The 72,089-nt window shown below is 43.9% G+C and overlaps 1 pseudogene; it reads right to left on the bottom strand.

Moving 5' to 3' along the window:
- Positions 1-56,121: 56,121 nt before the first annotated feature.
- On the bottom strand, positions 56,122-61,733 carry LOC133903704 (uncharacterized; annotated as a pseudogene).
- Between the last annotated feature and the right edge of the window lie 10,356 nt (positions 61,734-72,089).

The raw sequence follows: 72,089 nt of genomic DNA, 5'->3' as shown, positions 1-72,089 counted from the left end.
GGGATCAAATCTATTTGGTGCTCTATCCCTCTCAATGGTGGCAGCCCCGGGGGTATCTCAGCTGGAAAGATATCCTTATACTCCTGCAAAAGGTTAGTGACAGCAGCAGGCAAAGAGCTAGGTATATCATCAATTGAAAATAAAACCTCTTTGCATACCAAAGCATAGCACAAAGCATCATTATCTTGAATTTCAGCAAGATCAGATTTAGTACCAAGCATAACACTACCCTTTAACTTAATGCCTTCGGACCTAGGTGTGTTCTTCTCTTTCTTAAGTGGGAAAACAGATTGAGCTACTTGCTAATTTTTAGATTCCAAAACACGTTCTTTCTTTTCTTTTTCAACTAGCACTTTATCACATTGCACAATTTCAGCAGGTGTCAAAGGAAGCAAAGTGATTTTCTTTCCCTTGTGCATGAGAGAGTATTTATTACTTCTACCATGGTGTGTAGCATCGGTATCAAATTCCCAAGGACAGCCTAACAAAAGTGAACATGCTTGCATAGGCACTACATCAAAATCAGCATAATCATGGTAGGAACCAATAGAAAAATGTACTCTCACGAATTGTGTTACCTTAACCTTGCCGCTGTTATTGAACCACTGAATGTAGTATGGATGAGGATGTGCACGTGTTGGCAAAGAAAGATTCTTCACAAGATCGGAGCTCAAGAGGTTGTTGCAACTCCCGCCATCAATTATGGTATGAACACGTGCATCTTTGACAATGAGGAATGTCTGGAATAGATTATGGCGTTGTAGCTGCTCTGCTTGCTCCATTTGAGAACTCAAAACTCGCTTCACAATGAAGGTGCGTGCTGCATAACTCTCCTTGGTAGCAGTACCACTAATCTCCTCCCCCTCACTATCCATGTTATGATCGGCTGCAAGATTAGCTTCAAATGCATATTCTTCCTCGACATCACTATGACTAACATATTCACCATCTGCTGTTGCGGAGTATGCTCGCTGGCTTGGGCAATCCTTCATGACGTGGCCAATACCTTGGCAACGACGGCACACAATGCCCGTTGTACGACCCGTGGTAGCTGCACTTGAAGAAGAGCTTGGCATTGGATCCCGCGAAACAGTAGATTTGCTCACCTCACGTGATGGTGGTGATGCTCCTGCTGAACGCGTCCGAGTGTTGGAGGAGGGGGCAACAGATCGTGTAGATGTAGAAGGGAATGTTTTTGCTTGTCCCGGTTGTACTCGTGAAGTAGATGTACTCCCAAAATTGTTCCTCAATTTCTGCACCTGTTGTCGACCCTGCAATTCTTTTTTTGCCAAGATAGCAAAATGGAACAACCTATTGGTAGTATTGTAATCTTTATAATCAACAAGGTCCTGAATTTCACATCTCAACCCGGAGTAAAAACGAATCATGGTATCCTCATCATCTTCCTGTATATTACAACGAAGCATAGCAATTTAAAGCTCTTGATAGTAATCATGCACAGATTTAGAACCTTGATTTAAGCGCTGCAATTTCTTTTTCAGTTCACGTGTATAATCAGGAGGAATAAATCTATTGCGCATGGCACGCTTTAGTCTAGGCCATGATTCAGGTTCTAAGCCACTAGAAACTAAACTATTCCACCAAATAATAGCATAATTCATGAACTCACAAGTAGCTAGTCTAACTCTATGCATTTCAGGAACCATATGAGAACTATACTTTTGATCAACCGTCATTTCCCAATCCAAATAAGCATCAGCATCATATGCACCATCAAAAGGAGGCATTGAAAACTTAATCTTAGAATAAGGATCATCGCGACCATTGCGATTAACATAATTAACTCCGTTACCTTGACGACGTTGTTGTTGTTCACGACGTAATTGTTCAGCAGGACGACGTTGCTCAGCACGCGCATCTTGCCCAACAAAAACCTCACCATCTTCCTGGTCACCATCTCCGTCACCATTATTGTTATCATCATGTGAATGTTCATCATCCTGTGGTGGCTGTCGCAACTCAAGGTCGTTCACTCGCGTGACAAGGTTAGCAATGCTTGTTCTAATGTCTGTCAATAGTCTAGTATGATCCTGCAAGGCTTTGTTGAGTTCTTCCTTGGACACACAATCCTTAAAATCTGACGGAGAGCCATCACCTGACATGGTTAGTAGAAAATAAAGGACAACACAATATTATCCCTATCAACTACTAGGTGGTGGAAGGTGGAATCACACACACTCAAGCGTCTTACCACGCTCTTACAAATGTTCTTACCAACGCAACAAGGAGGAACAACCGGTGACAAGTCTAGAAACTGTGTGAAGCGTGGGATGATTGCAAGAGTGAACCTGTTTGGATCAAAGGAGGTGGAGCTTGGAAAGGCACAATATGGTAGCAAGGATTAGCAACAACTGTAATCAGATGAGCAAAGCTAAATAAGTGTTCAAAGTATGAATCACAGTTGCTGGTCTATCACGTGTCCCTAGTCCTAGCACAACAGTTGAAACAAAGTTAAACAGGATGATCAGATAAAGCACAAGATGAAATGACACAGCAAACAGCACAATTATCTGGGTGTTCTTTATGTGCTCCTCTTTTTTTGTCTTTTAGCACTAGTAGCAATCACGAATTTTTTTTTGTATTTTTCTGATATTTTTTTTCTGAACTAGGAGCACACAAGAAACAACCACAAAAATTTTCAGCACAAACGGATGCAAGATGTGGCCTATAGAAAATCAAGCACGTTCTTTGAAAAGCGTGTGAAAACTTCGCGGCTCGAATACTCAATCTTCCAAGCCGAAGTTGGGGAAAATTTTTTGACGTAACTTTTTCTGTAGATGTCCGTGAAAATTTTTTTTGCCTGATCCGAGTCTGTATGAGAAAGTTATGCCCGTTTTACTGAACCCCTGTCGTGTTAGGGTTTTTTTCAAAGCACCTCTTGTAGAAATAGTTCTCGTTAAGGTATGGCAAGCAATAGGATCGCGAGAGGAACAAGGAGGGCAGCGGTGGCAGGGCAATTGATACAAGGCGGCTTGCGACCTATCTAGGGTTGGCGTGGCAGAAAGTAACACAAGGCGTCTCGCGGTGACAAATCAAGTAATGTGGTGGCTCGACTTGTTGGTGGGGATGGTGGCGATGGGATAGCGGCGTGATCAAAACAGCACGAAGCGTTGACTAAAGACCAAGAACACGACTCTAAACCAGCAACAAGACTCGACCATGGACACAAACTCAACAACGCGCAACTGAAAACAAAAATTGCAAAGGCACAAAGGGTTCTAGGGCAGCGGAAATTGACAGATTTTTTTTTGGCTTTTTCTGGACTTTAGATAATGAAAACCAGACTAATCTAAAGGGGAAAATGAAATTACCTAACGGGCAACCTGAAAATCTGATACCAGATGATGGGATTGTTGGCCTGATCTTCTAATAGGTAGCGATAAGTCGGTAGGTGGAGAACTCGACGTTGATGATCCAAAGGCTTCGACCCGAACAGATCGTCTCCCTTGCAATCACTACACCACATCTCCGTTGGTTACCAACCGTGTCACGCGGTTGACCTCGCCAAGAAGGCTCAATCCCTGCAAGCGTACCGAGAACACAAGCAAGAACGTAGAAGATGCAATCTGAAATATTGCGAATAGAATTCAAGCTCTCAAAGTTGGGGTTCCACAAACACTTGCGGTGGCCTAGTCGGTCTGGAACAAGAGCGAAAATCTCACAATCTGTGTGTAGATCAATATCTAAGCAAAACCCAACCCTAATTGGGGCAGCGGCTACTGTATATAAAAGACTAAGGTCAGCCAAGGACCCCTGGACGCGTCCCTAATGGACTCCAACACGTTACACGGCCCAACGGGCCAAAAGATGGTGGCGCAGCACCCTGACAGATTTTGGATATCCATTTGTTTCGATGATTCCTATTGACTCAGAAATAATTTGGACATGGAACCAATCCCGTTGGAAAGCCTATCTCCTTAGCTTTCCAACCATGTGTAGAACGTCAAAAACGGAGTCCGTATGTGTCCTGGGCGACGATTTTAGTGCAGTATGGTTCTGGACTCCGAAACGGACTCGAACTTGATTGGACCTCCACCTTTGCTTGGGCGCCCTTGCTGGTCTTCTCCCGTGTTCCTAAGTAACAATACATCATAATTATTCAGTAGCAACCCATCCTTATCAAAGTATAAAGGAACACTAAGGAATGAGCTCACCTCATGATTTAGTTGACGTGCACGAGCTCGTGTCAATGGACCTATTGTTGGAGGAATACTCGGTGTGTGTGTATCCGAAAGAGTGATGTCCTCATCATCATAGGTGTTGGAGGGGCAGGGAGGCTGATAACTATTGCAGAAACCCCCTTCAGTGTCGGCTTTAAAATCCCCTTCACTGCTGGTTTTGGAGCCGGTAGTGGGCAAGGGGTAGTGATAGTCGAGGACTGTCACCGCCAGCTCGATGGACCGGTACTGAAGGGATCACTGCCGGCTGAAGCCTTCGACCGACAGTAATCCGCTAGAATCACTGCCGGCTGAAGGTTTCAGCCGGCAGTGTTTTCCCTCTCCTCCCTCATCGGTCCTCCCTCTCTCTGTCCTCTCTGTACTCCCTCTCTCTCCTCGATCTCTTTGTCTCTCTCTCAATACATGCATACAATGATACATATATTTACTGTAAATCAATAATAAAATCCAACTCCATTAATACATAGTAATGAACAAATATTATAAGTTAGGCATCGATCGCCACACATATATACATAATAGTTCTCATAGGTCACCCCCTAAAAAGTCGGTCGAGTTGAGTCAGTCCAATATCCCTCTACCTCTCCCGCGATGAGGACCGCATCTCCACACTGACGAATGATGGTGTATGTATGTCTGGGGATGTCGAGAGTCTGATGGTTGTGGAGCAAAGGACTCGGCCACGCCTGATCGACCACAGCGTCGCGTATGCTCCAAGCTTGCCAGCGTGTCAAAGACATCAAAGTCTGACGCCTGAACGACTCTATGATTTGAGCCTTCGGCCTCCTCTGTAGCACACTGATGGGCCACCCTCTCGTCCTCCTCCTCCTGGACACGCTTACAGGACACTGCTTCTTACTCCTCCATAGTGCACAGCTGACGGGCTAGCATCTCATCCTCCTCCTGGGCACGCTTATTGGTTGTTGCTTCGTGCTCCTCTTTTGCATTATCGTTAGGAGGCCATTATGTTGAAGAGTCGTCTGACGATACCAACTTCGTATCATACAAAGTAATTCATACCATTCATTAATAAATAGTAATTAATTGCATTCATTAATATTATGTCAATTGGCGAAATATAATACGTTGTCAAGCCCCTTGGTAGCCTTACTCCTTATCGCATACCCTCTACTAGAAGGTACGGTGTCATCTAAAAGTCTCTCATACGTGGACGACACCATCGGTTCATGAAACTCGCCGTTTGGGTTGATAACATGTTCCAAGAAGAACCCGGTCATCTGATCTTGAAGGGTATGTATTTCTGCAGGTTGCAAAACATTTGTGCGTAGTTTGGAATGCTACATTTGAAGAATCGAAAAAATAGTCCTTGAACACGTGTAGAAATTGACAAGAAGGCATCAATATATTATTTCATACCTCAAGATCATTGAACCTAACGGCATCTCCATGCGGGCTGAATGCATTCAGAAAGTAAGAACATAAAATGCGTAGAGATTGTTGTCAGGTGGCTACCTCATACACTTCAAGAGAAAATGATTTGTCAGTGGAATGAATTGTACCTTTTTATTCATTAGGAAATGCAAGACATGAATATGGATTGTGTACTGGAAAGTTGGTTTTTACACCATACAGCTTCCTGAATAGAAAGTGGATAACACTCTTGTTGCGGTATCTTGTGTATGCCATATATGTGAATAGGAATACTAATTAAACTTAGATGCAATCATCAAATAGATTAAATGATCGAATTAACCTATTTAACATGTCGATAAGGTGTTGGTAAGTTGTCTTATCTCTCTTTTGTGAGTCTAAGACAATGATATTGCTTAAGTCTGGGTGGATGATAAAGAGGATCCAATAAAACTACAAAATATGTTACCGTAGCAAATTACTACTAGAATCAAGTTTCCCATAAAATGAGGATACCCTGGCGTGCAAACACATACTCATAGCTATAGGGTAAGAGTACAAATTTCTTGTCTTGATGGTGAAGTAGACACTTCAATAAGTAGTCCTCGGTGAAATCTGGATTCTTTATTACAAATTTCTAGTTCACAAGGACAGGATCGATGAATCCTACTTTCTTATCTAAGTCTTGTTCGTATGTTTGGATCTCCATTCTACGAAATAGAGAAGATAGCTATGCAATTTCAAGGTACAAGATCATATAATATAAATTATGTGCATAAGTTACTTACAGAGTCCATGCTTTGACTATAGCCACATTGAGGGCATCTTCCTTATATAGTTCATACAAGTGCAAGAATTTTAACCAGAAGAAGTCATCCCCATTGAGGAAATATTCATCTCTGTATCTTACAGGGAACGCCTGAAAACCCTTCCTGGACTGCTCTAAGTATCATTGATGTAATCCGCGTGTTTGAGTTGTAAGGTTTCTTTCCATATCTGGTTTGACCAAAGATTTGCTCAACTCAAATAGCCATGTAATATCCAACTTTGATATGTCCACTCCCACAGTAAGCTGTGCTAGTTCCTCTGCTGTTATTCTTGAATCAACTAGGAACACCACAATGCTTGGAGCATCCTTAATGATTGAGCATGGTTTGCTCTTGGCCTGCTTCTTGCTGATGTGTTCATAGTCAGTTGGCGGCTTACTTGAAGCCACCCCCGTCTATGTAGCTTTGGCCATTTTCATGAAAAATTTCAAGGCACCTTTAGGCACAACAGGCTTTAGTGGAGGTGGTGGAGGATGGAAATGAGACATGGCACTGGCGTCCACAATCTTTTTGATTTCCTCAGTAGTGAGTGAATAGACATCCTTGGGTTCCACTAACTTCTTAGATGTCACCGACTTCTTAGATGATGTTGTCTGCTTGGATGTTACAGAACCTGATCTTATTTTCTGAGCTGATGGCTAGCTTCTTGATGGTGCTGGCTTCTTGAGCGATGGACTTCTTCGAGGCGATGGCTGAGGAGGTGGACTTCTTTTGGGAGATGGCTGAGGAGAGGGAGATCTTCGAGGCGACGGTGGCCTGGGGTGTAGTGGAGAGTAGAGATTATTGGGAGTTGTCTCTGGTGAAAACACCATATAGATCTTCTCCTACACGATTAATGTGTGCTCGTTCCCTCCTATAGTATTCGCCCCCTCCTCATCAAGGTATTCCACTTCAACATGGCGGTACTGGTCAACTGCCTCGTCTACTTCGACCACGGTGTAGCCCTCCAGTATCGGACGTCCGTGCAAATGTTCATGGGAGCTACGGGGATAAGCCACACCAGAAGCCACCTTGATGGTAATGTTCCTAACACCAATGTGTAGTTCATATGATGTTCTTCTTGTGATGAAGTCCACAACATAAGTGATGGATTTAGCTCCTGGAACTTGGAACTCCCGTGGATGCACAGCTACTCCGACGACCATCGGGGCTGGAGCACGCAACATTAGGAGACGTTGTCAGCCATTCCTATTTGCTCACGATGGCACCCCATTAACACACGAGGGATTGTCGTACTACTTGTGCTATTTTTTTTGTCTATATGTTCTCTCTCCTTTTTTAGTGCTTGTTCAAACATTTCCATCATCCTAACTTGTTTTGCCTCTCATTCTTTATCACACTGTACTTGGGATCTCTTTCGACTCTTGTAACTGTCGACGTCACCTGGGAATCCATATTTCCAACCCATCACCCTAACGCCTCATGTGCGACCATCATGCTCCTTGTTTCCCCAGGCCAAGGTGAGCTCGTCCCTATCCCTATCTGCCTTGAAAGAGATTTGTGTAGATTGCTCATGGGCTTCCACAAGCTTTTTTACAAGATCTTGTGTCACTTCCAGGTCTTTAGAGGTCGTAAAGGATAAGCTTCCATCAGATGAGTAAGAAGCATCCCTCCCAAAAAGGAAGTGTATCGATCGTTCGCTCTAGCCTTCGGTCTGAGGTGTGACACCTCTCTCTTGTAGTTCATCTAGTTGCTGTTGCCACTACCTTTCCTTGCTCACATACCCACGACTGCCGACTTTGTGAGGGCACAGGTTTTCTTCGAGTTTGCTTTGTTCACCTCACTCAACCTCTGTGCTTCTTCTGATAACTTGTATTTTGCAAAGGCTTGCCAATGCTCTTCCAATTACAGCCATTTGTGGAAATCTAGCGTTGTATCTTTCTGCACATACGTTCTACTCAGTGTCCCCTTAACTACCTGAGAAATCCACATTAGTGATGGGTGATAACCCTCATTAGTGACGGGAATTTTACCCGTTACTCTTAACATGTCACTAATATGGAATTATCAGTGATGGATCTAGACCCATCACTAATGATACACATTAGTGACGGGTCTGGATCTGACCCATCACTAATGACTACACGTTAGTGATAGGTCTGGACCCAACCCGTCACTAATAAATCCACGTTAGTGATGGGTTTAGTCCTGACCCATCACTAATATGTGTTTTAAAAAACAAAAAAGGGAAATAATTTTTGGTTTGAAAAAAATTGACACCTGACCAGGCACTGCTCATCCGACTGCACCCGACCATTTACAAGTCACACAATTCCAGGACTCAAACTCACAACCTCATAAGTGAGCTCCGCGCATGTGACCCCTCTAACCATCTCACCTCTCATTCCTTGTTGAGAATAATAGCAAAATTAATCCTTTTAACATCTTCTGATAGAACGTTTGTATGGCTATTTGAACATCTAAATGATCTTAAATAAAAATTTTGTCAACTACAAAGTTGAAGATCTCACCGAGTTTTACAATATTCATATAAAGTTTATCTCCATCCGACTCTGTACGAAAAAGTTTGTGTCCAACCCGTGCAGTGTTTAGTAAAACAACCATAACTTTGCATACTGAATCCAATTTTGGCATTGGACCTCTACTTTCGAAGCTAACGAGGAGGCGCATCCCAAAAAAATATAGAACATGTACCTTTCTTAACCCCCAAAAAAGGCTCAGAAGACCCTCGCACGACTTTTGAAGTTTTTCGTCGAAAATTGACCTCTGATTTGCCTAGAAATTTTTGGAGACATAGTGCTACTTCTGAAGGTTAGTGCTGCGCAAACATTTTATCAATCCGAGTTACCAAACTCACTATGAAAATCTTTGAATTTACAATTTTCAACTTTGTGACCCTATGTGTGTCTTTTTCAATGATTCTTACTAGTTTTACATTAGATCCAACACTTTAGTTTATGGCCCTATGTGTTGTTCCTTCGATAGTTTTTATATATTTATTTGTGCATCTATATGACTCAAATAAAAAAGTGATCAACTACAAAGTTATAGATTTCGTCAAGGGCTACAATTTTTATATAAAGTTTTTCCCCATCTGAGTTAGTATAAAAAAAGTTATGAATTTTTTATCCGACCAACATTGACTCGGGATATGATTAGTCATTAGTGATGGGTCAACTAAAGGCCCATCACTAATGAGTCAGCTATTAGTGACGGATGTCTTTATCACCCATCATTAATGACTGTGACCTCTCTACCCGTCACTAATGGCTGACTTATTAGTGATGGGTCTTTAGGTAACCAGTCACTAATGATTGTACTCTCTCTATCCGTCACTAATAACTTCATCATTAGTGACGAGCTTTGAGGTCACCCGTTACTAATGAGTGTGCTCTCTCTACCCATCACTAATAACTCCATCATTAGTAACAGGTTTTAAGGTGATCCGTCACTACTATCTTTAGTGATGGGTTGTTCCCTTGCCGTCACTAATGACCCCTCATTAGTGATGGATCTTGGTTGAGTCTCCACCTGAGCCACACATTAGTGATGGGTCGTCATTTAACCCATCACTAATAGTGCATTAATGACACGTACTAAGCCTTCATCACTAATGACTTGTCTCCTTTGATGTTTTCTTACTTAGTGCTTTTAGTTCTTAAATGAAAGGCCCATTATCATTAGCGTCTTACGCTTAACTACTTCTATATCTGTCTCTATAGGGAAGTTGAACTTCTCTAATATCTTGGGCCACAAAATGTCGTTCTTGATCGAATCAGGAATCACGTGTAGATCACCTCGTTCGTCAGTCCACAATGAATAAATATTTTAAATCATTAAAAATTGGAAATAAATATGCTCATAACTATAGGTAAATCATTAAAAATAAAAATAGTAATACATAGAAATAGTGCTAGCTTGTGCTATTGCTAATTCATTATTAAAAATCAAAAATCAATATGCTCAATAATAAAGACATCTTCCACCATAAACTACAAATTAAAGTTTCCATAACAAAAGTGAGGTACAATTGCATCTAAAACAAATTCATATGTATTAGTTAATACAATTTAGCTACTTTGTCCTAATGATTTGTCTTTCATTATGATTACGGTGTATATAGAGAGGTTTATCGGTGTCTTCCATGGGACCTAGGTTGATGTCCTCTCCGAAAGAAGGTAGCGCGTCGAATTGACTATAGTCTTCCTTGTCAACAACATTCTCCACTTCAATAATCCTTCTTTTTCTTTCAAGAACCACGTGGTTCTCCTCCTTATTATCCGAGTCCGAGTCCTTTGCATAGAAAACTTGCATAACATCATTTACAACTATGAATGGTTCTTCTTTGTATTCAACGAGTTTTTGGTTTACTGTAGTCATACCATACTTGTCGATCTTCATACCCCTTGGGAGTCTGACCCGTTGGCACCGGAAAAGAGGAACCTTTAACACTCCATAGTCGAGCTCCCAAATCTCCTCTATGAATCCATAGTAGGTCTCTCCATTTCTATTGCAGTCATAGGCATTTATACGGACACCACTATTTTGGTTGGCGCTCTTATTATCCTGAGCTCTCATATAAAATGTATACACATTTATATCATCCTTGGAATATGAGGATTGATGTTGATGGCCCGTGAGCCAACACAGTCAACTGAGCACACTCTATCTGCTTATGCATCACCTGTCTACGTAACCAGGTGCCAAAATGATCTCGATGCTCTCGCATGATCCAAACATTAGACTTCCCTAGGTTTCTGGTACGTGCATCTTCTGGTGTTTTTCGATATGTGGGTCTACTAAAATTGATTGTTGCAGAACTGTGAAATGTGCTTACGTTAATGAAACTGGATCGTTACTGCGGAATAAGTTTGCACCTATCATCCCTTTCCCCTGTAGCCTCCCTGCATGGAAAGATAAAAGAACACCAATTGATTTGAGATTCATGTAGTAGACATAGAAATCAATGACCTCCTTGGTTCCTCAGCCCTCGGCCATGCAGCCTTCTGGCTGATTTTGGTTACGAATGTATTTCTTCAAAACTCCCATGATCCTCTCAAAAGGATATATCTGATGCAGAAACATGGGGCCAAGAATTTGTATCCCTTTCACAATGTGAACAATGAGATGGACCATGATATCAATAAATGATGGAGGGAACAATGTCTCAAGTTGGGATAGAGTCCCGATCACGTCTTTCTATAGCTTATCTAGCTTGGTTAGAATGATGGCCTTCTGTGATATCGCGTTAAAGAACAAACACAATTTAATGATTGAGTTTCGGACCTTCCGCAGCAGAATACCTCTAATTGCAATTGGAAGCAACTATGTCATCATCACATGATAATCATGAGACTTTGTGCCAGTTAATTTTGAATCTTTAATATTACTAGTCTCTTTATATTGGCGGGGTAACCAGATGGAACTTTGATTCTATGCAAGCACTTACACATTGTAATTTTCTCCGCCTTGCTTAGACTATAGCTAGCTAGACCAAGATATTTGTCACCTTCTTCCATATCTTCGGGATATAGATCCTGTCTGAGTTTCAAACATTTCAAGTTCTTCTATGCTTGGAGTGTATCCTTTGTTTTGCCAGGTATGTTTAGTAACGTACCAATCAAGCTATCACACACGTTCTTCTCAATGTGCATGACATCGATTACGTGTCAAACCACCAAATCTGGTCAATAAGCTAAGTCATCAAAAATAGATTTCTTTTTGAACATAGGATCTCTAAGATTATATTTCGAAACCGGTGTACTCCCGCATCCCTTTCCAAGGATAAACCTCCCTAAGTCCCTTTACCATCTCATATACTTGTCTCCTAGTGTGATGCTTAGGAGGTGATCGAGTCTTAACTTTCCCATCAAAAGCTCTCCTGTTACGAATAAATTTATGATGCTCATGTTGCTGAATGGATTCATCCCATCCGTACTGAACCCAAATCTTATATTCCTCACATCTTCTGCAAAGGGCTCCTTATATTTCCTATCGATGTTTCTTCACTGCATAGAATCAGCAAGGTGTCTCAGCATTCCATCATCTTTGCGCTCCTCGGCGTGCCACCGCATCTATTCGTCATGTCTTTTTTCGCGAATAAATGCTCCAAACGGGGGACTATAGAAAAGTATCACATCACCTTGACGGGAGGCCTTTTATTCTTTCCTTCACCATCGATATCATCATACGTGATGTATCACAGATGAGACACGCTTATAAGTCTGCATACTCTCCATGATACAAAATGCAATCATTTGGACATGCATGTATTTTCTGCACTTCCAACTTCAATGGGCACAAAACCTGCTTGTCCTGGTACGTATTTTCTAGCAACATATTTCCCTTTTGAAGCAATTTATGCAAGAACAGTAACATCTCTGTGAAGCTTGTATCAATCCACCCATTGCTTGCCTTCAATTGTAGCAGTGAAAGCACGTTACGCAACTTTGTGTGCTCCTTCTCGCAGCCCGGGAACAGCGGTGTTTTAGAGTCCTTTACCATACGCTGGAACTTCTAAAACTCTCTTTTATTGGTGAAGTTCCCTACCTCATCGCGCAACATCTGCTCCAACTCATCGGCGTCGACGTCAGAGTCGGCGGTGGCTAACATCTCCTTTAGATCATCACCGACAACGTATCTCTGGCAGATAGCATATCGGTATATTCGTTAGCCAGCATGTCAATGCACAAGTCTCCGTCTTCTCTACCAATGTATTGCCCTTCTTGTACGATCTCAACTTCACTGTGCTCGGTCCAACGAGTATAGCCAGGCATAAAGCACCTTGGCATCAAGTGGAAATGTATCTGCTAGGTGGTGGAAAACTGCTTCTTGTTCTCGCAATCAATGTATGGACAACACATGTATTGAGATTGTGCATTTGACATGTGCGCCACGGCTTGTACCAGGAAACAATCCACGTCGTTCTTGTACTCTGCGCCCACAAGACTTGCATCGTACATCCATCTTCTCTAAATCTATAATTATATCATTATTGTAAATCCAAATTTATAACATATAGAATATTTTGTGATCACCAACAAGTAAATTATCTTGTCATCTCTTACAGACAATTGGCTTAGGTTGGAGGAGCCACCTTTTGCATGCTTTCGCGTCCACTTCCGATGATTATTTTCTGGTACCATACTTAGAAATTTTCTTTATTATTCAACCCCTTATTTGACTCATTAAGGAAACATAAAAAATAAATACTCTCATACATAAAGTTTGTATATTGGAGCTTACTAATTAAATAAAACATCAAAAATACAATTGGATCTTGCTACATACTTAAATATCATGGCAAAATTTTCTAATTCATTCAAAATCAAAATAAGGGTGATCAACTTTGGTTTTTAAGGTAATATTTTGAGTTAAAATGCTAAATATATGATTTAACTTGAGAATTTCAATTTATTTAAGCTCAAGAGGCTCCTAGAAGCTTGCCAGTTTTATCCATGAACTAACACTGATAATGAATTATCAGTGCCGGTTCCCTATTAGGAACTAACACTAATACTAATTATCAGTGGCAGTTCTAAAATATATCTGACACTGATAGATATTCGGCAACCAAAAAAATTGCACAATCCAAATGCATCACATGCACATGCATCCATTGTTCTGATGTTTAAGTCACGATAAACACATAATACATTAATTCAAACTGCAGTCATTTGTAAAATTAATCAAATATCATTACATGCATAATTGATATCTAAAATTTTAACTTCAAATAGTACATCAAAATGATTCAGTGCATAAATGAGCGCACTAGCTGTTGCTTCAAATGCAAGTTCCATTGGACTTCCGTATATAATGAAACTGTTACTATCACACTGAAACTTAAGATGTGACTGGTACTTTCCTTCCTGGACCTTCCTGCATTGAGGACCAAGTAATGTGTACCCCCACTGCTGAGCAAGAAGACGTAAGATTGAAGTCAAGCTACGATCCATCCGTATCTGAGTGTTCCAGTAAAAATCCTATAAACAAAAAGCAACAATATAGAGAAAAAAATTAATATTATTGAAATAATCCTAGCTACAAACTATAGGTTCATGTCACCAACCGTTTCAGCTGCATGTAACCACGAGAGCCTAGGAGTCATTGCAAGCACATTCTCATTCTGTTCAAGCGCTTTCAATTTGAATAGCTATAGTCCGGAAACATATATCCAAGTTGCAGGTTAATCGATTTTAGAAGCGCATAAATAGTAGATCTTTCAGCTATAAGTCTTTGGTCTATTTCGAAGCATGATGCTATTAAAGTGATATATCCTTCTATAGAAAAAAAAATGCTAAAAGAGATAGTGGTCTTTATTTTATTGTTATCAGTCAATGTGGTCGTCACCACATGTGGTGTGCCACCAAGGTCCGCAATAATGTCATGTAGCCATTGTAGATGATGAAGCATCTATATCAAATGGCATGTTAGTTTCTAAATTTATTAACTGCAAACTGCAATATTAACTGACCTTCTTATAATTTATAGCAAAGGGATTTTCATCTTTGAGCATGCAGATGTACCTAGGACAAGTTATAGGTATGTCTACATGCCAATCTAGTTACTCACTAGGAAGTGATGGTAACATCTAAAACACCGATATAGCAATACACATATAATATCATGACAGACATATCTAATAATAAGCTAACATATTTTGAACTAAAATACATATCTAATTTCAAGACCTAAATTTGCTAATTACAATTTGCTAACTTTAATTATAGAACTAACCCAGGTGTTTTGTAGCCCTTTCGGGTAAGAAGGGGTACGCCGTTGAGGATCTAGAGGTCGAGAGTATGAGGGTGGTCACCCAGACCCAAGCAGCTAGATAGGATGGAGCGACCGCCTCCATGCTGCCTAGATCTGCATCCTCCACCTCCACTTCCGCTACTGCTCACCATGGGGATGTCAAGGAGGTGGGGTGGGCAGGCGCGTGACGAATATGAGGAGGCGGCGGCGGGCCGATGCACGATGAGGATGAGGAGGCGACTGTCGGTGCGCAAAGAGGACGAGGAGGTGGCGGCGGGCCGACACAAGATGAGGACGAGGAGGTGGTGGTTGGTGTGCAACAAGGAGGAGGAGGCGGTGGCGGGCCAACGCACGATGAGGACGAGGAGGCAGTGGTCGGCTGAAAGGATCTAATGGCCCTAGAAGGGGAGTGAATAGGGCACTAATTAAAAACTAAACCAACTACTGATTTCTAGAACATGAAGCAACCATAGCCAAGAAAGCAACTAGATGACCTAGCAAGCTAGAAAGGTAAGAACACACATGCAAGCATGTAGAACATAAGTAAAGTGCGGAATTGAAACTTGCATGAAAGAAATGCTAGAAGCAAAATATGGAATGTTAGAAGAGTAGGGAAAGAGGACTCTAAGTTTTTCCTGAGGTATCGAAGAGTTGGCACTCTCCACTAATTCTCGTTGGAAAATCCACACAAGGATGTCACTCCCCCTTGAGTCACCGAGACTCAAGTGCTCACTAGTGATAGACACTTCTCCATATCCGGATTGGCGGGCATCAAACCAAGTACACGAGCTTCCCAGGGCTCCCACAAGACCTCCAAGAGCTCACCGAGAACAGCTCCAATCTCCACGACCAGCTAGGTGTTGCCAACCACCAAGAGTAACAAGCTAACTGGCTCACTTGATCCCAATCAAACCTAAAATAATAGCTAGATGCACACTCACTACTCTTGGAGCACTAATAGAGTCCTTAATCTTCAATTAAGAACTTGCAAATCACTTCAAGTGCTTTCCCTTGCCTCTAGATGACACACAATGTGTATGAATGCTTCTAGGTTGCAAGAGAGACGAATAAAACCAAGTGATGAGGTATATATAGGCTAGAGGTCCAAATCTAGCCGTTACCCAACCACTCACTTTTTCTGTGAACACCAGATGATCCCGTGCACACGTCCCTGTTAACACCGGACAATCCGGTGAGCTAACTTTTTCCACCTACTGATATGACAGTTGTCAGTAGCTATTGCAAAATGCTCCGGTGTTCTTCCATATAGCATCACTGGATAGTCCGGTGAGTTATACTCTATTTCCTCCGAAAATATGAAGCTTCTGTTAAATAGTCCGGTGATGACTCCTTTAAGTCACCAGACAATTCGGTTAGTTCAACTCTAATTTTCTCCAAAAATACTAAGCTTCTGTTAAATGGTCCGGCGTATGAATCCTTCAAATCACTGGACAATCTGGTGCATATAACTTCAAATTTCTTTGAAAAATACCTCTTTTGTTAAATACTCTGGTGTATAAATCCTTCCATCTTCGGACAATCTGGTGCATTCCGTTGAAATCTTCTCAAGAAAGACAAATAGTCACAATGATATGGTTGTGATTAATCACCGAAACACTTATCACTTACCTAGGGGCTTAAATGCTACAATCTCCCCCTTTTTGGTGATTGATGATAACACAAAGAAATAAGGAAATGAGAATGAAGAACACCCTATCAAACTAGGCATAGAATGGCATATAACAAATAAGCAAGAGAAAACCTAGTACTAGAATGACCTATCATGCTAGTAGAATAAGAATTAAAACAGAGCACGAAAGGAAACACAATACGATGACAAGCAAAACACATCGATTAAGACACAAATAGCTTGTCATTACATCAAAATCTATGAATATCCAACACTCTGACCCTATACTACCTAAGCTCCCCCTAAGTCTATGAACTAAAAAGCTCACTAGTCACTCATCTACCTCTCTCCAAAAGACTCCCCCAATCACTTAGACTCTCTCCCCCTTTGGCATCTAAGCACCAAAAAGAGCACACTCCTAAACATCCGCAGGAGAGGAGGAAGTCGGCGCTGCTGGCGACGATCACACCTCGAACTCTGAGCCTGAGTCTGTATCTGATAGCTCAACAGTTGTGAGGCTAATAGCTGGCTAAGGATGCTAAACTGGGTCTGACGGTGCCTCTGAGACTGTAGCTGGGGTTGAGCTAGTAGCAGTAGTGGTGCCCTGAGTAGCCATCTCCTCAAGTGTTGCATCGAGATCCTCAAAAGCAGACTGGATGACTAGAGGAGTCTGTACGGATCACTGCTGAGAAGGCACAGTCGGCTGTGGAGAGCCCACAAAACGAAGAGCACCAGCCATAGGAGTCAACAATGAAGGGAAAATTGGTCTCCCAACAGGCTTAGAAAATACACTAGTGCTGAAGAGGGTGACAAAAGGAATGCAGACACTAGTGTTCCCAAGAGACCACTAACACTACTCAGGAGAGGACTAGGTACTAGGCCTGGTGCCCGAGGAGCAACTGGCAGCTGAAGACCTGATGCCTGAAAGAGAGACCCAAGACATCCAGATATAAAAGTGAAAATGCAGTCATTGTTCTCTCGATCGACCTGAAGAGCTGCTAAGGTAGCTTGCTGCTACTGTTGGAGTGACTGCATCATCATGAGCTACTGCTCCTGCTGCTGAAGCATGTCTGCCTGTAGCTTAGCCTCCTGCTCTGCCTAGGCTGCCTGCTGCATCCGCATCTGCTGAAGAATAAGAATGAACTCTGATGGAGGTGCAGCAGGGGGCACAGAGGTCACTGTCTCAGGTACTGAAGGTACTGTAGAAGTGGGAATAGCCTGAGAAGATCCTCCAGCCTCAGCATCATGTGACCTACCGACTGGTGGGAAGAACTCAAGATCTAAAGAATCCGAGCCGCTGTCACTCAAGAAGAATGCATGTAGGAGCTTTGCCTCGGCCGCTGCAAGGGCCTGATGCTCTGTTGCTGCTCTATCTCTAACATTAGCGAGCATCTGCTCCTGAGCATGAAACATCACATGCTTACCTCATTGCCTGTCTGAAGGTGCTGTGGGAGCATACACATTATAGTGTGAAGGCGATTGCTCGTAGGCCTAAACGTACTGAGGAATCTGACTGAGTGTGCAATCATGTGGGATATGAAATGTGCATAAGGCTACTGTCTAGCCATGGTCATCCTGTCAGCAACCACATCTTCAATCTCACAAAGAATTAAGTCAACCACATCAAACCTCTGGTGAGTGAGGATGGAGAGTATCAACCACTGCTGCAAACTAGTGATCGCCTCTCCATGTCCAATCCTCAGAAAGAAGGCTGCATCTTAATGCCATATGTAAAGCCTTTGCCTCAGGAGTCAGCATATCTGGCACTCTCAATGATCCTAGAGCAAAAGGCGTCCTAACAATCGGTCGGATCTTGTCGTCTGTTGAGAAGAGTCCACCAATGAGAGGACGGCGAGGTGGCTGAGCATGAGGATGAATAATCTCGTGTAACCAACGGGAGCTCACCTGAAGACCTAACGCCTCTAAAATGTTATTCCGGTAGAGTCTGAAGCTCTCACCCTGGAACATAAACTAAATAAAGTTCCTCTAACCCAATCCTCAACATACTAGCCCAATCCAGACACCAACTTAGCTAGTCCAGGAATAGACTCAAAATGAGCTCTCATATCAACTCCACCAGCTGCCAACTCAGGAATAATCTTCTTGTGCATGCTCAGACTGACTCTCCTCCTAAGATAAGAAGTGTGAAAGCTCTCTGGAAAATAGTCCAAAATCTGGGGTTGACCCCCTCATCCCTCTGTGGGGTAAACCACTCGTCAATCAGTACAAATCTGAGCTTCTTAATCTTGGGGGACTTGTAAGAAGCCAAGTACGACATTCTGTATAGCACGTGCCTCACTTGGAAGGACAAGGGTTAGGATAACCTACCCAAATTGGAAGGTCGTGCCACAGAGTGACAAAAGCTTCTTGTGGGAAACAATTAAATTGACTTCCCTGAAAGGTGCTCCTTGGAGGCCATAGAAAGACATGCAATAACCAAGATGGGTAAGGCGTGGAAGACCTTCAAGAATGAGTTGTATAATACATTTATGAAGCAGGCTCTTGTCCCTAATAATATGGCTTATGGGTACTTGGCGGATCAATGGGCAGAGTTTGTGGCCAGGTGCCAGCCTGAGGAATTTCAGGAGCAGAGTCAGGCTAATAAGGCGCACAAGTCATGCAACACACATCCCTGCAGGCTCGACACCGGTGGGTACTTGTGCAAAGAGTTGGACTGGGACAAGGATGATGAGCAGGCAGCTCGAGAGAACTGCTCCACACCATATTCCCAGATCACAAAGAGGCGGGCCCAAAATTGATTCCGAGGAAGGGCCGTACACTCGCCCGATAGTTCCATCACCTTCAAGAAGCCGGAAACCGAGCAAGTGGCTCAAATGATCCTGCAACTTTTGGAAGAATCCACTCAAGGATCATTTCAGCCATCTCGGGAAAAATACATACTAACCTCAGCTCTGGGAAACAAAGAGCACCCGGATCATACGCGTGGCATAGGTGTTTCCGTTCTATGGATGTTGAGATACCCTGATGACAACGATTCATATAGGAGCCGAAGGAAAAATAAAGCTGAGTGCGAAGCAACCGAGCGTGAACGGATGAGAATGGAGATTGTCGTTGAGTTTGAAGCAAGGATGAAAGAAAAGATGGATATGCTTGTAGAAAAGTTGGAACAATGGGTCGAAGAGCGAGTACAGGCTATGAGACAACAGGATGCAGTCACGACACTTGAATCTCCATCGGCTCGGCACCGAAGCAGCTACTCATCTGCACCAGATAACACTCTAGATAACATGCTCGATCAACATACCTTCCCTATCGGCGGATTTAAAGGTGACCCCCCCCCCCCTCCGGTCGACAATATTCCAAAAGAGGTCCCTAGCGAGAGATACCCCGTCTACGATATAGAGGCGGCCACCAAGTGCAAGCTCATACTGCCCACTGCTATTGGCTCTGATAACATTATTGAGGTTGGCACGGGTTTGACGTTCCCATGTGGTGGAGAATAGACGATTCACAGAGTCCCCTTACAGCCTGATTACACTAGGGTGTTAGTGGACATGGTATACATCAATTGTACGTCCCTCCCACTTCCTATTCCCCTAGAGGACAACGTCAGGACACTTGAGGAGGCCGTCCACTCCTTCATCCAGTAGCTGAAGAAGTTCATAACAATGGTTGCCCCTCAACCGCCTCCATAGCATCTGTCTCCAGTACATGACGGCATTGACTTCTCTTTTAATCGTGCTCCGCTAAAGGTCAAATCTCCTTCTGTACCACCTGAGCAATAACAACTGTCTAGCAAATCTGTCTAACACTCCCCTAAAATGGCACCACCCGAAAAGCACAGAGCCAACAACCAGATAGACAAGAGCAAGGAGGTAAAAGTAGAATCTCTGTCAAACACCTACGTGGCAAGCCAGCTATTACTGAGCAAGAAAGCGTTAGAACAATTGGGCTGAGCAAGTATGATTCTGCACGACCTATACATGAAGAGGATCCATGAGGAGAAACATCTTTCTCCTTATGGTTTCAACACCAAGTACCAGCGGAAACATTTCCTGAAACCAGCTGGAACCTTCCTCATGACCTTTGAGGATTTATTCCTCCTTTACCGTCGTGACATGCTAGACGTCTGTTTAATGAGATGTTAGACACTGTAAGTGTTATTAATCACGGTGTATGCTTAATGAACCACCTATCATTGATACACTCATTCATTTATATTACTCTTATGTGTAGATATATGATTCAAGAAGCCAGGAGAGAGAATCTGAGAATTAGATTCCTCGACCCATAGATCGTATGTGAGTCAACGATCACTTGGTCTCTAGTGGAGGTCAAGAAATACATAGCTGATGCCATGGCCGCTCTCTATGGATCGAAGGGCCTTTTTCTTCTATCGTACAACTACCGTGACCATTGGATGCTAGTTTATATCTAAACACATAATCAACACTATATATACCTCGACTCGATGTACTATAACCCAGAGAGGTATTCAGATCTGACAGACTTGCTGACAAGGACGTTGGCGAAGTATGCTTCGATGGGCAGGATTGTACGGAGAGATAAACCATCGGCGACTCGCCAACATAAGTTCCTGGTAATAATTCATCCGTCGCACATCAATTTACCATTATAATATGCATTTCATAGAACTAAATTTACCGTGCACAAATTTCTGCAGTGTCACAGGCAGTCGCAGGGCACCAACCTCTGTGGGTACTATATTGTCCAGTATATGATACAAATCATTGGCTCTAGTCCACCAGTATATCCGTCGGTTAGTGTAATTATAGTATATTAAAATGTATTTTTTATCGTTATGCATAACTATTTTAATTTTCTTCTACAGACACATAATTTCCTATAAATAAGCTCGAGAAGGACAGTCTCATGTATGTTCAAAAACGGCTCATCCATTTCATATATATGGAGATCATAAAGGAGAGTGGCGGATTTCATAATTGCCACAACTTTAGGAGCCAAGTTTGTAATCTAAACAGAAGCTGGTCAGTTCAATATATTGTAAGTGCTTGTATCTTGCAGTCTATTGATATATTATAACTTTATAACTAATAATATAAAAAAATGAAGCAAATGAACTTATTACTTCCAATTCAGTGTGCTAAAGTTGTTGGTTTATATATTATCAGCTATGGGGTTGACTCAAGAATGAAGAATGAAGAATACTTTGCTTTGAATGAAAATGACAAATCTAAAGATCAAGTGCATGATATGTGTATGACTTTGTGACTTTGTATAAATGAATGTGTATGACTTTGTGAGTTTCATAACGACTTTGCGTGATATGCGTATGACTTTGTGATATTGAATTAACATGTTTGATCTACTATGAATCTGTTGTTGAATGATCTATGTACATAAATTCAGTAATATATAAATCTATTGTGAATACAGACGGTAATATATAAATTCAGTACTATATATATAAATATTGATGATTCTAGACCTACAACTGTGTGTACAAATGCACAGCAGACGGCTCCCATTCCTAGATCATAGACGGCTCACAACTTTGAGCCAGTCTATGATATTGTAATAGTATAGATAACTCGTGATTGGAGCCATCTGTATTGTTACTATATCACAGATGACTCGAAACTTTGAGTCGTGTGTGATATTCCCTGTTACAGATGGCTCCTGTTACAGACGATTTCAGTAACAAGTCATCAGTACAAATCTTTTATACAGAAAGTTTAAAACCCGTATATATAAATCTGATTTGTACACTTTTTTTTACATACAGTTCGAAAAAATATCCTATACGATATTTTTGAACCGTCTATACAAATGTTTTCTTTAATAATGAAAGAAACACTGTCCAAATCAACTGTAGTAGTCATTTGATCACTCAGTTTTAGTCGAGTAATCTAGAACATATATATCTCTTATGTCAGGTCATCTCCAACAGCTCCCGTAAATCACTATACTAGCAGTACGAGAGCATTTTTGTCAATCGAAGCAAGCGGCAACTCGCTCCAACGGATTCGACATCGAGGTCTATAGTGAAGCCGCTTTGGTCTAGCGCCTGGCAAAAACATGGACGAAAGTAACACCCCTTGTTACGGTTTACTGAGGTTGACGTGTAGATTTGAGGGGAGAAGGAGAGTAATAAAAAGTAGAAAATATAGTAACGGTTAGAGATGAAAAAAATAGAAAATATTATAATAGTATTAGGGGATACTGTAATAGTATTATAGAACACGGATTTTTAAGTATACGCTGGAGATGCTCCGACACGCGTTACGTTTGATCATCCGGTCATATACTGCTGGTCGTTTCGGGCCTTTTGTTCATGGATTAATTACAAGTATCCTGACACTTAAGTACACATGACATTTTGCTCAGCTCTTAGCTTCGATCTATCTCTGTAGATTGTTATGAACGCAACTTACGACCTAGCTAGCTAGAGGGGGCACTGTGTAACTTTGAAGAGATATTTTTTTAAGTAAAACTTCAGGAGATATATACGTACAAAATGCAAATTAGTAAACCTTAGCTGGCCCGGAAGAACGAAAATTAGTCGCGAATATATATGTTGAAGATTCCGGTTTGCGAACCAAGAAGAAATTAATCAGGCATGAAGAATCTGTTGCGAGAAAGGGAAGAAACATGGATGGAATTCACAGATGGATGGGGCTAGCTCCCCTCGAATATCAAAAGGTCCACACAAGACCCCAAAAAATTAAGAAAAGAGAGGGAATCTAGTGGTTAAGTAGAGAGGGAATCTAATGGTTAAGTAGTATAGTACATCAGTTAGCGTATATACACATACACAAAATAAGAGGCTAGCTATAGGAGGCTAGGACCCAAATAAAAGGGAGATGGAAAACTCAAAAATGAAGAAATAGTGAGATGATGAGACACTGATTGAACTAGAGCTTGCACTGCCGCCAATGATTGTTCATCATCTTCCTGGTTGCCGCGTGATGAGAAGAACGAGATGGGTGGGGACGGATTGGATGAGTAGGTCAGTCGTGCCAGCATAGGAGCATGACGACGCATCGGCGGATGATGTAGAGCCTGGCCTTGTGCTCCCTCGCCACCTTGCTCAGCCCTCCTCTCTGTTGCTTCTTCTTCATCACAAGCCCTCTCTCGATCTATCTCTGGAAATCTCTGGATCGAGAGAGAGCGAAGAGGTAAAGTGGGAAACACACCCTATTGGAGGAGAAAAGAGCAGAGGAATAGAGAGAGGGAAGGCAGGCTTGACTCCCTACGCTAACTAAGCTGGGCGTCCATTTATATAGGGGATATATTTAAAAGCTATAGGTGCATACTTTAGATATATGATATGTATATCTATTTTTAGTAAAAAATGTATACACATTAGTATTTTATTTCATTTTTTGTCTTTTTTACATATGAACTTGCAATATTTATCGCTGACTAACTTCAATGCGTGGCAAAAAAAAAAAAAGATAAAGCATTTGATAACAAATCCGTCTATTCGTCTACCTCTTAAATGCAGCTATATATGCAATTTTATGGAAAATTGTAAGCAAATTAAAATAGATCCGTAAGAAATTTAAGAAATAAGTTAAGCAACTCAAATCGGGAGTTCAATAAATTGTGTGAATAAATTCGAACTATTCAAAGGAAATATTAGATATAGCTATTACATATTTTCCATAAAAAATAGAACAATTTGTAAACAATTTTGTTGCAAGCCAATTTTAGAAAAGCAAATTAGTTCAAACTTGTAATCAATTTTGTATACTTTTAGAGCAAAATAGATGTGCATGCTATAAGATTAAAGCATGCGTATACAATTTTTAGATTTTACCTTTATACTCCATTTAGTTCAAAATAAATATCGTTTTAGACATCAACACGGTCCGTAAAATACAACTTTAACTACTTTTTGTTGTAATATATTGATAAAATATATTATTATAAAAATAATTTTCGAGATAAATTTATCTATGATTTTTAAGTATACAAACTCGATACATAAAAATAATTTATATTTAAATTTTAAAATAGTTGAATTTTAAATTTTAAGAGTATAGAACTCGCCACGCAGCGATGCGATGGACTTCGAAGGAGAGGGAAGAAGACTCGGTCGAGTGTCCCCACCCCTCGTGCACAGCCCTCGGAACGTGGGTGTGGGCCCACCACCCCACGTGCGGCCACCCCACACGTGCACCTGCGGGGCCCGCCGTGCTTTCAGCTTTGGATTCGGTCGCTCCCATCCCATCGCTCCTCTCCGAGGTGCTCCTCATCGTATCAGTTCGCGCCAACCGACCCCCACCTCCAGCGTCTTCTTGCAACATACGTACTATTTGAGCTCCAGTTCCTGACCGTGGGGTAGAAGACACACGGTGACACGCTGGCCCCACTCGTCAGTGACAAGGGGCTGGGTTTCTGAGCTCTAGTTCCGCTTGGCGGTGGAGCACGCGTGTGCTTTTTTTTTGTTTGGGCTCGGGTACTACGTACACCTATGATTGCGGGCGTGCATAGATCAGCCGACTTTTACCTTTTTTCCTTTTACAAAATATGTTTTACAAATAGACCGAGTAACTTTCTCCACAGCACAGTGGCTGTTAGGGCATGCATACATGCATATCTATCTATTACTCTACTTGTAGTACTATCGGATCCGAGGAGGTGTCAGGTGTACAGTGCACACACGCATATACTATACGCGCAGCTACCATCTCTTCGATTGGCAATATATTACCCCCGGTTTTTTCCTGTAGCAATTTTAATCTTATATTTTTCTATAAAAGATTTATAAATAACTAAAACTTGTATCATTAGATTCATCATGAAATATACTTTATTAGTAATAGATATACTTTTAAGTATTCGTAAATTTTTCGTAGGAAAAACGTAAGATCACAATTGCTACAGTAAAAAGTTGATGATAAGTAAATGAAAATAGAGGTAGTATTAGACACGGACAGATAGGTGGAGGGACGTGTAGCTACTGGCCATTAGCTTAGGTACCAGAAAAACGCATGCACGCAAGACATTCAGTGGTGGCACGTAGCGGAGATTCTTCTACCTTCGGTCTAGGTGTCTAGGTGCGTGCACCGGAAGTAGCTGGTACGTTGGAACATCAGCTAACCATAGTTTAGGTATAGGACGGCTCATCGTCATCGAACGACCTCTTTCAGGTTTCTCCTAATTAAAGCAGAGAAGCAGCACATGCATCATTATGCATGCGTGAGAGATGCCCATGTTCTCCCCTAAAGCTAGCATACCTTTGCTTTTGCACTATGTTCGGAGCCTCCCACCCAAACCCTAACCTGGGGAGTGAACCCTAAACCTTGCCGGGAAAGACAATGTCCCTATGGCACGTATGAATCTACCTACGGATTGTAACGTTCTGATATTGACTATTTCATCAATAAAAATGTGTGATATGTATGGACAGATAAGTAGCAAATCCTTAAGGCCTCATTTGGAATGAAGGAAATTCGAGAGATTCAATTCCTATAAATTTTTTTCCTATCGAGCCCTTTAGAGCATGGGATTGGACTTTTCAAAATCCTATAAAATTTATATAGAATGGCTTTCCATAAGAATTTTGTAGGATTTGTAGCTAGCATGAGGTCTAACCTCATGAAATAAATCCTTTAAATCTATCTCTCTCATCTAATTCTTATTTTTAGTTTCAGTATTTCTCCTACGCTTTATCCAAACATATCATTCTTAAAATTTGTATTTATCAGTTCTTTATTTTGCACTTACTTCCCTGTAAGAATCCCGTATTTTTTCTATTTCTACGTTTTTTTTCATTGTTCCGTTCCAAAAGGCCCTAAATCGAGCTGCATTTTCTCTCTCTTGGTCCGAATTAAAGAAATCATCAAACGGGTACGTGCACACAGCGACGTGAAATGACCAGGCGTGCACCCAAAAAAATATGAGATCCCGATGGGACGGCGCCATCTATCGACGATGATTCATGAGCCTGACTGGTCGATGCGCGCGCATAGTGGCCTACGATAGAAGGGGCATGCACGCTTGCTGTCCCTGGACGGCCATTATTGCTCGGCATGCAGCACGTACCAATCTTGCTCGATCTTGGTACGCGCAATAGACTGACAACAGTGCATGGGGGCAACTTATCAGCGGTACGTACGCGCTCATGCACTCGCACACGTGTGCATACGAGCGCACGTGTGGTGTTCAGTTGGCTCTTGATCGATTAACAAGTGTACTGCATCCGATCCATGTTAGTTATCTATCCATGCTTGGATCGATGTCGTCTTGGACAAAACCAAAATTTTGGTAAGAGTCCATTTTCTTCTTTATCCTATTTGGACCATCTTTTTCGAAATGAAAATTTGGACCAATTTGCAGACATCTAATTCTGAACGTAACTCTCTATTTTGCCATAAGACGACGTCGACCAAAATTTAGCACCAACCCCCACATGTGGATCCGTTTTGTGTCCAAGGTGACAATATTAAGCAACATCGGAGGAGAGCCACAAAACACGTACGTACGTGCTAATTATTTCGTATTACATACTGTCCATCTCGTGTTCTACGAAGTCATCTAGATTCCAGAGGCACATGGTAGACTCACATGGGCAACGAGGACCACCACAAAACTATTTGCCTTGCTAAAATCACAAGAGTTTATCATGCTTTAGTAAAAAACCATGTAAAACAGTCCTCCATGACAAAGTCATTTTTTTGCTAGTCCATTACAAGCTAGGTAACTTGTGCATGTAAAAACTAACGATTCTTTGGTAAAGTGACTTGTCCATCTAAAAAGTTACTATTAGCTAATCAGTTAAATAATTCATCCGTTCAAATATTTATTGATGAAAGGTCAATTATCTGTTGTTGATGAAACTTAACTATATCAAAATCTTTCGCCGAAAAAAAAACCCTAAAAGAACACGGAGGCCTCTGTGGCCTGACACCTCTCCTGCTGTACTCCATAGGTCAGTATTGGAGTGTGAACCAAAGAAAACAATTGCGCTCATCTGAGCTGCCGACAGTTGTTGATCAGAGATGGCAGCAAGACTTTAGACTGGCGAAATTTCATACACGATCTGCATGGTATAAATTTTTTTCCCCATGCCAGTATAATTAAGAACCTCTGCATGCTTAGTACTCTAGTGTTTGCCGTACGCTCATAATATAAACAAACATCCATATCTTATTTATTATCCAATGAATTTTTATATATTGTTCCCAAGAGAATCTAGTGTGTATAACATAGCATTCATAGTAAGCTAAGTAGCTAAGATGCGTGCGCTTAATTCAATCGAGCACTGGACTGGACCTGACGCGTTGCGGTTTCGTATACTGTTCCGCTCCTTGAACTGCATGCATGTTGCCCTGGCAACAAAAGCATGGCAGCTTGCTCACTGCATCGAACTCATCTGCAGCAAGGTTATTCGTACAAGTCTATGTTGTGTCAACACTACTAGATCTTTAAGATTTCATGAGAGTTTTTTACGAATAGCGGACGGTTACTGTTCTTGTATACTACTTTTTTAAGTGGCTGTGAGTTTTCTAATCTAATTTGGACATTTCCCGAGGTGAAAACAAATTAACAATAAAAAATCTTGGCCATTTGAGGAAATTTTTAAGGAGGATAATAACTGTCGGCCATTAGTAAAAAGACACTCGAGAAATCTTGGAGATCTTGTAGTGCACTGAGCCTTTTTTCTGTTTGTACATATAGTCCCCTTTGCAACACTGTTCACTTTCATCATACTATCTATCTTCTCCGCTCTGTGTATGTTTGGGAAATAAGCAGGCATTACAACTCCCTTTTCTCTTTTCTCTGCAAAAGCTTCCTCTGGGCAGCAAAGAGTGATTGTGTGTCTTTATTTATGGTCCGAACTCTATTTGATGACAATGACGGATTTGTTTGTTTCAACTAAAAATCGCTTTTTTTTAATCTATATATACCCCTTTAAGCCACACGGGAGATGGACGACGCATCATCAATCCCTTGCATTTATAACTCTTCTTATACACTGGTCATCGCTGGTTGTGCGTCCGTGATCTTTTTCCTACGAGGATTTCCCACGTTAAAATCTATATCTCTAGCTAGGTATGTCACCGGCGGTGTCGACCACCACGCTAAGGAGAAGATGTGAGGCATAGTACACGTTGGCAGTCGCATATTGCCTTCTCATGCCAAGTCCAAAGTGTACGCTTTGGTCGGCTGCAGGGTAATCTTGTGATTTCCTTCACGACACGAGGGCAATCTTGGGCTTTCACATCAGTCAAGGTGGTGCTTCCCTAAAGAAACTACCACGAATCCTCTCAAACGAGTACAAGGCGTGTTAAAGATCGAGGGGGCAAAGTTAAAAAAAATAGACTGCTAAGTGCCGAGCCGAGCATTAGATTATCTTTAACGGATTCTCTTCGAAAATTATATTCCTTTTATGAAGATATTTTTATTTTTTTTAATACTCTAATAATTTTTCTTCACGATTCTTTTTCGAAGGGATTATCAAGATCGTTCTCCTTATCTCGAGATTCTTTTTTTCCCTTCATAAATTTTTTAGAAGATAAACTACTGAAAATGAAAAAAAATAAAAGAAATAAGAATAGAGAGATTGCAAGAAAATGAAGGAAAAACAGTTAGCGATAACCTTATGTGAGCTCATAGTTGCAGGTCTGCACGTGTGGCCGTGTGGGTCAGTCGGAAGTTCATCTGCAGAGTCGTCCCGCCAGTGGTCGGGACCACGTCTGAACCAACCCCAATCAAATAAGAAAGCCAAGGATTTGGTGGTACAACCCCAATCAATCTTTCCAGCTCGAGGTCGCAGGCAGGTAATAATACGCAGTGTACAAATTCCCAGCCATGTTTCTACAAAAAGATATTACCGGCACAAATGCAAGTAAGTGCATGTAGAATATCAAGGTCACAACACAAAGGGAGATACTGAATTCGAGCAGTATTGGGTCCAGCAGATTTTTTACTAGGCTGCAGCGCGGCATACATCACATCTCATGTCCCACTGCTTACAGCCTACGATCAAGCAACGTCTGAGCATGCCCTAAGCAGCTGTGCTCCATGAGAAACGCAGCCCAATATTGCTATCTAGGACAAATGATGTATCTTGACTTTCCTAAAAAAACAATGCACCTTAGTTTTACAGATGTTACTACTATTTAGTAGATCAGGTTAGTTCAATTATAGATAGTTGACAGAAGGCTCTTCCCTTTTCTCCCAGAGTAGTAATCTAGCGTTAAACCGGGCCAAATTAACTAGCAACAATGTTAACTTCTGCAGGGCACAGAACCAGCAAGGCAGCAACCGCTAGTCTGCTACTATGTCCAGAAGTTAAATGGGACTAAGTTTTGCCGTAGCCTATCACAAAAAAAATTATCATTGGAAAGCATTCATCCTGCTCAGGCTGCGCGGTGCTTGATAGAATGTCACTTCAATTGGTCATAGAATGGCGAGACAATTGCTAAGATGCGGGGGGATTTGTGGGAGCTCCTGGTTTAACAAGGCCACTGTCATGAAATTCTATCAAAGTAGCTGCCAAAAAAAAATCCATGCTGAGTCAAGGATGTCAAAATAATCAATTTTTCATTCCAAAACAGGATAAACTGTATCTATGTCCAAATATGTACTCCAAGGATGCATACCCTCTGCCGCCGTTGTAATACTAGGAGCAAACAACTGTATGTACAAGTGAGTGACTAAACGGCATTCCTTGCTGTTTACATGTCTACATTCTCACACAGGCATTTGGAATTAAGCGATCATGTAGACATCGGTCAAGATTTTAACGTCAAGATCTTAACGAATGTACCTGTGCACACACTAAGTGGAATGTAAAATGTATATCGAGGATGAATGGTCATTTGCTCCTGCGATGTCATACAGGCAATGTCCTCAATAACTTCAGAGCATTGGTCCAGTGTGGAAGAACAATCCGTTTCAAAAGAGGAACCGCTCCAGCACCAATTATTGCTGCATGATTCTCCGGATCCATGTTCAAATTATACAAGATAGATAGGCTCGCTTCCAATGCATCTCCACCGTCCTCTTCAAGCACTTTCACCAGTGGAAATATGCCTCCGCTCTTGTGTATTCCATTACACCTCCGGATATTATCCTTGTTCAGCCCTATTACAGAACTTCTTTTATTTTCGAAGGAAAATGAGGACGTCATTTGCTCAACTAGCCTTGGAATAGTCTCATAGATAGTTATCTCCATATCTATACTACTGACACCATGATCTACCGATAAGCCAGCTCTGGATTCTAGCTTAACGAGGCATGCTGCAATCCAATCCTTTAACTGAAGGGGAAACCTGGGCTTGAGGATTCTTCTTAACAGAGAAGTAAATTTCTCACTATTTATGCTGCGGACAAAAATATCAAAGTTCAATAACTTTGTGAGTAACCTCAGAGCTGCAGACACTGTTTGACTGGTTTCTTCAATCACTACACTAGGAAGGTCATCAAGGTTTCTTGGATCGCCTCTGGTCGCTGTTAGATAGTGTAAAAATAAACAAATTGTACAGAAGCAGTTTATATCAGTATAACACCATTTGAAAATTTCAAGCATGAAATACTAGAAGAAAATGACAGTAAATTGTGGTATATCAGAATGCTACTAAATAATAATCTTTTAAGTGAAGAAAATTCAACAGAAACTTCTTCAGTAGCATCATTCTTAGCTAAACATTATACTATACATATGCCAAGCATATTATCATCACAGCTTGTAATATCATGTTGCATTGTTACCTATCACGCAGCACTAACGAAAAGCACACAATCAATAACCAAATCACATCATGATACCAAACAAATTTGTGCAGGAATTCCTGCCCAGGATAGCGAGTGCGACCAGCTCTTTCAGGACCACGCCAGCGACCAAAATGTGCACGAGAGACTTCATGCTCGAGCAACCAGTACGACGCGAGCACGTGAGTGCCCGACCGCAAGTCGCGACCTCACGATTCGGCGAGTACGACCATGCAATCCGCCACGGAGTACGTGCTCGAGCACACGACCACCAAATACGTGCTGAACTCAAACCAATCAAACAGCTATACGCCTGTCACGTACTATCCGGCCAGAACAAACTCGTGTATCTCGACGAGAAGCAAATAGAACGTCAAACAGCAGAAACTCAACGAGAACGGAAGCAAGACAGATGCTTTCCTTGGAGGAATTTTCTATTCTATTCAACTTTTCTCAACTTGCGACTTACCCAATCCAGGGATTACAACTCTATATTTATAGCGACCTGCTAACTCCGAATGCTAACACGAATTGTGCCATCTCATGATCCAATTCCAACTCGAACTCTAACTACTCTCGTGCATACCGCACGATCGAACCTTGCAAGTTACGACCAGGACTCTAGACTTCAATTGAGTCCCCGAGGCCCACAACAAGGATTAAGTCCAGCATATTTCCTCCTAATCTTGTCGTGGGTCAAGAACACGAACTCCCAAAAGATGTCACATGACCGCCAGCTTCACCACTGGCAGTGCCTTCGTTAGAGCGTCTGCTCGCTGCTCCTCAGTGCAGATGAAATCTACCTCAATCTGGCCTTCTTTAACGCACTCACGGATGAAATGAAACTTGATGTCAATGTGTTTACTGCGGCCATGAAACACTAGATTCTTCATCAAAGCAATCGCTGATTTGTTATCAACAAATAATTTGACTCCTTTGGGATCTTCTCCTATTAGCTCCCCCAATAGACTTCTAAGCCACAGGGCTTGGTATGCCACCGCCGTTGCCGCCATAAACTGAGCCTCGCAGGAAGACAAAGCCACCATTTTCTTCTTCTGCGAGTTCCATGACACCAGGCTATCATTAATATAGAAAGCCATACCTCCAGTACTCTTTCTGTCATCCATGTCACTGGCCAGATCACTATAAGTGTACCCGGTGATTTCTTCTTCTATTCCTCCTCTAGTATACACAAGACCATAATGAATGGTGCCCTTCAAATACTAAAGAATCTGCTTCACTACCTTGTGTTGCATCACCGTGGGCTTCTCCATGAATCTGCTTGCCACCCCGATAGCGAATGAAAGATCAGGTCTTGTATGGAGTAAATACCTCAGGCAACCGATGATGCAACGATACTCAGTTGCATCAACCAGTTGTCCATCTGGATCCTTATGTAGCTGTGCCCTTTGTTCCATGGGGAATTTTGTGGGATTACAATCTAGCATACAGAATTGACCAAGGACCTTCTTCGCATACGTTGTTTGCTTGATTGTAATTCGCCCATGTTCTTGTGGTACCTCAATCCCAAGATAGTAATTGAGCAATCCGAGATTGGTCATATCGAACTCACTCATCATCTGCTGCTTGAATCCCATGATCTCCTCTGGACTTTCTCCTATCACAATGAGATCACAAAATATACTCCAACAATAACTCCATGCCGGCATGTTCCTCTTCTGTATACGGCGTGATCTTGAGCACACTTCACAAATCCAAGTTGCTTTAAGCTTCTATCAAGCTAGATATTCCAGGCCTGTGGCGCTTGCCGGAGTCCATACAACACCATGCTGCGTTTGAGCACAAGATGCTCTTTGTTCTTTACTACAAAACCCTCCAGCTGGGCCACATATACTTCTTCTTCGAGTTCACCATTTAAGAATGCTGATTTGACATTAAGATGATGAACCTGTCAACCTCGGTTGGCTGCAATAGAAAGGATGATGCGCACGGTGTCCAGCCTAGCCACCGGTCCAAACACTTATTCGAAATTGATTCATTGCCGCTGCATATATCCCTTCGCGACCAGCCTTGCCTTATGCTTGATCACATATCCATCTGAGTTCTTTTTCAGTTTGTAAACCCATTTGAGCCCAATTGGCTTGTGACCAGCTGGCAACGCCGTGAGAGTCCTATGGACTCGATCTCCTTGGCCATGGCGTCCTCCCAGACCTGCTGTCCAGCAGTCTCGCGATAGGAGGATGGCTCCTCTATCTCCACAAGCATGACCTCCGCTTCCAAGTCTTCATCGAGATCCACCCTTGGAGCATCTCTCATGATGTCGTCAAAGTGCTTGTATCGAACAGGCCCTTCATCTGTGCTGCTGCTCCAGCTCGATAGCAGTGTGGCCCAATCATCCACCGGCAATTCAGGTGCTGGTAGCACCACTAGATTGGTGGGGGTTATTGGAGAGGTGGCTGCCGTGCGTGCCGCAGTGTGTGTCCTAGTTGCTGGCCTTTCCGGTGTCACCTCGCTGACCAGCGGAGTTGATGAAGGAGCTAGATCACCATGTGCCGTGGGTACAGGTAGACTTGCTGGACCACCCGTGAGTGGCATAGAGCCGCCCACCGCCGGCTCAGTGCTAATCGCCTCCTCGACATCGAAATCAGATGGCTCCCTGCCACATGTACTTGTACACTAGCTCCACTCCATGCTTTTATTGAATTTAACATCACGACTTACATGAATTTTCCCGCCCCTTGGATCAAAGAGACGATGCGCCTTACAGCCGTCCTCGATACCAAGATACACCATTGGCTGGCTTTGGTCATCGAGCTTCTTCAAAAGTGGCGTTGTCACCTTCGCGTGTGCAGTGCAGCCGAACACACGAAGGTGCGCCAAATGTGGCTTCCTTCCGTTCCAAGCCTTGAACGGGGTGCGTTCATCCAGCGCCTTTTTCGGTAAGCGGTTCAGCAGATACACCGCGTGCCGCATCGCCTCCCCCCACAACCTTCTAGGCACGTTCATGCTCTTGAGAAGGGACCTCGCCATCGCCATCATGGTCCTGTTCCTTTGCTCTACCACGCCGTTTTGTTGTGGCATGTATGGCGCGGTGAGGTGCCATTTGATCTCGGCCTCCTCACATAACCGGGTAAACTCAGCAGAGAGGAATTTCCCGCTGCAATCAGTCCACAACATCTTGATGCGTTGCCCGCTCGTGTTCTCGGCTTGCAACTTGAACTTTCTGAACACAGAACAGGCTTCGTCCTTCGACTTGATCACGAACACCCACATCCATCGTGAGTAATCATCAACAATTAACATAAAGTAACTATTACTGATGAGAGTTGAAGATGTGATCGGCCCACATAGGTTAGCATGTAGCAGCTCTAGTGGCTTCTCCGCCCTGAAATTTGCCGCTGCTGGGAATGGCTGCCTCGCTTGCTTTGCCAGCAAACACCCGTGAAATAACTCATTCGGGTGTGTGATCGGCGGCACGTCCGCCGCCATCTCCTTGTCAATAAGTAGCTTCATAGCTACGAAGTTGACATGTCCGAGTCTCGCATGCCAAAGCCACGTCGACTCTTGAAGATTGGCTAAGAGACACATCCACGTTGCTTGATGTAGCTCGATCTTGTAGAGACGATTTGGAGTTCGCCTCACTTTCATCAACAACCGTGCAGGACTACTATCATACACACGTAGATGTTCAACATCCATGATCACCTTGTGTCTAACTTCGGTAAGTTGTCCAAGACTGATGATATTGTTGCACAGTCTTGGAATGTAGTAGACCTCCTGCAACAGTCACTGGTCGCTGTTCTTGCATCTGAACACGACAGAACCTAAGCTCATGATCTGTACCGTGGAGCCATTCCCGAACTTCACCTTGCCATTGACACCTTCATCCAGCTCTCTGAATTTCTCTTTGTCACCAGTCATGTGATTAATGGCTCCATTGTCCAGGTACCAGACCTCAGAGCTGGAGCCTCCTTCCATGGTGTCGTGCAGTTCTCGCTTCAACTTCTCCTCATTTAGCAGCATGGCTCCCCGCTGGTGTTGCTGTATTTGTGCTGGCTCTTCTGACACCACAAGTAGCAGGGCCAGCTCGGTGTCGTCAGCATGAGTGAGATGTGTTTTCTCTTCCTTCTTCTTCGGTGCCTTGCACTCGTTCGCGTAGTGCTCCATCTTGTAGCAGTTGTAGCACTCTATGTGGCTCTTGTTGCGGCGACCGCCACCCGAGCCGCTCTCCTTGTCATTGCGTGATATCCCGCCGTGACCACCTTTGTCGCGTCCATGACACAACGGAGGGAGGCTCTAGCTCTAAGGTCTGGTACCTGGACAATGGGGCAAGTAATCACATGACCGGTGACAAAGAGAAGTTTAGAGAGCTGGACAAAGGGGTCACTAGTAAGGTGAAGTTCGGGGATGGCTCCACGGTGCAGATCATGGGCTTAGGATTTGTCGTGTTCAGCTGCAAGAACGATGACCAGTGGCTGTTGCAGGAGGTCTACCGCATTCCAAGACTGTGCAGCAATATCATCAACCTTGGACAACTTACCAAAGTCAGACACAAGGTGATCATGGATGTTGAACATCTACGTGTGTATAATAATAGTCGTGCACGGTTGCTTATGAAGGTGAGGCAAACTCCAAATTGCCTCTACAAGATCGAGCTGCATCAAGCGACACCGATGTGTCTCTTAACCAGCCTTGAAGACCTGGCGTGGCTTTGGCATGCGAGACTCGGACAAGTCAACTTCATTGCTATGAAGCTGCTCATCGACAAGGGGATGGCGGTAGGAGTGCTGCACACACCCGAATGAGTTATGTCATGGATGTTTGTTGGCAAAGCAGGCGAGACAGCCATTTTTGGTAGTGGCAAATTTCAGGGTGGAGAAGCCACTAGAGCTGCTACATGCTGACCTTTGCTAGCCGATCACACCTTCGACACTCGTCAATAACAATTACTTCATGTTAATTGTTGATGATTACTCACGGTGGATGTGGGTGTTCGTGATTAAGGCGAAGGACCAAGCTTGCTCCGTGTTCAGAAAGTTCAAGTTGGAGGCTGAGAACACGAGCAGGCAACGCATCAAGATGTTGAGGACTGATCGCGGTGGCGAATTCCTCTCTGCTGAGTTCACCCAGTCATGCGAGGAGGCCGAGATCAAACGGAAACTCATCGCGCCATACACGCCACAACGAAACGGCGTGGTGGAGTGGAGGAATAGGACCATGATGGCGTTGGCGAGGTCCTTCCTCAAGAGCATGAATGTGCCTGGAAGGTTTTGGGGGGAGGCGGTGCGACACGTGGTGTACCTGCTGAACCGCTTGCCGACGAAGGCACTGGAAAAACGCACCCTGTTCGAGGCTTGGAACGGAAGGAAGCTGCATTTGGCGCACCTTTGTGGGTTTGGCTGCACTGCACATGCGAAGGTGACAACGCTATACCTGAAGAAGCTCGACGATCAAAGCTAGCCAATGGTGTACCTTAGCGTCGAGGATAGCTACAAGGCGCATCATCTCTGTGATCCAAGGCACGGGAAAATTCATGTAAGCCATGATGTTAAATTCAATGAAAGCATAGAGTGGAGCCTATGCTTCAGTGCCGGTTGGTATATGAAACCGTCACTGATAGTTACTATCAGTGCCAATTCATGGCTAGAACCAACACTGAAGTATCAGTGCTGGTTCCAGCCAAGAATCAGCACTGATAATGACTGTTCAAGATCCCTATCATTTGGAAGACGCCATTGCTTTGGCCTCGGCCTACGAACGTCTGTTCCTTCACATCTGGTTATTGACATACTCACGATGACAAGAATACCAATGATGGACGATTTGCGAATTTCTTTACATGCCCTTACCAGGATAAATATGGCCAACACAATGCAAATGGAAGTACACCTCAACAAGTGTACATTGCAAGCATTATTGGATTTGAGCTCTACACACAACTTCATAAGTGAGGATATCTGTCATTGCCTTCAACTTCTAGTATCTACTCCCTAACATGGTAAGCTTGTGGTTGTCACTAACGGCGATTCTATCACCACTATGGTTTTTTTTCCCATCAATTTCTATCTTCATAGACCAGGAGAACTTTTTTGGTTGACTTCTATACTATTCCATTGGGAGGATTTGATATGGTTCTTGGCGTTCAGTGATTAAGTTCTCTTGGCCCCTTGTTTGGGATTTCCAAACACTCTCCATGAAGTTTTGGCGAACAGATCAAGTGACTTGGCATGGTCGCTATCGACATAGTTCCTAAAGTTATTGCCTTAACGCTTCCTGCATAGCTATGATGGACTCTTTACTTTGTGAATTTTGGGATCTTTTTGATGTACCTATAGGACTTCCACCCCCTCGGTGGTATGATGATCGTATCCATGTTAAAGATCCTTCTATCATCATTGTTGTTTGCCTCTATCATTATCCTCAGTTACAGAAGGATGAATTAGAGCGCCAATGCACTGAGATGTTGGCTAACGATACTATTCGCTACAACACATCAGCATTTTCTTCACTAGTATTATAAGTCAAAAATCATGATGGCTCTTGGTGCTTCTGTGTGGATTATCGTGCACTAAAAGACTATACCATTCTTGGGATGAACACCTCCAGCATGTTCGTTAGGTTTTTGCTACACTTCGGTCTTATAATTTATTTCTTAAACAATCTAAATGTTTATTTGGTTCTTCCGAAGTCTCCTATTTAGGCCACATTATTTTAGCTAAAGGAGTGGTAGTTGATCCTTAAAATATTGAGGCTTTATCTCAATGGGCCGTCCCTACATCCGTCTGACAACTACAAGGTTTTTTGGGACTTGCTGGGTACTATCACAAGTCCATTTGTAATTATGGTCGTATTGCAAAACCTCTCACTCAATTATTACAAAAAGATGGATTTCTTTGGACAGAGGAGGCCACATCCGCCTTTCAGCATCTCAAACAGGCTTTGACTTCAACTCCTATTCTACAATTATCAGATTTCAATGCCCTCTTCATTGTCGAATGTGATGCCTCAGGAACAGGGTTTTGTGCTATTCTACATCTGGGATCAGGTGCTTTGGCTTTCAATAGCCGTCCTATGGCGGCTCGTTATGCGAACTTGGCCGCATATGAGAGGAATTAATTGGTCCAGTTCAAACTGTGTGCCATTGGCGCCCATGTTTATGGGGGCGTGAGTTCCTTATTCACACAGATCATTATAGTCTCAAGTATCTATTGGATCAGTGCCTTTCTACTATCCCACAAACCTAATGGGTAAGTAAATTATTAGGCTATGACTTCTCGATTGAATGCAGGCTAGGTCGACTCAACACAGTGGCTGATGCTTTATCTCTTCAAGTCAATAATAATATGTCCCTATTTGCTATCTCTTTTTCTAAATTTTAAATCTTTGATGCTATTCGGCAATTTATATTGAATGATGATTCCATGAGTCAGTTATTAGTGGAGATTTAGTCTGGCAACCGCACTTCTCCATGGGAAGTATCAGATGGGTTTATTCTATACAACAAACATGTTTATCTTCCAATAACTTGCTCGTTGCTTCAAATAGTCCTTCATGGTATTCATGCTTCAGCACATGAGGGTGTTCAAAAGACACTTCAACGCCTTTGTGTCAATTTTTATGTTCTAGGTGCTCTTTGTGCGGTTCGCAATTTTGTTCAGGATTGTTCCACTTGCCAAAGAAACAAGAACAAGCATCTTCATCTAGCCGGTCTCCTCCAAAGTTTGGAAGTTCCATGGTAGATTTAAAATGACATTGCTATTATTGAAAGCTTACCCAAAGTTGCTGGCAAAACTATTATTCTTACGATGGTGGATCGTTTATCTAAATATGCTCATTTTATACCCTTGGCTCACCCATTTACAGCACCGATGGTGGCGCGTGCCTTCTTGATGACATTGTTCGTCTTCATGGGATGCCTTGCTCTATTGTGAGTGATTGGGATGGCATATTTACGAGCCTCTTTTGGAAGGAACTCTTCGCTCTCTCTAGAGTTCAGTTGGATATGAGTTTCGCTTATCACCAACAATCATATAGACAATATGAGTCTGTCAATAAAGTCATTGTGATGTATCTTTGTTGTCTCACAGGGGATAAACCTAAAAATTAGATTTGTTGGCTTCCTTGTGCTGAATATTTCTATAACACATCGTTCCATTCCTCCCTAAAGGAGACACCATTCAAGGTGGTCTTTGGTTGAGATCCACTAATCCTTCGATATTATGATACTGGTAATGCCCGACTTCTAGCAATGGATGACCTTTTGGCAGAACGTGATGCCTTCTTGTCTTCTTTTCAGGAACATCTTCTTCAGGCTTAGGAGTTTCAACGCCATTATTATAATAAACATCATCACCAGTTGGAATTTGTTATGGGAGATTGGGTTTGGTTGCGCCTTCTCACACGGACTGCAGTTGCAGTTGCTATTGCTCCCAAAGGAAAATTATCTCCTTCTTATTATGCACCCTATCATGTTCTGGAACATATTGGTGAGGTTGCTTATCGCCTGGACCTGCCATCGGATAGTCGGATTCATAATGTGTTTCATGTTGGGCTTCTCAAAAAATATAATGGATCGGTGCATTCATCTCCGCCCGACTTACCAGTTACTACCTCCATTCTCTTTTAGATGTCGTTTTAGCCTTTGACACATAGAACAAGGTTGTAATAAATTCTTTCATGCATGACATGTTTACCCCTCTCGATTTCTCCAACATTCAATCAATGACACATAAGCGACCAATCCACCACACTCATTGAATTAAAACTTCACTTTTCAATATCCTTTAATATGGACACTCTAGTAAAACAACACCTTAAAAATCTAAAATAACATCTATTTATGAACAAAATCAAATTTCTAAAACAACATCTATTTGAGAACGGATGTAGTATTCATGAGGGACGTGCCGTACCTCATCCTGCTAAGGCACTACACACTAGATGTTATTGAGGAGATCTCCAAGTTTTAATTCAATGGGAAGATCAACCAACGTCCGGAACTTCATGGGAAAATGGTTTGCAATCCGACACCTATATCCTACACTGCAGCTCGAGGACGAGCTGCTTCAGTGGGCGGGGAGAGATGTTATAGTGGACCGACAATATAGCGGCAAGAAGAACAAGGTGGCAGGCTAAAACCGCCATAGATTAGGGTGGGCAAGGTTGGTCTACGCGTCATTAGATATAATTAGTAGGGTTTATTTTAAAGGAATGTAATCAAGATTGTGATCATATCTATAATATCCAATATTTAGTTTCTTAGGGGTCAAATCTTCTTCTCTATATATAGAGGGAGACATCTATTAATAAATTCAAGAAAGATTTAGAGTTTTCCCTGAACTCCTTTCTCCCTTTCCCTATTGCTACCTTCACCACTCGTGGGCACCGTTCACAGGCGTGAACAGTACCAAGAACAGTACCACATGTCTCTGCAGCGCAGCCGCCGCCAACTCCTTCTACGTCCTAACTCTAGCACCGCCTCAATCTCCTCCCACAAATTAGCGCCCACTACATAGGGTACTATAGTATCTTATACCAATTTAAAATATGTGTACATAAAGCTAACTTAGTAGGATCAAAACCGAGTATATGAGGTATGGTTTCGATGCTACTAGGCATGATGGGGAAAATGTTAGTCCCAGGAAGGATATCTTTCGATACTTGGGATCGATGCTACATAGAGATGGTGATATCGATGAAGATGTTAGTCATAGAATCAAAGTCGGATGGATGAAATGGCGCCAAACTTATAGCATCCTCTGTGACAAGAGGGTGCCATAAAAGTTGAAAGATAAGTTCCATAGGACGGCAGTTGACCCATGATGTTGTATTGCGCCGAATGTTGGTCAACTAAAATACGACATGTCCAACAGTTTAGTGTGATAGAGATGCGTATGCTGCGATGGATTTGTAGCCATACAAGGAATAGCACTTGTATTTCCTAGAAGCCATGGACCAGTATATATACATGTACATGTTACAATATGCAAAGAACCCCTTATACTCTTGAGATATTACATAGAGCAATATATATCTAACACTTCCTCAAATTCATGGGGGATCAATCACACTGAGTTTAGAGAGATGGAACCTATGTTGAACTGTACTTTGTGCCTTTGTGAAGAAATCAGTCAACTGAAGCTCAAAACAAACATATTGAAGAGCAGTCACCTCATCATGTACTTGTGTTCGTGTGTAAGAAGCATCAACACCAATATGCTTGGTGAACTCATGCTTCATCGGATCTCGAGTAATACTGATAGCACATGTACTGTCTGAGTAAAGAATAGGTGCAGGAGAAGAAACACTAAAATCCTCTAGTAACTACCGTAACCAACTAAGCTCCACTATCAACAATGCAATAGCTCGCAACTCAACCTCTGCACACAATAAGAAACTACGGTATGCTTTTTAGTCTTCCAAGCAATGAAAGAACCACCAAGAAAAATACAATAAGTAGAAAAATAGACCGATGATCAGAAGGATCAGTAGCCCAAGTAGCATAAAAAATAGCACGAAACTGTAAAGAGCTAGAGCGTGGAAAGAAAAGATGACGAGAGATAGTCCCACGAAGATAGCGCAAAACACGCAGGAGATTACTATAGTGAACTTGAGTGGAAGCAGAAAATAACTAAGGATGTGCACTACATGAGAAATATTTGGACGAGTGACACCAAGGTAAACAATACTCTCAACTAGGTGACGGTAGCGAGTGGGATCCGCAAGCGCCTTACCATCAGTGGATCGAAATTGAAGGTTAAGCTCCATGGGAGTCTCAACAGTGCACTCATCAGTGAGAGAAGCATGATAAAAAAATATCCTGAATATACTTCTCTTGGGATAGAAAGAAGCCCTCATAAGTAGAAGAAATCTCAATCCCAAAAAAGTAATGAAGATAACCGAGATCGAACACAAGAAACTGCTGCAACATAGCAAAAAGATTAAACTAACTGAGCTCTAATCGACACACAAGGATTACACTAACAACGATTGGGGAGCGGAGAGGCAAGACATGGCCGATAGAGATGGGTAGACGGTCTGGAGATTAGGGAAGAGAGAGAGCCGGCAAGAGATAGTCGACAAGATCGGGAAGGGTGGGTGGACTAGATCAAGATGAGTTGTTGCGTCCCTAAAGAAAAACCTAACTCTGACACTATGTTCGGAATAGCAACTTGAGGCCTTAGGCTAGTGTGTGTGTGTCTATATATATATATATATATATATACATGTAATAATATGTAAAGTACCTCTTATATATAGGGATATTATAGAGAGCAATATTTATATCTAACAACAAGAAAGGATCGAATCTGAAATGATGATATACGTGATAGGGTAAGGGTAGTACCAATTAAAGAAAAACTTATCCAACATCAGTTAAGATGGTTTGGAGGATATCCAATAGAGGCCTCTCACCTGTGTATAGTGGGATACTAAGGCGCGTTGATAATGTGAAGAGAGACAAGGATTGACCAAACCTAACATGGGAGGAGTCTGTAAAGAGAGATTTAAAGGAATGGAATATCCCTAAAGAACTATCTATAGATAGAAGCACACAAAGTTAGCAAACCGCGTGTCAAAATCATAACTTATGCATCAGTCTCCTTCTACCGTTATTACTTTTACTATTTTTACTATTACTAATACATTTATTATTATTGTTGTTTTCTTATCATCTAATTAGTTGGATCTTATGGTTTCATCTCTAGTTTACCTCAACTTGCTAGGTATAAAAGCTTTGTTGTCGTAGTACATAAAACTGACACAACACTTGTTCATGAATAAAGGGAGTAAAAACTGAATGATTTCTTTTAACTTATAAAGTAAACAAGCCAGACATGTAGGAACAACGCTGTAACGAACCTGGCCATCTCTTGGTTGACAAGTGTATGGGAAATTTCGTCTTTTCCACTATCTATATCATCTTGAAGACTCGTCTCAGCGTTCGTTGAATCCTCAGACCTATTACAACCACAGCTATCCGGCTGACAAAATTGACAAAATTATACTTCAGTGTTTCAAGAACCACCATAAAATATCATTGATGTGCAAAGAAGCCTAACTCACAGCAGCTACCATGTTGATCCCCAAGTCAAATATTCGAGGAAGTATATAAATTATCTGCAACGAAACTGTCAAATTAGAACCTTGGTCACGACACTGTTACGCTACAAAGCAAAACTGGTTATGTTGAAGCCCCAGACCTTCTCTAATTATTCTATTGGGGTATTTGGATCCTTCATTGTGTTCACAAGAAGTTCTAATCCACCTTCTATTTTGATATTCTGACAGATTATGGAACTACAAAAGAATAGTGAATCAAGATTGTAGGCACAGGAGGAGCATATGGAAGTCAAAAGTGAATTCAAAATTTAACAAAAAATAAGGCTCCAAAAACATATTAAACATGGTTGAGCATGTAGCACCCACTATATTGCCACTATATAATATCAACCGTTAAAACACACTATCAGGTATAAAGAACTTCGCCCTTATCGCTACTACATAAATCCCCTATATATACCGGCTAATCACTGTCGGTTCCTAATGAGTCGGCAGTGATGAGGAATCACTGCCGGTTCATAAGCCACGCGGGAAAATACTGTCATCGTGGCTTACGAACTGGCGATGAAAAGGGCTTCACTGCCGGCTGTTGGCTTGAGTCAGTAGTGATGTCATGCTCTATCTTCACTGCCAGCTTGTTATATGAGCCAGCAGTGATGTCTCGACTATATAAAAGTCACCCTCTCCTTCCCTAAGCCCGAGCACACAACAGAGAGGAGCTCTGTTTGCTCGATGGCGGCCATTTTTGGTCACCAAATTCTTAGTGGCTTCAAAATTTTGAGAAATCCTCATGCCCTAGGTGTTTCAAGGTATGTAACTTCATCTCTAATCCATTTGTAGTTGAATTTTATTTGCTAAATTGCTCTAGATTTTGAAATGATGAAGATGCACCTATGGCCATGATGTTTTAAGACAATGTAGATGTAATTATATCTCATTTATTATACGGAAGCTTCAATTAGTAGCTTATGGTGAAAATTGTCTTTATTATTGATTTACATTAGCTATAGGTTTGAGCATATTTATTTTTTATTTTTAATGAATTAGAAAAATTAGCCATAAAATTAAGATATATAGCAAGCTTCAATTATATTTTTTATATTTTAATTAATTTAGCAAGCTCCAATATAGAAAATTTAGGTATGAGCATATTTATTTTTGATTTATAATGAATTAGAAAAATTAGCCATGATATTTAGGTACGTTGCATGCTCCAATAATAATTTTATATTTTAATTAATCAGCATGCTCCTATATGAAACTTTAGATATGAGCATATTTATTTTGATTTTTAATGAATTAGAAAATTTCTCCATGATATTTAAGTATGTAGCAAGATCCAATTATATGTTTTATATTTTATTTAATTATCAAGCTCTAATATATAAACTTTATGTATGAGCGTATTTATTTTTTATTTTAACTTAATTAGTCCTACAAAAGGGTTGAATAATAAAGAAAATTTCTAGGGATGGCACCAACAAATACTCATCGGAAGCGAACGTGAAATCATACAAAAGGCGGCTCCTCCAATCCGGGCTAATTGCCGGTAGGAGATGACGAGGTAATTTATTTGTTGGTGATCGCAAAATCTTCTAGATGTTATGAATTTAGATTTACAATAATAATATAATTGTAGATGGACAGAAGATGGATGTACGATGCGAACCATGTGAGCGTAGAGTATAAGAACGGCGTGGATTATTTCCTGGTACAAGCCGCGACGCACAAGTCAAATAAATAGTCTCAATACATGTGTTGTCCTTGCGTCGATTGTGAGAATAAGAAGCAGTTTTTCACCACCCAGTAGATACATTCTCACTTGATGCCAAGGAGCTTTATGCCTAGCTATACTCGTTGGACCGAGCACGGTAAAGCTGAGATCGTATATGAAGGGCAATACATTGGCAGAGAAGACGAAGACATGTGCATCTATATGCTGGCTGATGAATACATCGTTATGCCACCTGCCGAAGATACGTTGGCCGATGATGATCTAGAGGAGATGTTGGCCGACGCCGATGCTGACACCGATGATCTGTAGTAGATGTTGCACGATAGGGAGGGGAACTTCACCAATGAAAGAGAGTTTCAAAAGTTCCAGCGTGTGGTAGAGGACTCTAAAACACCGTTGTTCCCGGGCTGCGAGAAGGAGCACACAAAGTTGCGTACCGTGCTTTCACTGCTACAATTGAAGGCAAGCAACGGGTGGTCTAATACAAGCTTCACAGAGTTGTTACTGTTCTTGCAGATATTTCTTCCAAAGGGAAATGTGCTACCAGAAAACACGTACCAGACCAAGTAGGTTGTGTGCCTATTGGGGTTGGAAGTGCAGAAAATACATGCATGTCCAAATGATTGCATGTTGTATCACAGAGAGCATGCAGACTTGGAAGTGTGTCTCATCTGTGGTGCATCACAGTACAAGCGTGACCGTGATGATATCGATGGTTAAGGAAAGAATAAAAGGCCTCCCGTCAAGGTGATGTGGTATTTTCCTATAGTCTCCCGTTTAGAGCGTTTATTCATGAACAAAAGGCATGCCGAACTAATGCGGTGGCACGCCGAGGAGCACAAGGATGATGAAATGCTAAGACACCCCACTGATTCTACGCAGTGGAGAGACATCGATAGGAAATACAAAGAGCCCTTTGCAGAAGATGTGAGGAATATAAGGTTTGGGTTGAGTACGGATGGGATGAATCCATTTGGTAACATGAGTAGTAGTCATAGCACTTAGCCTGTAACTCTATGTATCTACAACCTTCCTCCTTGGTTGTGTATGAAGCGGAAGTACATTATGATGCCAGTGCTGATACCAGGGCCGAGGCAACCTGGCAACAATTTCGATGTATACCTAAAACCATTAATGGAAGATCTTGTAATATTGTGGAATGATGGTGTGTAGGTATGAGATGCATACAAATGAGAGAACTTCATCCTACGTGCAATGCTATTCGTAACTATCTAGGATTGGTCAGCCCTTGGCAACCTATCGGGCCAGACTGTCAAAGGCTACTGTACATACGTGCATTATTTGGATGAAACAGAGAGCTTGTGGCTGAAGAATAGCTGAAAAATGGTGTTCCTAAGTCATCGTAAATTTCTTCGCAAGAATCGCCCGTACCACAGCAACAGGAGAGCTTTTGATGGGAAAGTTGAGACTTAATCACCTCCTAAGCATCACGCTGGGAGACAAGTATATGACATAGTAAAGGGACTTAGGATTATCCTTGGAAAGGGACACGGGAGTACACTAGTTCCAAAATCAAAATCTATTTTTTATGACTTAGCTTATTGGCTGGATTTGGTGGTTCGACACGCAATCGATGTCATGCACATTGAGAAGAATGTGTGTGATAGCTTGATTGGTACGTTACTAGACATATCTGGCAAAACAAAGGATACACTCCAAGCACGGAAGGGCCTGAAATGTTTGAAACTCAGACATGATCTACATCCCGAAGATATGGAAGAAGGTAACAAATATCTTGGTCCCGCTATCTATAGTATGAGCAAGGCAGAGAAAATTGCACTGTGCAAGTGCTTGCATAGAATCAAAGTTCCATCAGGTTACTCCGCCAACATAAAGAGACTAGTAAACATGAAAGATTTGAAATTAACTGGCATGAAGTCTCATGATTGCTATGTGATGATGACACAGATGCTTCCAATTGCAATTAGAGATATTCTGTCGTCAAAGGTCCGAAACCCAATCATAAAGCTGTGTTCGTTCTTCAGCACGATATCACAGAAGGCCATCGATCCGATCAAGCTAGATAAGCTGTAGGAAGATGTGGTCGAGACTCTATCCCAACTTGAGGCGTTGTTCCCTCCATCGTTTTTTGATATCATGGTGCATCTCATTGTTCATATTGTGAAAGAGATACGGGTTCTTGGCCCCGTGTTTCTGCATCAGATGTACCCTTTCGAGAGGTTCGTGGGAGTTCTAAAGAAATATGTTCATAACCGAAATCGGTCGGAAGGCTGCATGGTCGAGGGCTGGGGAACCGAGGAGGTCATTGATTTGTACGTCGACTACATGAATCTCAAATCAATTGGTGTGCCTATATCTCGCCATGAGGGGAGGCTACAGGGGAAAGGGACGATAGGTGAAAACTCATTCCGCACTAACGACCCCATTTTATTCATGCAAGCATATTTCGCAGTTCTGCAGCAATCAGTTATAGTGGATATGTCAAAGAACATCAGAAGATGATACGCACCATAAACCCAGGGAAGTCCGATGTTTGGATCGCGCGAGAGCACAGAGATCATTTTGGTGCCTGGTTACCTAGACAGGTGATGTATAAGCAGATAGAGTGTGCTTAGTTGATTGTGTTGTCTCACGGACCGTCAACTACAATCCTCATATTTCAAGGATATGACATAAATGGCTATACATTTTATAAGAGAGTTTAGGATAATAAGAGCGCCAAGTAAAATAGAGATGTCCGTATGGATGCCTACGACTGCAATGGAAATAGGGACACCTACTATGGATTCGTAGAGGAGATCTGGGAGCTCGACTATGGAGTGTTAAAGGTTCCACATTTCTGGTGCTAATGGGTCAGACTCCCAGGGGGTGTGAAGATCGACAAGTACAGTATGACTACAGTGGACCAAAAACTCGTTGGATACAGAGAAGAATCATTCGTACTTGCGAACATTGTTATGCAAGTCTTCTATGTAATGGACCCAGACCCGGCTAACCCAGACCCGGCTAACAAGGAGGAGTGCCACGTGGTTCTTCAAGGAAAAAGAAGGATTGTCGGAGTGGAGAATGTTGTTGACGAGGAAGACTACAATCATTTCGATGCGCTACCTCCTTTCAGAGAGGACGTCGACATAGGTCCCATGGAAGATACCGATGAACCTCCCTATCTACGCCGTGATCATAATGAAGGGTGAATTGTTAAGAACAAGTAGCTAAATTGTATTAATTACTATGTATGAATTTATTTTAGATGCAATTATACCTCAGTTTTGTTATGGAACCTTCAGTTTCTAGTTTATGGTGGAAGATGTCTTTATTATTGAGCATATTGATTTTTATTTTTAATAATGAATTAGCAATAGCACAAGCTAGCACTATTGCTACGTATTACTATTCTTTATTTTTAATGAATTACCTATAGTTATGAGCATATTTATTTTCAATTTTTTATGAATTACCTATAGCTACATATTAATTTTATTTATTTATTTTATTAGAAAATTGGACACGAAAATTTAGGTATATACAAAACATAATCTTGGTATATAACAAGTTCAAATTTAAATAAATATGTATTAGGATTTTAGGTCAACAAAATGTTAATAAGTATAGGGAGTACAAATTAAATCGAAATCACTTGAGTAGCGCAGTGTTTTGTTCGGTCTTACTTGTGCAGGTTGTAGGTTTGAGTCTCTTCGTGCACGCGAAACTTAAACAAATTTTTTGCACCCCAAGCCACCAGCAGGGGGTTTCACTGCCGGTGGCCATATTTGGCAGGTAGTGAAACTACGTTCACTGCCAGTGGACTTATTGGGCCAGTGATGAAAGTACCCTTTCACTGCCGGTCATCATATTGAGCCAGTAGTGAAGGTACCCTTTCACTGCCAGTGCGCAAATTGAACCTACCCTTTCACTACCGATCGTTATATTGAGCCAGCAGTGAAGGTACCCTTTCACTGCCGGTGCTCAAATTGAGCCGACAGTGAAAGCCCTCCCCTATATTGCTCGACGCCCGCCCTCTGACACTTAGAAAAAATTTCCCTACCTGTGCGCTCCGCAACACCATCGTTCCTGCCGCCTCCTCGACACCACCGGCTCCTCCCCGACACCGCCGTCCCCGCCGCATCCTCCCTGACGCTACCGTCCCTGCCACATCCTCCCCGACTTTACCATCCCTGGAGCCCCATCGTCCCCATCCTGGAGCTCCACCGTACCCGTTCCCGGAGCCCCACTGTCCTTGTCCCGGAGCTGAGGCCGCCGTCTCCGTCCCCTACACAGTCATCCCGATCATGCCACCGTCGTCCGCGCCTGCCTGTCTCGCTGACCGATAGAGCAAAGGTAAATCCCCCGCCTTCCTTGGTATTGGGTGCTTTGTCGACCACTGTCAGTTTGGAACTTGGTATTGGATGAATTATGAGCTGTGCTGAAACACCATTGTGATTAATGAAGTCGAACTAGATGATAATGTATCATAGTTGCATTTGCTATGTTCAATTGCTCCTGCATTCTCTGAGTTGATACAATGATCATGAGAGTTTGGATCCTATCCTAACTGGAGTTCTCCAAGTGTTGATTACTTGCCAACCTTGGCTGTGATAGGTCATTTGGGCATGTATGTTGCGCTCGCATTGGCAGAACCTCTTTTTTTTTACCACATTGCTGGTGATTGGTAGTAGTAACAGAGGTCCCTTTTCACAGTTTATCCTAGTAGTGGTGTAAAGTTTGTTCTTCTAGAGTGCAAAAACCAACATTTTTCTGGATCCTATTAATGGGAAGAAAAAGTACAGAAAGCACAAACGTTTTTGCTAATTTTTTGGCCTTATGCATGTTGATTGCGACTTTCTTCACTGATGCAGTTTATTTTCATCCATTGTGATTATTTTCATAGCACATGTATGTTAATTGCGATTGATGTTTGCTTGATGCTTGCTATTATCGCGTAGTTTGAAATGCAGTTATTGAGAACCAATAGGAAGAAATGAAGTATAATTGATGTATCAGATTATCATCTAATTCAAACAGCATCCGTATACAAATGAAACTTGTAATCCAAAATTCACAAGGGGTTCACTACTTGATAATTGCCCAGGAAAAAAATAATCGCATTGCCAAGCATTGCATACTACTCATGTACGCATTGCACTAGGCTGGAGTCATGCATGTAGAAAAAAAGAAGTATAGAGGGTGGCATGGTGATAGGAAAATATATATAGTGGCGATGATGATATGGCTCGAGGATGCTTCAACATGGTCTATTTAGAGAGGAAGCATTCTTGAGTTTAACTTCAGATAGGGCATCCAGCTCGTCTTGAGAGAAGCTGCTCTCTGAACTAGTATGACTGGCACATAAATGTTGACTTGAGAAGAATGCTTTCTCTCTGAACAGGTAATCAGTACTGAAGTCCTAATAAGGCCATTTTCTAGAGCCATTGTGCTGTAATGTAACATGAACACTATCTTTTCTTTGCAGTAACATTTTTTTTGTTAGTGTTGTTTGTAGTATATCATTTTTGCATATTCTCTGAAATTTAGGATTGCTATTACATGGTATGTTGTTCATCGTGGTCGGCAAAGTGGATTGTTCTCCAGTTGGGAGGAATGCCATGCACAAGTTAATGGATTCAAAGGAGCATGTTACAAAGGATATAAGTACAAACATGAAGCTGTTGCGGCATACAACAGTCAAGTCATCTAAGCCGAGCTAAAATTGGCTAACTTTGAAAATAAGAAATGTGATTTCATGTGTAAAGATGTTATAATCCTAGTTCTGGTTGTAATCATCATTATTTTGCTATGTAAGATGATGTGACTTGTAAGATCAATGTGTCAACTGTCAGTACCTTTATGCCTATTTTGCTTTGTAAGATGGGACTTTCTTTTGTTAAATGTTGTCGTAACCTATCGATTCCTTTGTGGTTATCTCACTCTTTCGACAACCACCCTCCCTCCCTCGTTGGCTTTATCTCTATCTTCCTCCTTCCTCTGCTCTTTATATGTAGAATACTCAACCGCTCATCATCATCGTATGCAAAACTCCCACGAAGTGATGGCATCACCAACCGCCAATCCGGGCTAGGTGTTAGAAGGAGATGTAGTGCTGCCGTCAAACATTGAAGAAGGTAGCCCGAGCCACTACCTCAACATGGACCAAATAGATGACTATGGAGGCGATGAGGTAATTCATAAGTAGATGAATGCATCTGTTGTACATATTATCGTATAGGTTGCTAATAGTTTTTTCGCTTATGCGCAGATGCTTGATGCTCAGGAGGGTCATGATAATGAGCAATCCAAGGAGCGGCATCGTGTCCGAGGTCCCTAGAAGATGCCTACGGGACGATTTGTGATCACGAAGGTCTCACCAACAGGGGAACCAACTGCACCAAAGAGAGTTTTGGGGCTATACAAGTCAGTCTGTGGGATTGTTGTTAAGGATCATGTGCCCATCAGCTATAGATTGTGGACTGGTGAACGAGGTGATCCGCACGTAGTTCCTGATTAGATCAAGAACGACATCTTGTGGTCCAAGATATTAGAGAAGTTCGACTTCCTTGAAGAGACTAATATGGAAGTAGTTAAGCATAAGACGCTAATGATCATGGGCCTTTCATTTAAGAACTAAAGGGGACACTGAACATAACGTATGTGCAGAAAGGTACAATGCCATATTTCCGCAAATGGCCGCAACTGCAAGATCATTGGCAAGCCTTTGCAGAGTACAAGTTATCGGAAGAAGCACAGAGGTTGAGTGAGGTGAACAAAGCAAACTCGAAGAAGAACCTGTACCCTCACAGAGTCGGCAGTCGTGGGTACATGAGGAAAGGAAGACAGTGGCAACAACAGCTAGATGAACTACGAGAGAGAGGTATCACGCCTGAGATGGAGGGCTAAAGCGAACGATCGACACACTTTCTTCTTGGGAGGGGTGCTTCTTACTCATCTGATGGAAGCTTATCCTTTACGACCTCCAAAGACCTAGAAGCGACGCAAGATCTTGCAAAAAATCTTGCGGAAGCCCACGAGCAGTCTTCACAAGGCTCTTTCAAGCCAGACAGGGATAGGGATGAGCTCACCTTGGCCCTGGGAAACAAAGAGCACGGTGGTCGCACACGAGGTGCTGGGATGATGGGTTGGAAATATAGATTCCCAGGGGACGTCGACAGTTACAAGAGTCAAAACAGATCCCAAGTAGAGCGAGATACAAAACGAGAGGTAGAACAAGCTAGGATGATGGAAATGCTTGAACTAGCGCTAAAAAAGGAGAGGGAACATATAGAAGAAAAAATAGCACAAGCAGTTCCCCAAGCCCTCATGCGTCAACAGCGTGCCATTGTGAGCGAACAGGAACGGAAAGCGTCTCCTGATGGTGCGCGCTCCAGCCCTGGTGGTTGTTGGAGTAACTGTGCGTCTACGGGAGTTCCGGGAGCTGACTCCATCACTTATCCTATGGACCTCATCACAGCACGGACGCCGTGTGAACTACACATTGGTGCCAGGAACATTACCATCAAGGTGGTTTTCGGCGTGGCTTATCCCCGTGGCTCCCATGAACAATTGCACGGATGTCCGATACCGGAGGGCTACGTTGTCGTCGAAGTAGATGAGACAGTTGACCAGTACCGCTATGTTGAGGTGGACTACCCCGCAAAGGAGGGGGCAAACACTATAGGAGAGAACGAGCACATATTCATCACGTGGGAGAAGGCCTACATAGTATTTCCACCAGGGACAGCTCCCGAGAACCTCTACTCTCAAGTACACCTTAGGCCATCATCGCCTCTTAGATCTCCCTCTCCTCACCCATCTCCTAGAAGAAGTTCACCTCTCAAACATCGCCTCAAAGAAGTCCACCGCTCAAGAAGCCAGCACCATTAAGAACCCAGCCATCAGCTCAGAAAACATGATCAGGTTCCGCAGAATCCAAGCAGACGACAACATCTAAGAAGTCGGTGGCATCTAAGAAATTGGCGGAAACCAAGGATGTCTATTCACTCACTGCTGAGGAAACCAAAAAGATTGTGGATGCCAGTGTCACGTCTCATTTCCATCCTCCACCACCTCCACCAAAGCCTGTTGTGCTTGAAGATGCTGTGAAAATTTTCATGAAAATGGCCAAAGTTAAACATATGGGGGAGGCTTCAAGAAAGCTACCGGCTGACTATAAACGCATCAGCAAGAAGCAGGCCAAGAGCAAGTCAAGCCCAATCATTAAGGATGCTCCAAGCATTGTAGACTTCCTAGCTGAATCAAGAATAACAGCAGAGGAACTAGCACGGCTTACTGTGGGAGCGGATATCCAAAAGTTGGATGTTACATGGCCGTTTGAGTTGACCAAACCTTTGTTCCAACCAGATATAGAAAGAAACCTTACAACTCAAATGCGCCGATTACATCAGTTGTACTTGGAGCATTCCAGACAGGGTTTTCAGGCGTTCCCCGTAAGATATACAGATGATTATTTCCTCAACGGGGATGGCTCCTTCTGGGTGTATTTCAAGGACTTGTATGAACTGTATAAGGCAGATACCCTCGACGTGGCTATAGTCAGAGTGTTGACTCTGTAAGTGACTTATGCATATAATTCATGTTATATGATCTTGTAACTTGAAATTGCATAGCTAACTTCTCTCTTTCGTAGAATGAAGATCCAAGCATGCGGACAAGACTTAGATAAGAAAGTAGGATTCATTGATCCTGGGCTTGTGAACCAACAACTTATAAGGGAGAATCCAGACTTCAACGATGTCTACTTATTGAAGTGTCTACTTCACAACCAATACAAGAAATTCATACTCTTACCCTACAATTATGAGTATATGTTTGCGCGCTAGGGCGTCCTCATTTTATGGGTAACTCAATTCTAGTACTGACATATTCTGTAGTTTTCATTGGTTCCTCCTTTTCATCCACCCAGACTTGAGCAAGATCATTGTCTTGGACTCACAAAAGAGAGATCAGACAACTTACCAACACCCCATAGACATACTAAACAGGTTAACTCGATCATTTAATCTTCTTGATGATTGCATCTAAGTTTAATTGGTATTCATATTCACGTACAGGGTGTACACAAGATACCCAAAAAAGAGTATCATCTACTTTCCATTCAGGAAGCAATATGATGTAAAAATTAACTTTCCGGTACGCAGGGAATATTCATATCTTGCATTTCCTACTGAATAAAAAGGTTCAATTCATTCCACTACGAATCCTTTCCTCTTGAAGTGTATGAGGCAAGCAGTCGGCAACAATCTCTGCGCATTTCATGTTGTTACTAATATACACGCATTCAGCCCGGACGGAGATGCTGTTAAGTTCAATGATCTTGAGGTATGAAATAACATATCGATATATTCTTTTCAATTTCTATATGTGTTCAAGGACTAATTCTTTCGATTCTTCAAACGCAGCGCTCGAAACTACGCACAAATGTGTTACAACCTGCAGAAATGCATGCCCTTCAAGAACAGATCACCGGATTCTTCTTGGAACATATTATCAACCCAAACGGCAAGTTTCATGAACCGATCGTGCTGTCGACGCATCATAGATCTTCATATGACACCATTTCTTCTAGTAGAGAGTATGCGACAAGGAGGAAGGCTACCAAGGGGCTTGACAACGTATTATATTTCGCCAAATAATACGATATTAATGTATATCATTAATTACTATTTATTAATAAATGATATGAATTACTATGTATGATGCGAAGTTGGTATCGATGGGATGGCCTTCCAACGATGATGCGAAGGAGGAGAAAGAAGCAACGGCCAGGAAGCGTGCCCATGAGGAGGATGAGAGGCTGGTCCGTCAACTGTGCACTGTGGAGGAGCAAGAAGCTACGTCCCGTAAGCGTGCCTAGGAGAAGGAGGACGAGAGGGTGGCCCATCAGTGTGATGCGGAGGAGGCTGAAGGCTCAAACTGTAGCGGTGTTCAGACGTCAGACCGATGTCTTTGACACGCCAGCGAGCCTAGAGCTTAGGCGATGCTGCGGTCGATCAGGCGTGGCTGGGTCCAACGCTCCACCACCATCGGCCCCCCGGCGTCCGTGGATGTACACACGCCAACAGTCGACAGTGCGGAGACACGGTCCTCATTGCGGGAGAGGTAGAGGTAGAGGTGGAGGGATACTGGACTGGTTGAACTCGATCGACTTTTCAGGGGATGACCTATGAGAACTATTATGTATATATGTGTTTGTCGATGCCTATAACTTGAAATTTGTGTTCATTACCATGTATTAATGAAGGTGTTTTTATTATTAATTTACATTAAATATATGTATCGTTGTAAGCATGTATTGAGAGAGAGACGGAGAGATCGAGGAGTGAGAGGGAGTATAGAGAGGACAGAGAGAGGGAGGAGGGGAGGGAGGAGAGGCAAAACACTGCTGGCTGAATCCTTCAGCCGGTAGTGATTTCAGGTTTATTTATCACCGCTGGCTGATGTTTTTAGCCGGCATTGATATGCAATGATGCCTTGGGTATCAGTGCCGGCTGAATCCTTGATCCGGCAGTGATAAGGTCCTTCACTGCCGGTCCACCGAGCCGGCAGTGATAGTGTCCACGACTATCACTGTCCGTTGCCCACTGCTAGCTCCAAAACCGGCAGTAAAGGTAGTTTTGGAGCCGGCAGTGAAAGGGATTTCTGCAGTAGTGTATCCATTTATGAAACAGTTTGCTCAATATTACTTGTTAATCTAAAACCTGCATTTGGGATAGCTAGATTTTATTGTCCATTTCTTCAGTTAGCCTGAACACACAGTAGCCTAAGTGTTTGGAAAATTAAATTGATATGTTGGACTATTTGTCAAAATGGACTGCGTGGTGCCAATAAAAAAATTGGTCAACATATTTCTGTTGTGTTGATTCAGAATAACAGCTTGAAAAACACACACACTGTTTTATCGTTGGCCAAACAAATAGTTGCACGCGGACAGATATTTAGGTTCTAGATAGATACCTATGACAATACAATGTGAAACTCAAGATGTTGATTCATAGTATGACTTTGTAACCTAGAGTAATGTATTAATGTGTTATAAGTCACAGCACTCACAACAGAGTGTATTACCAACAGAGTGATGGTTTTGACTTTTGGTATCTAGGTTTATTCTAAACAACATTATGTTGTATGATTGTCTTGCCTAACGACTTTGAAGAAAGGGTATAAGATATACCTGACACTTAGTTTGTCCAATGCATAAGCAGCAGCTTCTCTAACAGGTAGATCACTGTGCTTCAGCAACTGAAGTAGAGATTTAACAGCACCGGCTTCCTTGAACGAGGTGCGCATATCTTATAATATGAAAGTGTGTCACGAGCGCGCGATTCCATTGAGCAACGTCACTAAAAAAATCATCGGCCGTCAGATTTGGCACGGGTAGTTGGATCTGACGGAGAGAAGTCTGCGTCCACCAGGCGATGAGGAACTGCGCTGGAATCTACCGTGACTGTCTCGAAAGTTACTTCTTCGCTCAGCCAGCGCCAGAAAAAATAAATCCCCCACTCACTCTCTCGCTCCCTTGTTCGAGATACTCCGGCTCCACCGTCACGCTGCCACTGACCCCTCCTCACACCGCCCCGCCCCGCCATCACCTTCTCCTCCGCACGCCATCTCCTCATGCTTGCTCCCCACATACCTCCTCAAGTAGCCACGACCACCGCCATCTCCTATGGCCACCGCACTGCCTCTCCGCAGCCTCCTTCCTGCACACTTCCTCTCTGCAGCTTCCTTCCTGTGTGTTTCCTCACGCAGCATGGAGCGAGAAGGGCGGAGGAGAAGAAGGTGATGTGGCGGCGAGCAAGAGGGTGAGATGGGTTGTGGGGGCACCACAGCTCATGTGTGGTGAGTCGGACTGCGAGCTTGCTCGAAAGTCATAGTGGCTAGCGTGCGGCACGCCGCCACATGGCCGTAGGAGGAGCATGGGTGGCGTGCAGCCAATCCCATCGGGATTGATGGGAAGAGTGACCAGGGAACAGGACTGATGGTCTCAGGCCTCGTTGTAGCGACAACCTCCTCCGTCGATGAATCCCATAACCTCATCATTGTCGCTACCCTGGTTTCCACCTCCACAGTGACAAGTTGTGCGAGTCCTTAAGCCAGTTGAATATGGCAATGAGAGCTCCCGACATCAGGGCTGCTACCCTCACCGAATTGCAGAACATTGGCGTTGTCTCCTCTAGCAAGTCTGCGATCACTTCCTCGGTACCTCCGCTTTTGCCCAGGACACTGTCCTCACCACTTTGATCATCACCACCGATCACCCACCACCGAATGCGGCAATGAGAGCTCCCGACACCGGGTCAATCCTGCTATGTGTGCGTTCTAGCGTTTGCATGGACTCCAGCAACCGCCCCAATGTCATCTACAACCACCTCCACTATCGATTTGACCAGCACTAGCGTTAGGGTGTTCAGCGACGCAAACAGGATAGGGTGTTCGAGGTAATGCTTCACAGTCCAGATGCTTTATCTAAGGAGTATCCTATCATCAAGGACACACACCATCATGGAGAGGAGATAGCAGTGTAGTGGACTAAGGCCGGGTTGCCATCGATTTCCCGGGCATTTTCATCCTACACATGTGGTAATGTACAATGCATGGAGATTGGTTTGCATGAGAAATTCTGGCTTTCAATTATCAGCGTGTTTGCTGTTAGCAAATGGGTTAAGGAATCACCTTCTACTACTAAGTTTGCTTGTTTCGATGAGTGCACAAAATGGCATCATCCATGGCCACCACCGGCACAAATAAAAAAACATGGGCAGTGGACCTGAGCTACGGCCATCCCTACGGCCATCGTTTGGGTGCAGTCGAGGTGCAAGGTGGTCAATACCACATCCATGGCTACCACCTGCTCTAAGGCTTCATTGATGTTTAATCATCTACAACGATGCTCGTCAATTGGTGTGGAGTTATGGCCTGGTGGAAGACATCAAGTCTATTGAACACTCCATTGTGTTGACATCTCCTTTGAGTCTTGTGGTCCTATCAAGTGACAATTTTGCATCAGCTTGGGATTTCCACTGCGTTTGCAGTTCTAAGTTCTGTGAAATCCTGGAAGGGCCATGGTGCAAGGGATGTACCTACCTTGAAAGGTACAATGTTTAATATTAGCTTGATCTGAAATTTGAGTTCTTCATTTGCTATGTTTGAAAGTATTCAATGTCTGGCATTTTGACAATGTTCAACTAGATGCATTTTGACAATGTTCAACTAGATGCATAAAATATGTTTAAGTATTCAAATAGAGTTGGTTAATTAACGTTTCCAGTTGTTGTTCCCCTCCCAAGGGCGGGAAATCAGGGCAGCCCCTTAGTTGTATCCTAAAGAATTTCATTAAGAAACAAAAATGATTGATATGTCTATAATATTCATCTCCATTCCCCAACTTCACAATTTGATGCAGTTTTAGTTTGCTGTTTACAAATCCCCTTTCTATTGAAATTTATTAATGTGGGATTAGTGCAAGTAAATACAAAAAAGAAAAGAAAAACTGCAGATTTTTTTCCTAATAGTTAGTATTGTTCGTAGTTAAAATCCATATGCTAGATTAGATGTTATGGATAGCCCCCAGGCAAAGACTACTCTCCTTGCTTGCAGTTTGTTTTTTCACCAAGTGATTTACTGTCCAAGAAGACTTAAGATCATCAACTGAGCTGCTTAAAGTATGATGAGTTGATGAGGTGTCATACCAGAAATTGTAGACTTTTTAATTGTCTTCGTATACAATGCTTGAAGATTTTGTTACTAAAATAAGGAATTTAGGACATATCAAGTTGTAGATCTCCTTTCAGGTTTTTGGAACTGCCATGCAACTACGGAAAGAGTTTAGAGCAAGGAAGAAGATAATGTTAGAGAAAAAAAGGATAATGAAAAAGGAAATCAAATGAAAAGAATATTTTGATTGCTTTCTTTTACAGGGTAATGGGCAATTATGTTTATAGGAGTGGAGATCGAAGATAAATCTAAGTCTTCTAAGACTTCTTTAATTCTTTGAACAATAAAGCTTCAATTTGATCTGCTTTTGTGCTCTGCAAATATATATATAAACGAGATAAAAAGCGACCTCGGCGATAGGCCACACAGTGCGCCAACGGCGCTGTAATTTCTAGTGTTCATTTATTGATGCATCACCTATTGCTCTAGCAGCCTTTTTAATTGCAGAGACATATTCAAGACCAAGGATTAAAACTAGCCGTGCAACACCATCAATCCATGGCAAAATCGTATAGAGCTCACTCTTTTCAGATCCAGATTGTTCCTTTCCTTCATCATCTAACTCAATAGCTCCAACACGTGCGAGGAATTGCTGATTAGAACGCCCTATCATAGCATTAATTTTAGCTTCATCGGGTTCTGTTTCCTTCTCGTTGACACTCAAGCCAAGGAGCAATTCCGTAGCACCGTATTTTGAGGGACGAGAACTTCATTGAATCTCAGAGCCATAAGGAAAAGAAGGCCATGAATGAGGGAGAGGTTTAAAAGCTTTATATGCAGCTGAGCCAACCAAAGGAACCCGGACTAGACCCCTCCTCTATTATAAGGCTGCGGTAATAATCATCGTTGGCCAGCTGTATCAGTGAACTTCTAGCTTCCTTTCTGATAATCTTGTAGTCATCTTGTTTGTTTTGCAAAAGATGAACCTAAGATAATTACCTCCAGGACAATTAACTTAATCGCAAGACTTAATAATTCGGCACATTTCATAGTTTAGGCCAAAATATTTAGATATTGCTATAGTTTCCAAGTAATCGAATCGTCAAAAGTTCAGAAGGCACATATCATGGTAATGCAATTGCAATGGCTTATCAGAACCATATTTGAGTAAAGATCAATTAGATATGTTCCATTTTAAGCGTACCGCCGTACACAATCCTTAGCATGGCTAATACTCAATTCTACATTGCAGCAACATATATAATTTGGAATTATTTGCATTAGGGTCTTTGTTAAGGTGGAATACAATACAACTTACCAATTTTGGGATCACACCTGCTTCAACCAGAGCTCCGTGATTAGAACGACTTAAAGCTAAATTTGATATGATACCACCAGCAGCCTCTTTGACTTTTATATCTTCATCATCTAAGTAGCTAATAATCTTTGTTAGGACAACACTGCTCAAAATCTTATATCTCCATTTTTTATCAATAGAAAAGTTCCAAATGGTACACAAACACTGTTCCGCCATCTGCAAGAGAACAACAGTATTTTTGCATAAGACATAAGGTAATTTCAGTATTCTTCCTACATGCCAGCATATCTTGCCTGGCTATCAACTATTACCAAGCATACTAGACATGGTAACAGTCACTTAAATCATTTTGATGCCAACATGGAAGGACGAAGGAAACATGGGATTGGTGGTTACCTCAAGGGTTATTGTAGATTTACATAGGAGACTAAAGATTTCCTCCATTGCCCCCCCCCCCCCCCCTCTCATTAGCCATCTGCCTGTATAGTTGAACTGACGTTATGTTACGCAGAAGACCTGCAGCTGCTTCACAGGCCCGAGTAGACTCTGAATTCAGGAGGCTAATGATGAGCACAATGCAACCAGGGAATTGCATTATCTCATCAATGCTCTTCCGTCCACCAAGGGAGTATTGCCAGAGTGTGCAAACAGCATGCTCCCTGTCACGTGCGTCATTGTCCAAGCCAAGCATTCGAACAAAGAGGCCAATGTACGCAGATCCAGAACTCGTGGTGCTTGCGAAACTATCAACATCCGAACAAAACCAAGCAAAGTATTCAGAAGCACGAACTCTGGAAGAAAGGTGCACTCAGAGAAAGTTCATGCCGAAATTCAAACATTGAGATCAACTGAAGTGAGTTTTCAAAAAGGTGCTGACACACATGACCTTCCAAGAGGAAATACCCACGAGGGTATAATTTCCTAAGTAAATAGTTGAATTTCAGCCCACAGATTTCGACACCACCATTTCTAGCTCAAATAAGGCAACATAAAGGAGGTGATGTATGCCCCGTATGAGTATCAAGACGATAAAAAATAACACAGCATAATCAAAGTGTACCGAGCCTTAGCATCACAATTGAGAAAATATTCCCATAAAAAATTACAGCTACGAAAATGCATTCGATACAGGATAAGTATGCAGACAATAAGCATTTCGGATAATAACAACATCCAGAGTTCAGTACGGGAAAACATGCAGTCATTTGACCCAAGAACAGAATGAATTAAATTTCCGCTTTCAGCTGGGTACTAGCAAGAAATGAGTGAGCAATCCCAGCCAAAGCTTCTTTCTCAGAGACTAAATGGGAAGTTATGAGGAGGAGCAGGGGGGCATAAGAGTAAACACATCGAGGGTGTGTGAGGAAGTCCGGGAGCATACCTGTCCCGCGCCGCTGTCGCCGCAGGAGAAAGCGCTGGCGAGGAGGAGGCGGGCGCGTCCGGCGCCAGGCGAGGCCCTGGCGGAAGCAGCAGAGAGGAGCGGAGGTGGAGGTGGAGGTGGAGGTGGTGGTGCCGGATATGTGAGGCGAGGGCGGGGCATGCGTGCCGTGTCGGCGAGGCGGCGGCAACCGCCGGCAGCATGGTGAGAGAGAGCTCGGCAAGTAGCAGACGAGAGAGTTTTATATTTTTATATTTTTTAATCCAATATTTAAATAAATAGACTTATAATAGCAAGATTTGTAAAAATATACGTCTATTGACTTTCAAAAGGTTGCAAACCTTTTCAGATAACGGTAAGAATATCACGGTGGTACCGTCACCTTTTACCACCCTCTCAGAAGACTGGTAGACCTCTTCTCGCGCCTGCCCCTTTACCGCCCTCTCAAAGAGTGAGTAGGCTCCTTCCCCGCACCTGTCCCCTTATAGCCCTCTGAGACAGCGATTAGCCCCCTTACCGCTCTTTCAGGGGCGGTTAGCCTCCGACTCTCACCCCTCCACCAATATAAAAAGGTTGAAAATTAGCCAAAATAACCATTTAAATCTGGAAAAAAAAAAGAGAAGGGGAGGAGAGGAGATGAGAGGTGAGGACAGGAGAGGAGAGGAGAGGGAGGCAGCGCTGCGAAGCTCTACTATTTTTGATTTGCTGATTTTGGATCTCGGTTTCTAGTAATTTTTGTAGACTTATATTTTTATTAGTAATTAAAGTACCACTAGATCTAGTGTTTAGCGGCATAACAGTAGTTATATTATATGCGACATAGGGTTTAGAAATGTAGGATACGCTGTCTTTTGTAGTATATTGTAAAGATCAATTTTGACATGGTAGGATAGCCATCAGATGCATAGTAGTATTTAGAGTATGGTAGTTTCGATTATCTGATTTTATAGAATAATGATGTAACTAATAATTATAACTAATTAGAAACTTTATTAAATAGACAGATTGTTAATTAGTTTAAATGGGTTACTTTGCTTAGGAACAATATTAAATAAATGTATTATTATGTAATCATCGGTGTCGGTAGTTTTGTTAGAGTTTCGATAATCAGAAGTATAGTTTTTCGGTATTAACATTGGATATATTTTCATATGTTTTCAGGGATGTCCAATAAATTATAGTTTCAGATATATTATGGTGAAAGTCAAATTAGTTATGGTACAGCGGTGTAGATCTCTCTGGATTTCAGCATGTCATCAAGGGACTTAGTAGAGCCAATGAGAGGACCATAGTGGCAGTGTGAAGTGGTTGATGCGCCATTTTCAACTGAATCCCCAGCAACATGAGTTTAAGCTGAGAGCTGTGCTAAGCCATGCTACTTAGGGGTAATTTTAGGAGCTCGCCCTGATTAATATAACATCTACTTGGAGGCAGTACGTAGATATATCATGTGAACGTGGTCGCTCTCTAGTGCTGCTAGCTGAGGAGTACTGGAAGGATCCAACAGAGATAAACTTTGCGGAAGCAGTAGCAGGAACAAGTCAGGCAGTGGTGGATGAAGCTGACCCGGCAAATGTGGGGGACGAGCAAGATGTTGGGGATGTACGTGAGATGCAACCGAGGGGTGTAGCCTATGAGGGGGAGCGCATCCCTAGCATTATTGAAGAGATGGAGATAGAGGATCAAGAGCTAGAGTAAGCCATCGCCGATGAGGATTCATTCGATGAGGAGGGAAATGCTCCTGTTCCTGCAGAGTTGAGGAATCAGAAACTTTCAAAGCTGGTGGTCCGTGAGGCTCATCGGACACTGTGGGAATATCATGAGAACGAGGTGTCCCAGGGTGCTATGTACTATAGTAAGGAGGTTGTTATTGATGCAGTGAAATTCTGGACGCTGTCTCTTCGGAGGTAGTTCAAGGTTGTGAAGTCGAGCAAAAGGGAGTACAACGTCAAGTGTTTGGTGCCTGATTGTCCGTGGCGGGTGAACGCATTGAGGGGGAAGTGGGTTAACTATTGGGAGTGCTCAATAGTTAGGGAGCATAATTATCACATTGAGGAAATAGAGTTCTCCCACCGGAACATTTCATCTGCTTTTGTTGCCAATATTATGTACGAAGAGATTGTGGACAACATAAAGTATGAGCCATGATCAATAATCCGTTCTATTGAGGAAAGGTTCTAGTACATAATAAACTACGGCAAGGCATGGAGGGTGAAATAGAAGGCTATTGAGATGAGGTTTGTGACATACGAATATTCATACGACCACCTACCACGTCAACTAGCCACAATATGTGCAAGAAACCCTAGAAGTTACTTTGACATCAAGCATTACCCCTTGATTGATGTGAAGTATAGTGGGAAGCGAGTATTACAACGTGCTTTCTTTGCATTTGCGACAACCATCAAGGCATTTAGGCATTGTCGATCCATCATTTGCTTGGACGGGATGTTCCTCATCGGGAAGTATAAATGATAGATATTGTCTACAATTGGGGTAGACGGGAACAACCAAGTTCTGCCACTAGGATTTGCCTTCGTGGAGAGTGAGAACGGGACCATTTGGTATTGGTTCCTTGAGCAGCCGCAACCAGCAGAGAAAGTTCAATGCCCTATGGGCAAGACTAGATGAACTAACCACGAAGCAGACAGCTGAGCTAGGAGACACAGGAGATGACCCGATTGCTCTTGGACCCATCCCAACAAATACTCCCCAGATAGTAAGGATGTTAGGGTCAGCTGTTAGGAAGTTTTCGCAGTGGATAAAAAATGAGCCAAGAGAGAAATAGGCATTGATGTATGACATTGGCGGGGCAAGGTATGGGATAATGACAACTAATCTTGCTGAGATCTACAACGGGGTCATGCGGGGTATGAGGTCCCTCCCACTTGTTGGAATTGTTGAAGGTATTATGAATGGGACTTCCAGATATTTTATTGATCACTACGCAGCTACTTCGAAGGCAATAGAAGATAACCGTATGCTGTATGGATCGATGCTATGCGAGTACATGGAGAAAACCACAAAAAAGGCACATATGCACCGCGTCAATCAGGAGGGAACTACAGAGCACAGGTTCAGTGTCTTGTGCCATGATAAGGGTTGTAGGGGTGGCAGACGGGAGCCCCATGTGCAAGAGTGTGTGCTTAGGATTGGAACATGCATCTATATATGCTAGAAGCCACAATTGCTATACATGGCGTGTACACACGTCATAGCTGCATGTGGGGAGCATAATATGCTATCCAGACAATATGTTTCTAACTACTTTATGAACGATCAAATACTGAACATATAGAACTATGAGCTTTATGACTACAATATTGTTGATACATTTACATGTAATACAGGTCCCTCACGAATCTATGTGCCATACTTTGAGAGGATAAAGTACACACCGGGACATCGACAATCTCGATGGATTAGACACGATATGGATGAATCCAAGGCGGGTCCAAGGGTGAAGCGATGCAGCAAGTGCAATAAAACAGGTCACACATACAAGTACTGTCCGAAAAATGTACCTGGTGTGTAGATGGGGTCATGATGGTTGTCAAGAGTGAATGTATTTAGCATATCTCAATGTTATATTTGTAAGATTTTTGCCTTACTTATGTACGTTCCATTTGAACCTTACATTTGTATTTGATTGTGTATCTATATGTTGTAATATGTTAATTTAACTTTGTGTACGTGTATGTTATATGTTGTTCATGTAACTGTGTGTATATTTTCATGTAACAGACTGTTTATATTTGGTTTCAATGTAGATATGATGCACCCACAGACCCCCCGAGTTTCTTGACCCTACAGTGGAGAAGAAGCACCACAGCTTCTTGTCTGCCGTTCACTAGACAGAGTTGGGAGTTTTCCGACCACGTTGTCCTGGGGAGCTATTTACGATAGATGATCGTTGGAAGCACCGGTATGTCGCTAATTAGCTATGTATGTGCTAGTTTCTTTATTTATTGCATGCTCTACATTCACTTTATATTCCAAATGGTTCAGGTTGGCAGCATCTTGACTCCTACCGCTGTGTTGTTTGGTGGAGGCCTGAGTGACAGAGAACCCTGAGGCAGTGGCGAGGTGATTCTATTTTGACTGCTCGCTGATCGCTGCACTGGTCGACTGGTGGAGGCTTGAGACCCACACTTTCGTCCTCCCCTGCAGCGAGATGGCTCCGACGTTATAGGACGTAGCTTACCTGTTAGGCTTACCTTGCGCCACAGCCGCCGTTGGAGTCGTCGACGTGGATGCAGACTGGATGAACATCATGCACCAACCATTCGCTCCTGTTCAGCAGATGGAAGACGCATCTGCCTACGTGCCCGAGTTCCTATCAGATCCACGAAGGCTCATGAAGAAGTGGATCCTCCAATTCCAGGTACCTTGCAATTTACCTTCTCATTTACTTTACAATTTCAAAGAAATACTCATCATCATTTGCATTACTTCAATGCCTGCATACATCCACCCAGACGCCGGCTTTTACTCGGTCTCGAGGCACTTGGAGGCCTACATGCTTTGGTTGTTCGGCTGGGTTATGTTCACCAGCGGCCAAGGCCACCAGATGTCGAGGACCCTTGTTCCGTACGCGAGGTGAATCGCATATGCGGAGCCCGATGATGTCCCCCAGTTAAGCTGGGCCTTCGCTATCCTTGCAGCAACGTATCAGGCCTTGTGCGACACGTGCACGAAGAAGGAGCTACAATCCACATTTGTTGGGTGCCCACTACCGCTGCAGTTGTGGTCGTACGAGCGGTTCATGATTGGCCGGCCCATTGTGGACCAGTCCTCGTACCATGAGGAATGGTACGACGAACCCAAGGAGTTTGGGTACGTACGAAATATAGCTATGCTTCACTTGCCACATGTTTAATTCCAGTTTCTTAATATTTTTCTCCACAGCCACAATGGGCGCACGAGCAGGCCCATAGCGTGTAGGAGCTTTTTAGGTCGTAGTTTGACTATCTACATCTAGATGACGTTGTCTAGACCCCCTACAGCCACTTGTTCATACAATCCCATGTGCCTATCGGTATGTCTCTGTCACCCAAGGGTGCTGTTTGCGCCGTGGGATACGGCACCAGCTGCCGTGCATTCACCAACAAGCTCCATCGGGTCAACTGCTCCACGAAGTTCAGGCCAGAACTTTCGGAGAAGTACGATGGGTCCATCGACCCTGTCGAGTTCCTCCAGATCTACACCACCGCCGTCCAAGCGGCGGGAGGCAGTGAAAAGGTTATGGCCAATTACTTCCATGTAGCCTCGAGAGGTTCTGCCCGTTCCTGGCTTATGAACTTACCCCAAATCTATTAGTTCCTGGGATGATCTCTGCCACCAGTTCGTGGCCAACTTTCAGGGCACCTTCACACGCCCTGGCTTGGAGTGCGACCTCCACGCCATGAAGCAACAAGAGGGGGAGACGCTGAGGTGCTTCATACAACGCTTTAGCCAGGTTCGCAACACCATCCTGTGGATAACCCCCCATGCCATCATCGTGGCATTCTGGCAGGGCATCCACGATGAGCGGATGCTCGAAAAGCTAGGTACACACGAGGTTGAAACCACCGCAGAGCTCTTCGCATTGGCCGATAAGTGCGCGAAGGCGGCGAAGGCTCGGGCATGGCATGTCCCGCGCCCTGAGCACCCACTGCCGACCAACTAGGTTCATCCCACTTCGACAGGCAGGAAAAGAAAAAGAGAAGAAGGCGCGATGCTGCCCCTGTCATACCGGCAGAGGGCCCTGCCCGTAGGTCGACAGAGGGTCCTGACCGCAGGTCGGCACGCCGGGCGATTGCCGACAGAAGGCCTGCTCCCACTAGGGCTCCGGCTCCCGCCAGGGCCCCCGCTCCTCCGAGGGCTCCCGCTCCCGCAAAGCCCACGCTAGGAAAGTGGTGTGAGATCCACCAGACTGACTGGCACGACCTCATAGAGTGCCGGTCGGTCAAAGGACTCATCAAGTGGCGCCAGAAGGAGCGCGAGGAGCGCCGCAGGGATGGCGACGACAGAGCCGCCCCCCATAACCAAGAACTCGGGTTCCAGGAGCCCGAACACACCGTCGCCTTCATCGACGGGGGCGCGTACACGCCCTCCTCTTGTCGCAGCGTCAAGACCATGCGGCGGGAGGTGTGCTCGACTACCCCGAGCACGGCGGCCGTAAGGCCCCTGAAGTGGTCGGACACCCCGATCACCTTCAGTATGGCGGACCACCCCGTGAGTACTGCAGGCGTGGGGCGACTACCCCTGGTAGTGTCCCCCACCATCTGCAATGTAAAGGTCAGCAGATTGCTGATCGATGGGGGTGTATGCCTGAACCTCCTATCCCAGGAGGCCTTCGAGAAGCTGCAGGTACCCTCCAGGTGCCTAAAGCCGTCGCTCCCTTTCTACGTGGTGACACCAGGGCATACCCTGGCCCTCGGGCAAGTCGAGCTGCCCGTCACATTCAGGAGCCAGAACAATTTCTGAACGGAGAACGTCATCTTCGATGTCGCGGAAGTCCCTCTCCCCTACAACACCATACTCGGGCACCCGGCGCTCGCTCGGTTCATGGTGGTCATGCACTATGCCTACCTCACGGTTAAGATGCCGGGCCCTGCAGGCCCCATCTCCATGCTCGCCGAGACCGGCAGCGCTGTCTCCGGCGTCGAGCAGCTCTACTCGGCCTTGGTCTCTGCTTGGGTCGAGGTCAAAGGACACCCAGGGGACCCAGGACCCTCTTCATCCAAACCCCGACTCACCGCCAACGCCTCCATCCCTACGAAGGAGGTCGTGGTGGGCGAAGACTCCTCGCAGGTCGTCTGGATCAGCGGTGACTTGTGTGACAAATAGGAAAGCACGCTTGTCGCCTTCCTCCGGGCTAACGTCGACGTGTTTGCATGGCAGTCGTCCGATATGCCCGGGATCCCTAGGGAGGTGATCGAGCACCACCTTGCTGTGCGCCCCGACGCACGGCCGGTGAAGCAGAAGGTCAGGCGGAAGGCGCCTGAGCACCAGGAGTTCATCCGGGAGCAAGTCAGCAAGCCTTTTGGTTTGCGCAACACTGGGTCATCTTTCCAGCGGGCCGTGTGCATTACCCTTGATTCGCAGGTTGGCCGCAACATCAAAGCTTACATCGACGATCTCGTGGTCAAATCCCGAGACCGCGCCACCCAGCTAGAGGACTTAGCCGAGACTTTCAATAGTCTCCGCACTACCCGCCTGAAGCTCAACCCCGAGAAGTGCGTCTTCGGGGTACCTGCGGGCAAGCTCCTCGGTTTCTTGGTCTCCAGCCGAGGAATCGAGGCCAATCCGGAGAAGATCCGGGCCATCGAATAGATGCGACCCCCGGCTCGACTCAAGGAAGTCCAGCGTTTCGCTGGCTACATGGCGGCCCTGGGGCGCTTCATCTCCAAACTCGGGGAGCGAGGGCTCCCTCTCTTCAAACTACTAAAGAAGACCGGTCACTTTGACTAGACACCGAAGGCCGAGCAGGCCTTCCGGGACTTGAAGAAGTATCTCACCTCACCACCCGTACTGGTGGCCCCCTCTGAGGGCAAGCCTTTATTACTCTACGTCTCGGCCACTCCTCAGGTCGTGAGCATGGTACTGGTGGTGGAGCGTGATGAGTGCTCGAGGCAAGGTGCTGGGTCCGAGCTCCCAACCGCCCCCGAGCAGCCTTCAGTTCTCGAGGCCCCTCCCGAGCAGGGAGTCGAGCCCGAGACCACGGCTCCTCCCGAGCAGGGAGTCGAGCTCGAGACCACGGCTCCTCTCGACTAGGGAGTCGAGCCCGAGAACCCGATCGGCCCCGACCAATGTGCCGAGCTCAGGGGCTGTGACAAGCCCTCGGGTGAGGCCTCAGTCCGGGCCCGCCGTGTAAAGCGATCAGTGTACTTCGTCAGTGAAGTCCTCCGAGATGCCAAGACAAGGTATCCCCAAGCCCAGAAGATGCTCTATGCCATACTCGTCACTTCCAGGAAGCTGCGCCACTACTTCCAGGCACACAAGGTCTTGGTGGTAACGACATATCCACTGGGGCTGATCCTTCGGAACCGAGAAGGCACTGGGTGCATCGTCAAGTAGGCAGTGGAGCTGGCGGAGTTCGATCTGCACTTCGTCAGTTGCCAGACAATCAAAAGCCAGGCCCTGTCTGACTTCATGGCGGAGTGGACGCCGGTCCCTGAGATTGACCATGAAGAGATTTCCGCGTACCCCGGGCAAGATGGGCCCGGGTACTGGGTCATGCACTTCGACGGCTCCCTCACACTGAAAGGCGTGAGGGCTAGAGTGGTTCTCACCTCCCCAATGGGTGAAGTACTCTAGTACGTCATGCAGCTGCATTTTCGAGCAACCAACAACATGGCGGAGTATGAGGGCCTCATCGCTGGCCTCCGAGCAGCGGTGGTCCTCGGTATTCGTCGCCTGCTGGTCAAGGGAGATTCCCAGCTGGTGGTCAACCAAGTTTCCAAGGAATACCAGTGCGCGGATCCTCAGATGGCAACATACATGACAGAAGTCAGGAGGCTGGAGAGGCACTTCGACGGCCTGGAGCTGCAGGACATACCTCGCCGCGACAACGCTCTGGCCGATGACCTCTCTCGCCTGGCCTCTGCCCAGGCGCTCGTCCCAGCCGGAGCCTTTGAAGAAAGGCTCACACGGCCATCCATCCTGCCTGCTGACCAGGATGAAGGGGAACCCTTGAGCCTAGTAGATGGGGATCAACACATCCTCAGTGGGAGGTCCCATCAGGGTGCCGCCGCCCGGTGAGTGCGCTACGCTTGCCGGTGGTTCTCAAGATTCCTCGTGGATCAAAGAGATCCGAGGGTACTTGAAAGAAAACATCCTTCCTGGGGATGACGCCTCTGCGGAGAGGATTACACGGCAGTCTAAACGCTATGCCATAGTAGATGGGGATCTCTACCGGCGCGGCACGGACGGTGTCCTCCTAAAATGCATCACCCGGGCAAAAGGCAATGAGCTCCTCACTGAGATCCACGAGGGCGAGTGCGGTGACCATGCATCGTTCCGCATGCGGTCATGAGTGGCCACCGCACTCACCCTCATGGATCTCAGTGAGGAGCTCACTGCCTTCTGCCCGGGTGATGCATTTCAGGAGGACACTGTCCGTGCCACACCGGTAGAGATCCCCATCTACAATGGCATAGCATTTGGACTGTCGTGGAATCCTCTCCGCAGAGGCATCATCCCCGGGAAGGATGTTTTCTTTCAAGTACCCACGGATCTCGTTGATCCATGAGGATTCTTGAGGACTACTGGTAAGCGTAGCGCATCGCTAGGCGGCGGCACCTTGACAGGACCTCCCACTGAGGGTGCGGCCTGGCTTCCCCCGACTGAGCTTGAGGGTTCCCCTTCATCCTGGTCGGTAGGCAAGACGGATGGCCGTGTGAGCCTTTCTTCAAAGGTTCCAGCCGGGACGAGCGCCCGGGCGGAGGTCAGGCGGGAGAGGTCATCGGCCAGAGCGTTGTGACGATGAGGTATGTGCCACAGCTCTAGTTCGTTGAAGTGCCGCTCCAACCTCCTAACTTCTACCACGTATGCCGCCATCTGCGGGTCTACGCACTGGTATTCCTTGGATACTTGGTTGACCACCAGTTGGGAGTCACCCTTGACAAGCAGCCGCTGGATCCCGAGACCCACCGCTGCTCGGAGTGCAGCGATGAGGCCCTCGTATTCCGTCATATTGTTTGTCACTTGGAAATGCAGGTACACGACATACTAGAGTACTTCACCCGTTGGGGAGGTGAGCACCACTCCAACCCCCGCGCCTTTCAGCGTGAGGGAGCCGTTAAAGTGCATGACCCAGTACCCGGGCCCATCTTGCCCGGGGTATACGGATAACTCTTCATTGTCGATCTCGGGGATCGGCGCCCACTCTCCCACGAAGTCGGACAAAGCCTGGCTTTTGAAGTGCAGATCGAATTCTGCAAGCTCGACCACCCACTTAACGATGCGCCCAGTGCCTTCTCAGTTCCGCAGGATTAGTCCCAGTGGGTATGTGGTTACCACCGAGACCTTGTGCGCCTCGAAGTAGTGACGCAGCTTCCTGGAAGTGATGAGCACTGCATAGAGCATCTTCTGGGCTTGGGAGTATCTTGTCTTGGCGTCTCGGAGGACTTCACTAACGAAGTACACCGGTCACTGTATCCGGTGGGCCCCGACTGCGGCCTCGCCTGAGGTCTTGTCACAGCCCCCGAGTTCGACACAGGGGTCGGGGCCGGTCGAGTCCTGTAGGCTGCTCAGGGGCGGCCGGGAGCTCGGACCCAGCACCTTGCCCCGAGCACTCATCACGCTCCACCACCAGTACCATGCTCACGACCTGAGGAGTGACCGAGACATAGAGCAATAAAGGTTCGCCCTCGGCAGGGGCCACTAGTACAGGCGGTAAGGTGAGATACTTCTTCAAGTCTTGGAAGGCCTGCTCGGCATCTGGTGTCCAATCGAAATGACCGGTCTTCTTCAGCAATTTGAAGAGTGAGAGCCCTCGCTCCCCGAGCTTGGAGATGAAGTGCCCTAGGGCCGCCATGCACCCAGCGAGGTGCTAGACCTCTTTGAGCTGAGCTGGGGGACGCATCT

This window comes from Phragmites australis, chromosome 2 (genome assembly GCF_958298935.1).
Source record: "Phragmites australis chromosome 2, lpPhrAust1.1, whole genome shotgun sequence".
Lineage (NCBI taxonomy): Eukaryota > Viridiplantae > Streptophyta > Magnoliopsida > Poales > Poaceae > Phragmites > Phragmites australis.
Note: the sequence above shows the minus strand (reverse complement) of the source record. Positions and strands in the feature narration are given on the sequence as shown.